The sequence below is a fragment of the Ornithodoros turicata genome, chromosome 10 (genome assembly GCF_037126465.1).
Source record: "Ornithodoros turicata isolate Travis chromosome 10, ASM3712646v1, whole genome shotgun sequence".
Lineage (NCBI taxonomy): Eukaryota > Metazoa > Arthropoda > Arachnida > Ixodida > Argasidae > Ornithodoros > Ornithodoros turicata.
This window is the reverse complement of record NC_088210.1, coordinates 28,952,495-29,013,442: the sequence shown is the minus strand read 5'-3', so window position 1 is coordinate 29,013,442 and position 60,948 is coordinate 28,952,495. Positions and strand designations below refer to the sequence as shown.

The 60,948-nt window shown below is 46.1% G+C and overlaps 1 protein-coding gene across 11 annotated transcripts; it reads left to right on the top strand.

Annotated features, from left to right (window-relative positions):
• The first annotated feature begins 4,414 nt into the window (after positions 1-4,414).
• LOC135369794 (transducin-like enhancer protein 4) lies at positions 4,415-46,443 on the top strand. Of its 11 annotated transcripts, none has more exons than XM_064603315.1 (22): positions 4,415-4,912; positions 15,743-15,843; positions 16,351-16,414; positions 16,526-16,570; positions 23,637-23,699; positions 23,751-23,843; positions 24,405-24,482; positions 25,089-25,371; positions 26,649-26,671; positions 33,033-33,125; positions 33,480-33,551; positions 33,667-33,919; positions 34,066-34,205; positions 34,945-35,009; positions 36,332-36,512; positions 38,223-38,306; positions 40,081-40,182; positions 40,773-40,918; positions 44,507-44,618; positions 44,767-44,849; positions 44,933-45,113; positions 45,640-46,443. In XM_064603315.1, exons 1-22 carry the CDS (start codon positions 4,868-4,870, stop codon positions 45,745-45,747), a joined length of 2,415 nt encoding a protein of 804 aa, XP_064459385.1. In that variant the 5' UTR covers positions 4,415-4,867; the 3' UTR covers positions 45,748-46,443. The 11 variants fall into 11 exon arrangements, with proteins under 11 accessions (XP_064459385.1, XP_064459388.1, XP_064459384.1 ...); XM_064603318.1 differs by having other exon boundaries at positions 25,083-25,371; positions 33,498-33,551; XM_064603314.1 differs by having other exon boundaries at positions 25,083-25,371.
• The last annotated feature ends 14,505 nt before the right edge of the window (positions 46,444-60,948 follow it).

The following is a 60,948-nucleotide window of genomic DNA, read 5'->3' as shown; positions in this document are numbered from 1 at the left end:
ACAGGTATGATTGATAAATGTTGCCATTGTCTACCGCATATACAAAAGGACCTTATGTTAGACGAGACAACGTCTCAGTGCTGTATCATCCTGGTCAACATCGTGAAGCCCTGTAAGTGCATTGTCAGGGAACCCATTCCGCTATCTATAACGCTTAACCGCTTTGCAACGACCCCGCCAACGTTAGGTATATACAGCCCTGTTCCAGGGATAGCGTCCCAAGCAACACATCTTGGCCCAATATCGGGCCAGTTTTGGCAATACTGGCCCAATATTGGTCGAATCTTGATTTAATATTTGGCCGACACTGCCAATATTGGTCCAATATTGGGCCAAGATGTGCTGCTTGGGGAGGTGGCTCTGCGCAATGCGCAAAGCTTTGCTTATGTCTCTCGCGGGCGCAGAACCACCAACGCTATCCCTTACATACGCTTAGGCGACAGAGTACGACATACTAAAACTCACTATTTTCCGACGTGAATTGCCCCAACAATGAGGTCTGCCCCATCTCGCTCGAATGACTATACAAGAATGACCAAAAGAAAACCGACTTTCACGTTACTATGAAATACGTAATGTTTTGTTATTATTCTGTGCTATTATTGTTTAATGCACTCCGTGCCATGCATTCACTTCATTTAGATGCAGAAAGCCTGCTTCGCCACGTGGACATGGAGTCTCTTTGTTGTCGTGTTCAGCCAGTCGCCGTCGAGGATTTCAAACACAGTCGGCTTTCCGTGGCTATACTAATGGCTGCCTTTCTGGCTAATTGTGGCTCGTCTCTACACATACGGCCGCAAAAAGCACGTTATAATTCGCGGATTCTTAATGACTACGTCACGTCATCTAAGCTATCCGGATTTGTTTACCCTAGGCGGCGTTGCGCGTTGCGTGAAATTCGGGACCTTTCTGACGCGCTTTCTGTCCGCAAAGAGAAAACCAGTCTTGCGTGTGAAATTTTACGCAGTGCGTAAAATTTACAAACCGTTTCACGCAGCTAAATACGCGCCATGCGGGTGGACGGAAAAGTAACCATCACCGGCTAAGCCAGGAACTAGCCAATAGTAGCCAAATTTGTATTTGTTGCGGAAACTGAGGCGGGTGCATTCAGCATGGGTAGTGGTTACCAAACAACAATAACAGCTTATTTAAATGATTATGAGTGGACAGTTTCATCGCCAGGGGCGATAGCAGTTCGTCGCTGCGCAACAGCTCGTTGCATGATGACCAACTGCGCTTTCAGTGCCCGTACCTGAAGCATTTTCCAGTTCACAAACGTTTACAAAGACACACAAAGTCGTTACACCCACGTCAATCCCGTCGTTACACAAGTGGACGCCTAATCGAATGACATCGTTTCCATGCATCACCATTGCCAGTATAGTCTATATATATATAGTCGCCAATCTCGACACGCCGAAACATTCTCTATTGAAACATAATGAGGTTTTGAACCCTTTCATCGTCATTGCTTCGTCACGGCGGTCACTATACACAGCTCGACTCACTTCAAAGCGAGATCGTTCCCGATCACGTATTAAGCCTATATATATACCTATACATCGCGGACGCGGCGAACAATACACAGCGAACGGGGCAGTTTCGGAAGTGACAGTTGCATTGTGCAACGTCTCGTTTATGTGCGTGCATGCACGTCAAAGCCGCGCGCGCTGTTCACTTCGATTGTGGCATCCGAGGCGAAATGAAACTCTCGTTACTCAACTTTGAACAAACTCTTCTGCGTCGCACGCGCAGCTGCTATACGCGAGATATATATATGTGGGAAGAATTAAATATTCATTCGCGCAATACTGTTTAAACGGGCCGATCCATTAAATACAGCCTGAACGACACTCTATATATTACCCTGCAGGGCAATGAAATATTAGTCACCCGCTCTTTACAGGAAAACGCTCTCGCTTTTCCATATAGGCTTTATACATATACCGTGTGTGTTTATGCCCCCGAGAGCTTCAAAACTTAATTAAGAAATGAAAAATATACGGCGTTAAAATTCATGAAGGTGAAACACTGCGCTCGGTGTAAAAAAAAACATAAAAAAGAAGAGGTTTTAATATTCTTTAACGCCCGCGTGTTTTTGTTATAGTACGCGCGCCCTAATGTCTGTTCAGTTCAGAGGATTAAAAAAAAAAGGCTGATTGGTCGAGGACGGAGAGAGAGAGAGAGAGGAAGGCCTTTTAGAAACAGGACGAGGGACACTAATTGAGGAATTAATTGCCAGCTATTAAAGGGCGCTGCCCCCGGGCTATTAAGGGGTCCTGGCAGCCACTTTGGTTCCCCGCCTGCGAGCGCGCTCTGGAATCTTGTTCAGAATGGATGTTGTGTAGGGGAAGGTATAGTTTGGGAGTAATGAGTTTCTTCGAAGGTTGATCACTATGTATATGTGCCGTTTGGTTGGCATATGTATCATCGTGGTGTCTCTATTATGAGAAGTCTTTGCTGAATGATACTGTGCAGCTGCGTTTCGACTTTCGTAATGTATAATCGCTTTTCTGCGTACCATGAAACCAACCTCATAACCACTACCGTCATTACTTCCGACACGGACACTCTGTAAAGGGGACTTCACCGCATAACAGGTTCAGAATACCGACCACCGTTCAACGTGATATCGTTCTTTTTTCCTCGTTTTTGAAAAAAAAAAAAAAAAAAAATAGGGAGAGGGAAGATTGGCGTACACTTTTTTAAATGTGAAATTTACGTATACGTTAACTGACACAAAAGGCGTACGCCCAGCGCGCTCCTCGAATGAAAAGCGACAACTGCTTCATTCGGCGCAGAGCATGTTATGCGGTGAAGCCAAGTTTCTGGAGTGTTTTCCAGAAGTGATAATATCGAAGCGGCATGCATCGGACGCTGTCCCATTTGCGTACGTAAGCGATAGCGTTGGTGGCCCTGCGCAATGCGCGAAGCTCTCTTTATGCTTGGCGCGTGCGCAGAACAACCAGCGCTATCCTTTACGTACGCAAAGGCGATAGCGTACGACGCACTAAAGCTCTCTATTATCATTTTGCCCTCTAACCCTCCTCGTTCAGTGTCGGTCCTCAGATACCATTCGATTATAATTTCAAAACGAAACGTCACACAATTCTCATTTTCGGACAGACTTGTCCCTAGGGAGCAGAGAGCTGAAACTGTGTACGAGGATGTGCGAAGAAAATTATAGTCGCTGTATTCGTGTGGATGTTAGAAACAGTTCCCAAATTGTATGCGGGAACGAGTTCTCTATTTATTTTTTACTTCTTCTTTTGCTACGATTAACAATTCCATGGCTGTACACAGCGTGACACGTAATATTACCAAAATCGAGAACTCAAAGCCATGTCGTGTCATCCAACCATCGATTTCGCATTCACAGCCGCGAAAAATGGGACACCAACATGTATATCATTTCTCGCTCATCGTGTTTCTACTGTCACGCCATCTATAAACCGACACTGTAACCGCGCACGGCGTCCTTCTGTTCGCTGCTCATCAAAGCAGCGGCGGAACAAAGCAGCACGCCGTGTTAACTGCCCTTCCCTCTTCGTTCAATTATGTTTTTTTTCGTACGCGCACGTTAAAAGTACAAGCCTCGCTCGATAGAGGGCACTTTAGATGCTTTTGGGTGCGCCGAGCGCTCCCGCTCCTTTTTCGTTATTATTTTAAACACATATATCCGTCAAGATCGCGCCTGAGCAGGTTGACATTATACACCGGAGAAAGAAAAAGAAAACTCAAATAATAATGTGAACAAGGAAAGGAGTGGTGCTCTCCCCTGCCTTTCTTTTTTGTCTGCTCTTGCCCGGCGTATTATGGAACGGATAAATAAATGCCGCGAACGTCGTCGTCCTTCCATGCCGCTCCCCCCCCCCCCTCCATCCCTCCGCGATATAATAATAATAAAAAAATATCCCCTTTACCGTTTGTATAACTATATCTCTCTATATTTACGGGAGGGAGAAAGGGCGGTTCGGGGTCGTCTGGGCACAGCCAGGTTCCGAACATTTGTTCAACATCAACACTACACGCTCAAGTGCTCATCAAAGGCAACATCAAGCTCTGTATAATTATCTTGCTCCGGGCGCTGATCGCTCCTGCTTGCCTCTCCTCTTTTCTGCGTCCTCCTCTCCTTCGGCGTTTCCTTTTATTTTTTTATCCCCCCCTCCCTTCCCCCCTCCAACCATCCTCCTGTACCGCGTTGAAATGGGAATCGCATTAGCGCGCGGCTGCAACGATGGAGTCGCAGGCGGAGCGCGTCGGTGACCAGCGTGCGTGACTTTGACGTCTGCCTGTCATCGCGCTGGGCGGAGCGTGTTCCCGACTCCAGCGTTGCCAATGCTTTCTGGGCGGAGCGCGTCGGTGACTTCCCCACGTGGTACGGAGAGCAATGTTCCCTCCTGCATTCTCTCCTCTCTCGAGATCCTTCGGGCCACCGTTTTCGCGTCGAAGCTACAGCGACCCCATGGAAAGCGTTCTCGCTGCTGGGGTGGTTTGGTGACGCCTGGGAACAGTCATGTTTGTTGATTAAGCCAATCTTAGATCCGCAATCGTTCTCCTTCTTCTCGCTCGCTGCAAACCACTTTTTGGCGTCTTTTTTTGCGTCCGACGCAGACGACGAGGAGCTTTTTTCCCGTAGGATTGTGAAGTGTGGCTGAGTGTGGTGCGTGTGGGTTCGTGGTGTCTGGCTTCGGCAGGATTGCGCCGTCTGCTCGAAGAATTGTTGGAGTTCCTTCCTCTCAGGATTTGATCGCTGTGCGTCTCCCGAGATGAGTCCTGTTTACAGCGGTGGATACCGGCCCAGCGTGGTGATGCCACCGTCGCGACCTCTCTAGCCGTGCCCGGCACTCGGATATTTTCACCCGTCATGTACCCGGCTAGACATCCTGTCAGCTCAGCCATGCCTGTCACCGTGAGTTACTCATGCACACTCTTCCTTGCCGCGTTGACCTGCCTTGTAATCACCGGTGAAAAGAAAAAATGAAAAGAGTACGAGGAAGAGAAAAAAAAGCAACCGTCGGCGGTATGTCATGCCTTTGACAGGTACTAAATAAAGTTAGAGCGCGGGCACGTACTCGGATGACAGCGGGGTGTATTATATATAGATGGGTCACGCCTCTGTACAGTCGCCGTCGAAAACGAGCGTGCTCGTCGTTAAACTTGCTTTTTGTGTTCTCATTGACGGATCAAGTTTCGTTGAATGGTCGGTCGTTCCTACGTCCATCCGTACTTCTATCGAGCGTTCTGCGAACGGGTTGAAGAACCGAACCTGTTTGACAAAGCACGTCATGTAGCCGACCCAGCAAACTTCTTTTCCATTTTTTCTTCTTCTTTGTATTGTTTGCCATCGAGAAGTTAGCTGTGCATTTCGGTATTAAGGGTTAGCTATTTCGCCGGTTTTTCTCCACGCCGGTACTCTCCTGCGGTGGCCCCTGGATGGCGCAATCTGTCCGTACTGGCGCGAAAATGCTCTCATGGCGGTTGCGTTTGAAATTTGAAAGGCGCGCGGGTAGTTTGAAGTTGGGAATTTTGTAGAAACTCCTTACAAAAAATGCTGTGAACTTTTATACATATTTTGATCTGACATATTTCTACCCTATAGGACATATTTTCTCTTGCTTGTTTGTAAGCGTGTCGATTAGATAAGATATAAAAGCATGCAATGTTTAGAAGCATGCTGTTTCTGCTCTCTCAATTAAAGAATTGCCAAAAAAAAAAAACAGCCGGAGAGTGGAATTCATAACAGTAAAATCCCGACACTAGAAACGACGAAAACTAACCTACGTATATAGACAAACGTTGTCCATGTGTTTATGAAAAAAAGAAAAAGACGCCGAGACTCTTTGTAGGTACGGCGACATCAGAGTTACTATTCAACACTTTGTCCATGTGTCTTTTTTCGTTGTCCGTTGATGTTTGTCCCGGGATAGCTGCTATGAATTTTCTCTTTCGGTTCATTTGCTATATCACCATGTGTCAGCCCAAATCCACACATACATTTGTGTTGACATTTGTTGATCTTATTCTATCTTCATTGGTTCTCCAGCTGAAAGAAAAAAAAATATCCTTCTATTTCTACCGCGAAAGCAATTAAAAAAGAAGTATACCCAACATATTGCTGCAGTGAGCTGTGATGCACATGACACCGCTATCAAAACAAGCAGTATCACGGGATGTCCTATATATGATCACGAGTGCCGCAGGAGTTATCACTGTGAACCGTGTTCGCACAAAGCTGTTGCTTTTGGCATTCTTATGCCCCACCCATCTCTTATCATGCGGCATATACTGCCCTTAGGGTGAGACAACACAAAGTACCCGGAAAGCAGCCCAGACAGTGTTTGCTCGCTTGCTTTTCGTCTTGTTTATTTTATCGGGAACGCCCTTTGTGCTGTGGATCGTTATCATGCAAACCTCTCCCCCTTGCCTCGTTAAACAAGCATGCCTTAAATTAGATTTGGGTGCGCGCTCGTCTCGCTTATTGTCTAAAAAGGCAGATGAGATTGCCCGATGTCGTCGGCTTGCATGGGCTGTGTAGTTGTAGAGGTTGTAGTACCAGGATCAGTGTGGGAGAGAGGAGAATTTGTGTGGCTGCTCGTATATGTATGTATGTGGCTTCGGAAGCGGATCTCATTGGAGGCACGAACGCGCGTGCTGTGTGCATTCCGGGTCTTCTCAACGACGGAGAAATAGATGGAATAAAGAAATTTTCTGCCAAAGAAGAGTAGGAAGTCTGTTCCCTGTACGGCAGTGGTATTATAGCGAGAAACACGAACTTTCTTTCGTAATAACGTGTACTTTTGCAGGGTCGTGCTACTTTATTGACAGAAGTGAAACTGTATAAAAATGCGCATTCTCAATATGTCGTGGTGCATAGGCATTTGAAGCATTCAGTTTAAATCAGCCTGCGTTCACTAGGCGAGTGTGAAAACACGAACTCTAGGTAAAAACACTCTCTCGGTGATAAATTTGTCCTGTATGTCCCGAAAATGTTAGAGATACCAGATTACCTTAGTACACAAAGAATAGTCAGAACTTGCAAAGACAAAAACAAACAGCTGCAGTATTGGTAATTTTCTCTGTCCAGCCATTTAATATGTAGTATAGTCACACCCGAAAGTCCTTGAGCCATTCTATGTCTTCACCCTTTTTGTTTGTTTGTTTGTTTGTTTGTGTGTGTATTACATTGTTTCCAGTCCCTTTCGTTGTCAAACTTAAATTAGTTTACAAAAAGAGGCATATGTTGCCTTTCCTTATTTTTCACGTCTAGATCTCACTTGAAAGGTTGATGGAAGTGTGCTCATTTTGCTGGGCAAAAATTAAAGAGGAATGCGGTTTCGCCTCTCGAAATTTTCTTTTTTTTCCTTACTCGCGGTATCAGTGAAAGAGAGTGAATCATGTTAGATGAGAAATTTACCGGCTCGAATTGGTTAGGCGACTGGCCTTTTATTTCCTCGCAATATTCAACAATTTTTCAACTACCCGCTTGTCAGAGACGACGGAAAGTTGCCAAGCGAACGAGGAGTTATCGCTGTCATCGGCTTTTTTTCTTCTCCTTCTTCTGTGCCTGCACATTAAAAAACATTTAAAAAGAAACGAGTGTACTACCCGTCGAGAAGACTCAGTCGTTTATCACCGCCCTTTTATGACTCTGAGCAATTTGCGGACAAAACGCCGCCAGCATTGATGTGTTGCTGTATAGTAGCACATTGATGACTCCGAGCCGTGCCGAGAATGCACAACGAACGCATTGAATTCATTACGAAACTTGGAACCCCGGAATGAATCTGACAGAGAGAGAAAAAAAAAGAGAGATAACAGGAAAAAAGAAAGACCTCCTTTTCGCGGATATATCGGAAAACGTTTTGCTTTCCTGTCGTGTCGGAAAGCTCTATAAGAAAGAAAAGACAGAGAGAGAGAGAAGGAGGGAGAAAGAAAACACAACCTTCGCTGAATACACAACTTGTCAAAGGCATAGAAGACATCGTCTGAAGGATGCGGGGGTCTACCTGAAAGGCGCGAAGTCTCCTTCCTCCTCACCTTCTTTATTTTTTTTTCTTCCTTTTTTGTTTTCTTTCTTATTCTTTTGTAGGCCGTGGTTGTTGCTTTCCGCTTCGGTGAGCTGTCACCCCGCCATCTAGCGTCTCCATCGCATGGCCCGGCCTAATAGCAAGAGAAGACGCATTGTCAGTCAGCCTTGTGTGTGTGTACGTCGTGGAGGGAGGCGTTTATAACATTTTTCCGTCACTGTGTATGCGGCGTGCTTGTAAGAAGGGGGTATGATTGACACGCCTGGCGCTCGTCTAAATGCGAATGGGAGGAGGTTGATGTCGGCATTCTCTCCACTTCAGCGATTTGTCTTGTCAGCATGTTATTTTGTTTTTTTTTTCTTGGGGGGGGGGGGGGGGAGGGATCTAGCAGCTTAGCGGCATCGTATAATTGAGAGATGCAGATGTCAAGGACTTTGTAGGAGTGGTTTGTTTCTCTCTCTCTCTTTCTCTCCCTCAAAAAAAAAAAAAAAGAAAGAAGGAAAAAGAAAGCATGGTGTTCGAGGTTTCGGAATGGTCGAAAAAATAATTGGCTCTTTTTTCCGTTGACCAACGAGACATCGTGCATGATATTCTCGAGCATTTTTGTAAATAAGGTCAAAGAACGAGGAATATTCTTGCTTTTTTTTATTAATTTATTTACTCGGTTGATGCCTAAATGTTACAGCGATACCTGACTAACCACCGTAGGTCCGCCCGTACCCAAGCGGCAAAATATATCGGCTAAATACTGGTCCAAGATCGGACCAATACTGGGCCGGTATTGCCAATGTTCAGCCAATATTGAGCCAATATGTTGTGCTGCTTAGGTAGCTCTGTAGGGTATCGTGACAGTACCACCACCACGTGATCCGTGAAATTATGTAGCTACAGCGTGCCCAATAAAGGGCTGAATACAAAAGCTACCCCATTCAAACGTATTTGGCATAAACCACTTTTATCCTCTTCGCTCCCACAGTGGGCGCGCCTATCGCCAATCCCACTGCGTATATACGACAGCGAAGGCCTTCATAATTGAAACTCGACAGCCAGACATAACACGGTCTTCGACACATTAATCCGAATCAAACCTTCGTCGCGTATATACATGGATCGACTGGGCGCGGCCCCCTTCCAACGAGGCGCATGTATCGCGAGAGAGAGAGAGAGAGAGAAAGGAAGCAAAACAAAGTAACGGCCGAAGCCTTAATTAATCAATACTAATTGATAGCAGCTGCCGGGAAAGAACCGGCCGTAATGAATCCGTTCCCCCAGCATCGTGGCAGTGGCCAATTAATGCAATTAACGGAGCAGCTCTCTTTCCCATTCGATGCAGCCCGCAGGAAACGTGGAACTGGAAATTGAAGTACGTGCATCGAGAGTAGAACAACCAAGTCCGTGCTGCTGGTCGTGTATGGTTTGGTGTGTTTGCGTTCGCTGTCTCTGTGAACGTGCTCTTCGGTCGGAGGGACTCGTATTAAGTAGATGAAAAGGGGGGGGGGGCGGTATGGCGTGACGGTCATGTATGGCGTGTGACACGTGGAGGTTATGCGCGTGTATGTGTGCGTGTTGGAGTTAGGGAGTTCGCATGGCGGGACGTATCATTGATGAGCTGACGGTGGGAGAAGTTCTGCGTTTTCGTGCGGTTTGTTGCCTCGTTGCTTCGTTGAGAAAGAAAGGAAAAGGTCTTTGCGAGCATGAGGGAGAGAGAGAGAGTAATGGTGTATAATTAGGGCCTGACTTTTTAGGGTTAAACCCGTATCCGCCCGATATCTACCCCCCGAATGAAATCTGTAAAATTTGGGTTTAACCCGAATCTACCCGAAAACATCCGGGTCGCGTGGCACACTCATAAGCGCGCATTAAAATAAAGTTTGATAACATTGCTAAACATTAGTTCCATGTTAAGACAAATTTTTATTAAACAAAAAAAAATCACCCGAATACACCCGAATTCCTGACGACAGAATATGCCGTAACGGGATTTAACCCGAATACACCCGAATTTTCGAATGAAAAATATCACCCGAATTTGGCCAAAAATAAAACCCGAAAAAATCAGGCCCTATGTATAATCTGATCTGTGTTATCAAAAAACCGGTTCTCCGTCTTGAGTCTTGCTCTTTTGTTTTTATTTGTTTCGGTATCAACAAATAAACAGTGAAACAGATACAAATTGTACGGCAAACAGTACTGGCAAACAAAGGCAAACACCACTTTACTTTAATTAAAGTGGTGTTTGTTGTTATTATTATTATTAATATACGCAGCAAAGTTTGTGTTCTTCCGCTGCGGTGCACCTGTTCATATATAAAACAAGGAAAACAAAGAAGAAAAAAAGTGGTGCGTATTCGCTTCCACACAATGCAAAATAGAAACGACACAGGTAGAGGTAATTTCCGAGAACGCTTTCCCAGTCTGTATACCTCTATCTCATATTGTGAGTGGATATCATGACAGCTGCATGTTTGGCAACGCTACAAATGACTGTACTCTGCATCTGTCGACCACATGCCAGCCAGAATGCAGCCTATAATCCGCTTCCTTTTTCGTTCCTCCTTCGTTTCATCGTCGCTCTTGCATGAGTTGCCCTTGCCCGAGTTTTACGAAATGAGGCTGTTTTGTAAATACCGTCTCGCACTTGAAGCGCATCTCGCATTCACTCCGAAACTTTGGACAATTTTCCTGAAAACATAGCCTGAAAACATGTTGACGGTGAACGTAGCCGCGAGAATTACGTTATCACTTTCCTTTGATCTGTATTAGTACGCAAGACCCGTTATCCCATTCCGAATCTCGATCTTTAAGCGTTTCGTGCGAAACATACCTGATGTGAGAGCCGATACGGTGTTAAGATCCTCTCATGCTTGCTCTTCCTGGTGAATGCCAGACTACGTATATCTTAATCTTCATCCCGCGTATCTATACAATACGAGCTGCAAACCTTCCAAAGAGCCGAAGGCATTCTCACGCTCTCACGCTTCAACGGTTCTAAAGATCGTGAGGGTATATACTCGTAGGCGACTCGAGATTACGCTTTCGTGCACTGCAATTAGATTTAGACTTTGTCGTAACGCTGTGAAACAGTGAGGCTGGGCCATGTAGGACACACACGGAAGTCATGCTTGTGTGCTATGAAAGAAAGAAGTCACTGAAAAGGTTAGCCAGCTGTATAGGGCTGTCAATTTCCATGCTTGTGTACTACCTTTATTTTCTCTTTCTCTCTCTCTTTCTTCTTTGTTTTTGAAGATTCTTCCGTCAAGCAGTGTATATACTTAGTGGGGAGTAATGGATTTCGTTAGCCGGTCCTAGATGTCACGTAATAGGTCTCAGTTAATGTATATTCTGTCTGTTCCATTCGCACAGCCCGATTGATCTTTCCTGGGACGGATTGTCCGATAGACGGATCCTGTTGGAACGCTGAAAGGGAAATCTTTCGAACGATTTGCACAAACGGATCTTCGTGTGGCGAGGTGTCTATAACGACTCGGTGGTTTTGTTTAATTTCTCGGTAAGGATACGTAGGTAGTGAACCGGTTGCGAGCGATGTTTGACCACACCTCCGCTTTAGGGCGTGGATTTCGAAGCTTGCACGTGTGGACGGTAATTGAAAGTGTTCCGCTTTCCTATATGCGAGAATATATAGATTTGCCATGCGTGGCGAGGAGGAGGGCGATATGCGCAGCTTCTACCTCGACAGAGGTGCTCGAGTACTGTCAACGCCACCTATAGATAAAGGACGTCAATCACAACGTAGCGCACTTTCGGGGCTGTATAGCAATGCAGTCGAGCCGTCATGAGCCAAATGGAAAGCCACACAAAGCCTGTCGCGCGGCTCCGTCGACGTGGCGAAGGAGTGATAGGTGGCGTTGGTGCTGTCCAGTGTGCTTTCATGGGATTTCTTTGTACAGTATAAGTATTATAATGGTACCAGTCGCAAAACCGAGATTAAACATTCAGAAAACCGTTTTCGTCGCCGATGGCATATACAGTGGTACGCATCTTAATCCTTCTCTCCATCGTGGAATTTATCCACTACCTTGCCTGCGGCACTTCACTTTCGTCAGACCTGGGAGAGGGTGCAAATATAAGGGGGAAAAGCAAAGAACAAACCCAGAAGGAGCCTGTCATTTTGAGGAAAGTTTGTCGGCTTTAAGAAATGACGTCATACGTTACTAAGGTGTAATGTAATGAATGAAAATACGCTAATAGGCATTACAAATAAAGATAATAATAATGTTTTTATCTCAACATCAACTGGATGGGCGTTCAGGCAAAACGTCTGTGAGGAAAGCAGCTTCGGCGCTCATTTAGGCCGGACATCCTGCGACGAGAGGATAATTACTCTTCGCACGTACACTAGATCGTGCCTCACTGCCATGTCGTCGTCGTATATCAACGTCTCCACGTGTCCACAATATACCCTAATAACTAACACGCGCAACCCGCTCTTGCTTCTGTATTCCTCTTTTCCAAGTTTGTTCCGGCTCTTTTAACCCGCCTCTCTCACTCTCTCTCTCTGTCTCTTTCGTTGACGTGTGGTTGCCTTCCATGAATGACTGCCTGTGTTTGCATGCGTGGCGTCTGGGAGCTTCTTTCTATCTTCGTTCCCCCACTGATGCTCAATTTTCTCGCACCGCTGGAAGAGCGTGCTTTCAAAAGTGCGTTGTTGCAGCCGTCTTTCTTTTTTTTTTTTTTTTTTCTTCTCGGCTTCGCTCGCTGTGTCGAGCTTCTGTTCGTTACGTGGGACAGAGTTACCGTTTTCAAGCTCCCTGGTTAACGTGTGCGAAGAGTGCCGCGTTTTTATTTTTTCTCGTTGACCCTCTTTTTTTAAATGTGATAAAGTTTTGCCGTAGTACACCCACTCATTGTGGCAAGAAGAATTTTTCCATCCGTACACCCTATGTTTGTAATTGAATGTGCTTGCAGGACTAATGCTGTTCTGACGTAACAATCCTGAAGTACATAGACGACACGTCCGTATCTTACGTTTCTGTACGGCTATAGAAAATATGTCCTGTACAGAGGGGGAAAAAAAAGACCTTTCAATGTAACAAATGGACATGCATTGAACAACCAGAGCTCTGAATAGCGCGCACGCGCGCGTACAAAAACATAACAGTATATGCTGGTTCTCTTGTATAGAACCGGTATCCATTCACACTACGCTTTTCTTTCTATCTCACCAATATATCAGTGCCTTCGTTTGCACAATATCCCGTTTCTCTTTCCGCATCATGTATCCATATATCATGCAGCCCTCAACTATATACAGGCGTATATCGTACGACTTGTGTAGGCTGATCGCTTCGTGCGTGTATGGAATCCGCCATTTTGTGTTTTACACACACACGCACACACACACACACACACACACACGGAAAAGGCACAGGTGCACGACGACGCAATTTATCCGGTACGGCAACGTGTATGTGGTGTTTATGAGGACGTTTCATGCTTCGCTGCATGTACATTGCTGGCTATAGGGAGAGAGAGAAAGAGAGAGAGAGAGAGAGAGAGACCACAACACATGTCCTTTCCTCTTGCAACAAAGCAGAAAGGACAGCAGCCAGAAGGACATTATTTCTATATGGCAGCATTTATAGAGGCACCGTACACCTGTTAGGCTCGTAGTATATAATAGCGCATTGTGAGTCTCGCAGATGCGATTACGGGGCAGTCGGACTGGGAACAAATACACGATAGTTTTCCTAGAGGTTAAATACTGGATAATCTCTTTGCGACCTTTGAGACCGCATTGTTTTTAATAATAATGACACCGACACTGCGCAAGTTTGAGAGGATTGTGTTGCAGGTGGAATAAATGAGTTGTTTGACCCATTGTCCTCTTGAAGGAAGCAGGGCTTAATTGTGATGACGTCATTAATGGGATAATTGACGGTTTTGCCAGGTGCTGAGGTGCGCACATTCTTGTTTTGAATAGCGGCGTTAATGAGCGAGATACTTGATATCCGAGCTATAACGAGGAAAGAAAATACAAATATACGAGTAAATTGATAATGTATTCATTTTTGCGGTGCTCACAAACAGGCGTAATGATCGAAGAAATCTAGGTATCGAGAGTATAGACAATGTTACTCCGTCTTGTGGTACTTCGTTTACACTCTTAAAAAAAAGGGGGGGGGGGGTTGTACCTCCTTTTTGGCGTAGTACACGCTTGCCACATGCATCACTCCCTTTGGAGCGTACAGTTACTCCCCAGTAAGGAGTTAACGAGAGACGTTAGTCTTAGAGAGTTAGTTAGTCTCGTTAGAGAGTTAACGAGACTCCTTTTTTAGAGTAATCGTACACTTTAAAGGGGCTGATATACGTGGCAAGGGTTTACTCCCAAAAAGGAGTTACAATACACTCCTTTTTTAAAAGAGTGTATTGTTATTTGTGGCAACTTATATCCAATGTCCTTGGTGGCCGCTGGTACCCCACAGCCCAGAGGAACTTGGCGTATAGCCAGCTATATACCCTTACTACCCCCGCATTCCGCTCAATCGGAACAGAATATCGCTTCCAGAGACCGTTGGAAGATAACCGATACACAGTCTGGTCGATAAACATTGGAGAGATTGACAGGCTATACGATGTGACCTCGGTTCACAAGGAGGTAATAAATCAATACACTAGAGGGGGTGAGGGACGTTCTCTCAGCACAAAACATTCATCAGCGGGCACTTCACTTTCGTCAGATCTAGATCTGCGGACAGGAAGAGAGATAAGAGAACACAAAAAAAAAAAAAAAAAAAGACAGCGATAAAAAAGAAAAAAAAAACACAGGGAGGAGAGGGGAGGGAGAAAGGGAGTGGGCTTTTATTTCTGTCCAAAAACACGTAACTATACAAGGAAGGCGGAGTTCCATCCCTATATACGTGAATGCCCGCACTAAATATAATATGAAAACATAAGCTTCGAACGGAGGTGGCTCTCGTAAAGAGCGGTAATATACGAAGTGCGCCGGCGTGACTGGTTTTTATTGCTTTCTCTTATTATTATTATTATTACATGTATTACCCCCTCCCCCCCCTTTCTTTTATGTTTTCTGGGCTCGCTTTATCGCTTGGAGGGAAAGGGGGATGGGAGTTAATGTCTTTCTGTGGGTGTCTTGCGTATCTGTCTTTTTTTTATTTTTTGTTCTCCCGTATTTATCCTGTCCTGTTTTCCTCCATTTCTTTTGCCTTTTTGCAGGCGAAACATGTGCGGAGAATTCCGAATCGCATTTCTGGCGATTTTTGTTTTTGTTTTTGTTTGTGTGTGTGTGGGTTTCGCGTTATTTTCGAAGTAGCGATGTCACCGAGGGGAAGATTTCTTTTTCTTCTTCGCTGGATGTGGGGGATCGTTTTTTCTTGTTTTGTGTGTGTGTCGATGGGATGTTTTTTTGTGCAACGTTGCAGCAGTGATACGTGTATGGCTCTGGTTGCTCGTAAAATGTAATTGAACAAAGTGCAGTTTGCCTTTTATATGGCCATTACCGCCGTGGGGTCGTATAACGTTGGACCGTCGAAGGTTGCGACTGACGAAACGGATGAAAAGGAGTTCGGTTACGTGCTTGTGGAAAAAGCAAAGTGATCACTGACATTTTGCCTTCAGATAGAATGTTCCTCCTCGTTTCCTCGTGTCCTTAATTTGAGTTGCTAGACAGTAAACATGGATTTTTTTTTTCATCATGTTTCCATCACCATCATCATCATGTTTTTTCCGTCCAGGGTCCTGCACAGCAAGCGGGCCAGCCTTTCAAATTCACAGTGACAGAGTCGTGCGACCGAATCAAAGAGGAGTTCGGGTTCCTACAAGCGCAATACCACAGGTAATCAAATTATTCGTGGGATTAAAATCCTGTCCTCCCCCTTTTTTCGTTTTTTTTTCAGTGCTTTAGTAGAGCATAGTGTTTTGGTGTATTATTATATTACTAATCCTAGGTAGTCTAATTTTACTATAGTCGCTACTATAGTAGTGTATTACTAGTCATTCCATCTTTACGTATGTGGTGATCACGCTGAAGACTGCACTACAAAACTAGTTGTCACGATCATAAGTCCCTTTCATGACTTGATTGAGGTTATCATAGATTTGGGGACTAATTACGATGGACTATTTGTAGTGCTGAGGAGTAAATTTCATGTCCGGGAACTGAAATGGGGAGTACGTAATTGGAATCTAGCAAAAAGTTGTAACTACTCTAGGTCTATGGAGCAAAAGCTGTAGCTCCTCCCCAACTGTTCTTTTTTCCTTAGAGCTTAAGCTGAAACCTATATATTTTGCAAGGTACTCATTACTTATACTTTTTGTTTGTTTGTTTGTCTTTCTTTGACAGCCTCAAACTGGAGTGCGAAAAACTGGCAAGCGAAAAGACAGAGATGCAGAGGCACTATGTGATGGTGAGTGGTCCTTCCTTTATAAAAACAAGACGCGACTCTATTTGCTGACCGGCGCCTCCTGCGTGTATGCAGCCTGGCTTATTTATATATATATATTCCTTTTTCTTTCAGTACTACGAGATGAGCTATGGGCTTAACGTCGAAATGCACAAGCAGGTGAGTCCCCCTTCGCACAACCTCACGATTTTAGCGACGGAAGCCTGCAACAAAAGTTGGTCGCGTACCCCAAAGCTCGCTATAATTTCCTCTCCAACGGTAATTAGCGCAGACGCAAGCATCCCCCCATCTACAGAGCGTACTTTTCCATCAGAGAAACGTTATTATGATCGAGAGGCTTGGCTCGATGGAGCGCGTCATTAGTGCTGAAAGGCCGACACATCATCTATTGAGCCACGGCACTGTCCCGCCTCACCGTGATCTAGTGCCTCTATAAACTACCCCTCGTATCGACGCTGGCAGCAGCTAACGTCTGCTCACTCAACCGCGAATGCGTCCTATCCTACGCTACTTCTCTGTTAGAACTCCCCCCCCCTCCCCCCACAATCCCACCATAGCCTCGGTTCGTCCCGTCACTGCTTGGCTGATCATCCGCGACGCGGCGCTGCCGTCGGTCACGCTTCGATGCGACTCGCTTGTTTTTCCTTCTTGCCCAACACTCCGGTCTTTCACTTCCCCTCCCCTTGCACGTTTTTGTTGTTCCCACTACTTTGACGGGGGCGAAATGGCGCTCCACTATGACGCGCTCACACTGCGAAACAAGCAGTCTTTTCTCATTTCCTGGCGTCGCTTTTAGCTTGTTTCTTGTTTTATGGGCTGGCAACCTTTTTGTTTCCGTCGTCTGCTTTCGGTTAGTTAATTCGCCACCGTCGTGTGACGGGTTCTGGCAGTCGGAAGGTAACATCGAGCTCGGGGACAGGGGCTGATCTACACCCTCACCTTTGAGAGGGGGGGGGGGGAGCGATCACCTCCTCCCTGACCCGCCACTGCTCACGGGTGGTGCTGCGTCATTTTTGGTGCGCCATTTGTTTTTGGGACGATACCTAACATAGCAGACGACGATTACAACGTCTGCTATGTTAAGCCGTCTGCATTAGCGCGAGAAGTCCCCTGCGTGGGCATGGAAAGAAGATAGGTGTCGCCTCTGCCGCATCAGGGGTCAGAGAAGGGCACTTATAAAAGCGTATATATATGATGAAAGGGCGGAGTGGGAATTGTTTTCTGGCTGACGAGCAGCGTGGGAAAAGTGGGAGGGTATATTTAAGTTGAAAGTGGGCGTAATAACGTGAGAGTGGGCGGACGATTAGAGTAACAGGCGTCGTGTTACAAGGCGTAACCTGTCGCAGGGTGTTTGCCAGTTTCTGAGAAGTATTCTTCAATCGTGAGGGAGTCAACCCGCGTGGACATACTGAACGTCGTTAGGAATCTTCCTATAGCGAAGCAGTGCCAGGTCATATTGATAAACAGGAAAAGCCCGAGATGCCAAAAAGAGAAACGCCCGTGCTAAGTTTCTGAGGGCATTAGTATGGGCGATTGGTAAGATCAGAAACAAACACGAGAAAGGCGTACAAATCGCACCCATCTTTCTCTATCTTTATCGTGGTGCTGATCGCAAAATTATCTCATCCACTGTAATAATATGCCTGACTCATGTGTACGGGTTCTCTCGTGGTGTGATTATAAAGCAGGCAACCGACAATCATCCGGGTTCTCCGTGTTGGGAAGGCGCCAGACTGATTCCTATTGCAGTATAACTCTTACCTTATCCAATTATTAACCGCCCCAGTCCGCGCACGTATAATTAAAGCCACTCACGCAGCAAAAGAACACACTCATTAAACGCCACCCTAAGGGAATTACTTAGTATCGCTGTTGGCTAAACAGCCTCACCACCATCCCCCGACTGCAACGCGCTAGTGTGCCATACACACGGCGTGTCTCTCACGTTCACACCGTATTTATATTCATATATTTTGTTTTGCGTTGTCCTTCCACACCTGAACGGCGCGTAAGGCTTAATTGCCGCAACGGCCTTTTAGGTGGAAAACTATCCAGAAGCCGGCGAGAGGCGCTGCTCCGTAGAAAAAGAAACGCTCGCATCGTAACTGTGAAAATGGCCGTGTTCACGGTACACCAACTCGTTCTTCTCGGCCTTGCCTGCAACCAGGGCAGGGTAGAAGGAAAAAAAAAAGAGAAAAAAAAAAAAGAAACGAGGCGTAATTTGTTGCCGGTCGTCGCCGTAACGCGGCACTGTCGTGCCGTAATTGGCGCGACCAATCGCACACGCCGGTGGCGCCTACCCGCGGATGAACTTGCGAAAACGCGGTCGCTCTCTTCGTGTTGGATATACCCCCTCTCCGGACGACTTGGTAATGATTAATCAGCAATTAACCGCACTTCTAAGAAATAATGTAAACGTATGGAAAAAAGAGAGGGGTTCTGCAATGCGTGAGGCGATATGCGGACGTGGGGTCTTTGAACTGTAAGAGAGAGGAGGTTGTTGTTGTTTGTGACCAAAAACATCACGGCCAAGCTTTTTTTCCTAATTGTTGGCTGCCCGGAGCATTATTGGGGTTGCATGCGAATATCTTTCATATCGCTTCTAATGCTTGTCTGATACTCGAACGTGGGTGTATAAAGTCGTGCGAAAACCGCCTGGCGCGTATAGGACTTCTCGCTTTTTAAAATAGCGGTACCCGTATAGCTTGTTTGTGCTGCTATATCTAGCGTGTCTGCGTTTGTGCAAACTCTCGGAGGTGATTCATTCGCCTTCATTCACTTTGTGAGTCAAGAATGGAAAACAAGCCTCGCTTTCTCACGTTGTTTGCGGAGCTGGCGAAAGAACTTCAGCATTCTCGGCGTGACACTAAAGTAATAAGCATGCCCCTGCACAAGGTGTGGTAATCGCTTTCGTGGCAATGGCAGGTGCTATAACCATGCAGTTCAAAATCTGCAGTAAACCTGTGTAATCTTATGTAAAATCTGCAAATTCTACTTAAATTAGCAGGGCTTTGTTTTCTTCTTCTTTTTTCCGTGAGCAGGCAGCACACCACTGCTGTCTGTTACTGCTAAAATAACGTGCAAAATTTCTGCTTCCATTTCACGACATGCGCTTCAGAGCCTGCATATACGTCACGTGGTCTTGTATAGGCCGCGGACACATGTTCGCGGCAGGAACCGAATATTTCGGTTACCGGTAACCGTAACCGATAAAAACCCGTATCCGGAACCGAATCCTTTTCGAACCGATATTTGTTTCGGTTTCAGCCCCTGGGGAATAAACACTACCAAGAATAATTACGAAGAAAGGAAAAAGAAAAACTCGGATGACGGGTGTCCTCCGATACTGCAAAGCCCATACTCATATTCCCAAGCAGCACAGCATCTTGGCCTAATACTGGACCAATATTGGCAATGCCGGCTCAATATTGGGCCAGTATTGTCAATATCGGTCCAATATTGGACCAAGATGTTGTGCTGCTTGGGATGCTTCTGGTTTTTATTACACTTTGTTGAGCGACCCCTGTATACTGCGAATTTACTTCCATTTCCTGCAATTACCCTAAGTAGCTTCATGCGCCGCTAGCCGCTTCGGCTGCCAAGGTCGCGCTGAAGACCGGAAGGTGGTGGGTTCGAATCCTACCACCGGTTGTGCCGTCTGAGGTTTTTCCCGGGTTTTCCCGGAAGACTTTTCAGACGAATGTCGGCACAGTTCCCCCTGAAGTCGGCCCAGGACGCATACCCCTCCCGTCCCCCACTCCTCCCTGCTGTCCTCTCTCCATCTGTCCACGGCTGTACGCCGCTCATAGCCACAGTTGCTTCGCGGCGCTAAGGCGGAATGAAAAATGAAAAAGCCATTTCCCTTTCCCTTTAGATTGCGCAATGTATTTAACTTTAGTTCGTGAATAAAAAAAAGTCATTTTCTTTTAGGATGCTAATTGTAGCGACGAGAAAACTTTTACCACATGTTCAATACCATGTACAATGCCACAGTCACGCAGGTTTCACAACACGGCGAAGTGGAACGTATAGTGCAGAATTGACCCTAACCCTACCATTGTATCGCCCGCTTGAAAGATACGCGCGTCATGCTTTCAAGATTCCGTCGAGTGCCCTGATCAAGCGCACACGACAGGAAACTTGAGAAACGGCATCGCGGAAATCGCCGAGAAAGAATGGGGACAGCTGATGATGTCATCCGTCAGAATTCTCCTCATGACCCTGTTGGCTGACCACCAGGCTAAGTAGTGGCCAGTCCGCGTGTGAAGTCCTTGCCAAGTCGAACGCGCGATGCGACCGCGTTTTGTGCCACTAACCGTGTATTCGCACAAGCGACATTCCCCCAGAAGCGGAAGATGCGAAACGCGTCATAGCTTTCTGCTGTCACGTGAACGCTCAACGTCGTGTCTTCACGTACACTGCTAACCGTGGGGAATATCTTGCTACACAGCCGCAAGATATTCCGTAGCAGACGACAGGAAAACACGCTGACAGTGTCGTCTGCAAAGTGTCGTCTGCTAAATGCGCAGTACGCCACTCCCGATATTCTGCACCGTGTGAATGCTCAACATAACACGGGACTGAACTTAGGCTCTGTGAGCAGTGTTTTCGCTTTTTCTTCAACTAGAATATTCCGTGAGGATGTCGCGCTCGTGTGAATACACGGTATACTGTTTCTTATGCCGATTACGTAATCACGAACAAACAGCAGTCCTTTTGATGCGATTCTCCCTTTCGCCGTTCCCCGCCGCGTTACAAATAACACCCCGAAACATTCTCCCCTGGTTGGCACCTTCCCTCTTCCATTTCAGACAATCGCTCACTCAGTTCCGGCAGCATTTTTCTTCCCTCCCCGATACTCCCTCCTACAATATCCCTGTCCTGCTGCATTATATAGAAGCTGTTGTAAGCACGTTGTTATATCGTATCCTGGTGTATTTTTTCGCGTGTCTTTCCGGCTCGTCGCCCAGAAGGGAAAACGGATATAGCTTTCTTTTTCTTTTCTTTTCTTTTTTTGTCCGTCTCGCTTCTTTCTCTTCTGCTGTCAAGAGCTGTTGCCACTGTATTGAATAGGGGGTTATTCCTTTTCGCTGTCGCTGCAAGCTAACAAGTATTACAACAACCCTTTTTTCGGTCTCCCGTTCGAGCACGTGTTTGAGTATCCCTTTCGCAATCGTCGAAAGTAGGGAAGCGACGCTGTTAAAAAAAGAAAGGCTTCAGTCCCGCGGATAATATTATAGTAGTGATCGCGTTATTCATCCGCGCATTTGAAGTGTTTTTCTTTAAGGACGCGATTGATATAACAAGCGTGTCGCGTTTACTCTGTGTCGTGAAAACGAAACGAAAGAGGACGACAGGAAGATTAGAGCGTTTATTTAATCAATCATATAAATATACTGACATCGATTCAGTTGTGTGTAGGCAGTAGGGTTGGTTACAGCCCCGTGACAGCTAATACAGCTGCTGTAAATGAACCGCTTATGATATTTTTGCGACAAAGTTTGTCGACGTGAAAAAAAAAAAAAAAAAACACTGTCAAGGAGGCTGCACTTCTTCGGGTTACACCTTGGTTGAAAAGGTGTTGACAAAGTTTGGTTGAGTTTTCACAACATGTATGTAGACCTTTGGTCCACCTTTCAGGCGAAATGATCATTCAGTTTTCTTACAGAATCCACAATATTCCAAATAAGAGACTTCTCTTGTACCAGTACACGGGATGGCGATCTCCTTCTTGAAAGGAAGCATCGTCTATATGAAATAAGTTTTTCTGTATTTTTTTTTTTTTTTTTACGCAGAGTAGAGAAGGAGGATGGGGTCTCATGCGCTGCCGAATTATTATTATTGTTGTTGTTAGCTCAACTTTGACATTTTAACCGCCGCGATCCAAAAACTTGCCAGAACACCTTGTCCTGTCATTTCTAAATCCTACCTCTTCTACGACCAGCGCCACATGCAAGTGAAATCCAGTCTCCAGTCGTACCAGGCCACGCCATTTTGACGCAGGTGGACCGGCGCATCGTAATATTCGTACATGATTTCGGAACGATTCGCTGCACTAACAACGATTTTTATCGACGACGTCTGCATTTATTACTCCGTGTGCGTGGGGGGGGGTTCATATCCGTTTCCCGTGCCTTGTCGCATAGCATCTCCGTATTATACGGCATTGCCCCATGCTTGGCAGGGTCGTCGGTGAAGCGTGCCCTGCACGGTGGCATGACCGCCATCGTGCTGGGTCGGCGGCAGCGCGTGAAGCTCCGTCACAGTCGGTTTGCCAGTTCACGAGCCGGTCGCTTCTGAACAACACCTGCTGTCGGCCACCAACACAACAACGCCGTGATGAAAACGGTTGGACACGTCTCAGTGCTGCTGCTTGTTTGCGTCCCCTCCTCCCTCCCTCCCCCCTCACATACATGCACGCAGCGACCCCGCGCGGTTGAGAAGCGGAACTAAAATACCCTGATGGCTCGCTCAACTTTGTATGTGCCGTGGCTATATTGATGATCTCTCGGGGAAATAAAATGTATCCGAGCGAATGCCGCGACACATTCGCAGCTGCGGGGCAACTGGTGCCGCATGTCGGGGGTGGGGTGGGGTGATAACAATGCTGTATGGTGAAGGGTGGGGGTGGTGACTTAATTCGGGGTTATCCAAGTGCACCATGCCCATCAGGCTCAAGCGAGGCACTGTGTTATAATTAGGGTTTCGCGCTTTGTGTTTTTATTTTAGGGAGGATTCGGCGTATATCTATTTCGGCGTTTATTTATTGTCCTGAAATCGGCGTTTTTCGGTGATTTTTCTGGCGTGTACATGCTTTACCCCGCAGAAACCTATACAAAATTAGCCCCCGTGAGACACCAGTAACATGCGCTTTATTGCTACACAGCGAAGTGGTGGTACCTAAATAGTGAAAGCAGAGCTCCTCTTTCCTTGGACATTCCTTTGTATTCGGCGTTTTCCGGTTAAAACCGAATGATGGCCAATTTATCTGCGTATGTTTTTCGGTGTTTTCCGGTTAAAATCGAAAACGCGGAACCCTAGTTATAATGGATTTATGCAGCTTACTTCTGCAAGCAATAATGGTTGCGTTGAGCGTGATGTGTTGCAACTTACCCGACCCGTTGCAGGCTTCCTTGTACACAAGTGAGTGACTGCTGTGTTGTGACAATAATGACTTAACTACATAATGTTTCTAATTCATCGGCATTTATTTTTACGTTTGCAGACAGAGATTGCCAAGCGACTTAACGCTATCATCGCACAGATTCTGCCCTTTCTTTCGCAAGAGGTGAGGAGGAAATCTGCTTTGACATTTGAGCCTTTTCTCTTTTTTTTGAAGTTTCAAAACACCTTTCAGCACCAGCAACAAGTTGCAGCAGCAGTAGAACGAGCGAAGCAGGTTACTATGACGGAATTGAATGCTATAATAGGGGTGAGTGGAGCTTTTCACACATAACTTCTAGACGCCAAAAAGCTTGCAGTTGAATGCAAGCACATAGGTCGGCAAATTCACTGATGGGCATCATTCACGATCACATTATGGAGAATTGTGCGATTATTGAGCGATAGGCAGCGATCGTGATGTTTAAGTTCATGTTGAATGGTGGCCTATGATGTAATGTGATGTTGAAGTTAGATGATGATGGGCTTTGGAGGTGAAGTGGAATGATCGATTGTGAAACTGAAGTCCAGTGATGGGTTTTGAAGTTCATGACCAATCAGGGGTTATGATGTTGAAGTCTGATGGTTTGTGATGTTGATTGTGTGGTGGATAGTCTTATGGAGGTTGTGGTGTTGATGTGATGGGGTAGGCCGTGAGTAAGCTCCACTGTGATGTGATGTTGAATGAATTTCTAGAAAAGTGTCGACCTATGGACACAAGTATCTTGTACACAGCAGTATATATACTAAGATAATAGCAAAATAGTTGCATTACCAAGTGAACTTGTCGTAGTGGCCAAACGTGGTCACACCTGGTTGTATCTTTCCGCAGTTGAAGTCCTATAGAGGCCAATCTCTCTCTTTGGATCTGGCCAACTCTCCTTTCGGCCCTTCAGGATACAATCAAAATGTATGTGATGTTGTACATCTCCTTTTGGCTGAGTGCTTTGTTTGGGCCATTATGAAACGACTGGTGATGTATGTATCGTTTGGGCTGAGCATTCCAATGACGCTGTCACGTGGTCGGACGCCGTAACGAGCAAGGATATGGGCCCAAATAAAGACTCAGCCCAAACGAGACGTTAACCCAGCAACGAACGAGACAGAAATATTTTGATCGCTAGTTTACAGAAGGAGCGCAGTGTCGTAGCCCTCACGCATCATTGCAAACATATGTCACTCGAGCATTTGAAAGCAAACTGGGCCATTGCAACGCCACCTAGAGTAAACAAAGCCCGATCGCTGAAACGATGTGACGTAGTCACTAAATCCCGCCAATCAGAACATGCTTTCGGCGGTCGTACTATGGAAGCGAGCCACAATCAGCCACATGTACAGCCGTTGGTGGCAACAGAAAGCCTGTGCTTGAAATGGTCCGCCGCGATTGGCTGGAACAGATGACATCACGAAGGCGTTAAGCAGGCTTTCTGTTTCTTTGTGGCGTTGGCACCTTTACAGTAATCCGACTGATTGCACAGTGTTTGACTATGCCTCTTCCCCTTATGTGCAGCAACAGATGCATGCCCAGCAGATGCCTGCGCATGCGCACGCACCTCCATTGCCCATGTTGCCGCATGCGGCCATGGCAGGTCTTCAGCCTCCAGGTGGCGGAGGTCTCCCGCCCAGCACGGCAGCGGGACTCCTAGCACTTTCGTCACTGGGTGCGCCGCCGCCGACCCCTTCACACCTAGCTGCGGCGGCGGCGGCAGCCGCCGCACTCAAGGACCACCGAGCCGCAGCCGCTGCAGCAGCAGCGGCGTCAGCAGCGCAGCCGCCCGACGACAAGAGGTCGTCGTCTGGTGAGATAATTTGTGATTATACGATGTGAACCCATTCTGCGTAAACGGAACATTGCAAGTGAACAGTGTTCTATACGAACATACAGTAAACTCTCGTTATACCGGAGCAAGCGGGACCGCAAAAAAGAATTCGATATAAGCGGAAGTGCCACAAAAACAGTGACAGTAGCCTCGAACACAGTACGGCAATAAGTATTCAAGCAAGCAAGCAAACATTTTGGCAGCCTTTTAATTTATGTGGAGAAAATCTTTGTTTAGTGTGTAGGATCGTCCTTCGAACTAGGCGGAGTCTGCTGGCATGGGATTTCGAATAATCGGGGTCGAAACGCATGTATTGCAGTCGAGACAGTGTGAGATTTCGGATAAAGCGAAATTTTTGGCATATGTTCCCAGACTGAAGATATAAATATGCGAGAACATAAGAAGGATCAGACTCACAAACAAACAAAGAAAGAGCGGCTGCAAGCTTCCTGTCGAGCATTCGAATGTCGCAACTGATCAAATTTCACAGGGAGCAGGCATTTAGGTCAGCCAAATGACACTACCCCTGCATTGTATTTTCCCACTTGGTTCTCTTCTCGCGTCATCTCCGCATTCATCACTCGATATGGAGTTCGACGTCATGTGGCATCCTGACAAATTATATTGAGTCGTGAAGCAAGAAGAAGAAGGGGGGAGCGAGGTGTCACCATTCGCAACCCACAAGGGGATCGATTATGCACTTATCAGCGACGGGCAAAGTAGCCAAATAAAAAAGCGAAGTGCCAACGTTCAAATCCTATCGCGGCAACAAAAGGCACATCTGTGCGTCCCCTTTTTGAATAAAACCTTCCAACTCATTCGAATTGCGATAGAGGGAGCGATACCCGACGCGAATGCAATGGTTAGCAGACGACACCAAAAAAAGCGCAGTTCCTGTTCAGAGAAAACAAGCGCCGCAGCTTTGACAACATAATGGCTCTTTTGTTTTGCTTCCTTTATCCTGTGTTCGACCCTCTCCCTCTTCAAACATTCATCCTGCGACAACAGTGCCTCTCTTTCCCTCTTTTACCATCGAAGGCAGTCGCCAATCCTCATTCAGTTCCTTTACTTGCGATTCTTTTTTTCTTTTTTTGTTCTCGTGCGCTCCCTGTCGTCGTCGTGCGGTCGACGCGCCATCTCGTGGTGGAAAACTGCAACTTCCGGTACTGCGGCACGTGACGTCACGTCCTGCTTTCCTGTTCCTCTTCTTCCCCTGCTTCCGTCGCCATGGTAACGGCTTCGTGGAATCGATGCAGTTCATAGCACCGAGGAGAGACATGTGAGTTGATTTTTTCTTGTTTTCGTGCTTTTATTTGCCTGGTATTTTCCCCCATTCATCCATTTATTTTCTGCCACTCGTTCCATCGATGTTTGCTTTGGTATTCTTCTTCGTTTTATTCATTCAGCGTGTGTGTGTGCTTACGAACGTGGGCTCGTGTACTGAGAGGCTTTTTGCGCCTGTTTGTGTGTGCTCAGGGGAGAGCGCTTTCGGAATTGAAATGCGCGTCTGTCTTCTTTTTCGTCGTCTGCTTCTTTTTTCTCTTTCTCTCTCTCTCTTTCTCCCTCGTCGCCATTTTGTTTCGTATTTCTCGCGAAAGGAGTTTCTCGTTTAAAGAGTTCTGATTCAAAGCACCCCATTTTTCGTTGGAATCTCTCCGTCGCCTTTTTTGTATTACTTTTAATCTTTTACGAAGGCGCACACTCGACTCTCATAGATTCCGATGGGCGGCCGTTCTATAAATCTGCCAGCGCTCTATTCCAATTAATCTTGCGTGCGCTCGACACTAATTTGAAATGGGTCATAGTGCAACCGCGTTGTGCGCTTGCAAGAACCGTAATTACCTCTACTATTGAGTAGCTGTCGTTCGTAAACGAGAGCCATTTACGCGGATTCGCATAATTAGTCTTCTTCCTTTATCGACTCTGTCCGTTCATGGCATTATAATTTGAAGCATCAAGAAGATTTATATCACCGGAACTTTACTTTTCAAAAGTGTCATTCCCTAAGCAATGAATGCGTTAATTTGATATGTGCATATCGTATCGTGCACTATAAGTTTTGCGTAGTCAAAAAGCGATGAATTCGCAGAACGTATTGTGTTTCTCGTTCCAGCATCATTGATTGATAAGGTAATGACGCACCACATCATCATCCCATTTATGTGTTTGTGTTTGTGTGTGTGTGTGTGTGTGTGTGTGTGGTAAGGTAATCTGTATCTTCCGTTAGAAGCAAGGCTGACTCTATTCGCATTGGGGTGCGGTGGGGGACAGTATATGTTTGTTCGAAGGCAAAGAGGAAAGATCAGTCAAACGCAAAGGTGGTCTTGTCAAATGAACCGGCCTTACGACTTATTTATAGGAAGGCCGTAACATTTTTCCTCGTGTGAACGTAATTGAGATTTCAAAATTTTAGACGCTAGCCAGTTGCAAATTCGAGTGTTCATTTCATTTGAGTGCCGACTCCGTTGAAGTGTTTGATTTACGCGTCATACGCGTCCTTTGGTTTACGTGTTTTCGGAATCTTTTTGTGTTTGGTTTTTTTCTTCTTCTCCTTGCTGGAAAAGGCTAACTGTGGTTTGTCGCAGGTAGTAGCAACCACGCGCCGAAATATGCAACACCTTTCTTTTCTTTCTTCTCTCTCTCTCTCTCTCTCTCTCTCTCTCTCTCACACACACCATGATTTATTGCTGGAACTTCCGACCTGGGAGATAACGTGAAAAAAGAATAATGACGAAGCTTCTTGGCGCCGAACTTTTATAGCCCAATTTAATCGGCGATATTTTTTCGACCGAGGACATCTAAGTGACCAGTTGTCGTTAATCCCAGTTGTGTCAGCAGCTGCACGAGAACGATAAAGTCCGACGGGAAGGGAACTCTAGCCTGCAGTGAATCCCATTACGATCGTGGGAGTGATAATGTTACCCCACCCTCTTTGTTAACTTACGCAACAACCGCTCCCTCTGTCAACGAAAAAGAGAGACAGAAAAGATGGGTGCTTGCCGAACGAAAAATTAAACCGGCGTAGTGAGCGAGTGGGATCTGTAGTGTGTGCCTAAACTGCCCGCGCTCGATAAGCGCGTGCGCACGTGCCGCGTGGAGTGAGTGCGATTAATTCCGTGCGATTTGATTGGCAGTTGGGGGCATGCGCACGTGCGTGGAAGGGGACGAACTGCTGCGGAGGACGTGCGCCAGATGTCGTGGTGTGCGTCCGTTGTGTGTGTGTGTGTGTGATAGTGGTGGGAGTGAAGTCAGTTTTCGGTCCAGTGATTATGGATATGCGGGAAGATTCACGGGGGCACCTTTTGTGTGTGTTCGAATCGATTTGTGGTTTTTGTGTCTACACGCACGCACACACGCACGTCGGGGGGTAAATTTGATGTGGGGCGTGTGCAGAACCGCTGGTGTGTGAAACGTCTGTTTGTAACGAAATTGACGTCCCTTTTCTTCTTTCTCGTCTCTCACTTTCATGGCTGAAAAGAGTGTGCACGTTGCGGCAGTCAGTGGTTGGAGAGGTTTAACGAACCTTTTAACGTAACGCAGAAGGGCAAGGGCGAAGCTACAGCTGGTACATAGCTGATACATAGCTGGTACATAGTTGAACGAAGGGAACCGGGAGACACGGACTGAAGAGGACGGACACACATTGAGGCACAACAATTATAGAAGAGGCAGCTGTGATTCAGAATATCGTGATTTTGCGACTCAGTATATATATATATATATATTTGTTGACACTCAATAGACTGGCATAAATTACGACGTCACCCCCCCCCCCCCCCCCGCAGGAACATGAGAAAGAGACATGCCCCCTTAAAACTTTACCAAGTAAACGGTACCGTAAAGCTGCTGGGAAAAAGTTACAACCTCTATTGTTGCCATACATCACTTCAAATTAGCTGCTTTGCTATCCGAAGAAAAGAAAGAAAAAGAAGAAAAAAAAAAGGCAGTCAAGCGTCTCTCTGTCGTGTCTTTTCTGCTCCCACCACAACTTAAAAGTTCATACGGTAGACATTAGAGAGAGAGAGGAGGAAGAAATATGCCGGAATTAGGCTGTTCGTCGGCGGTAAGTGAATTGGCGACGAAACTATCTGTTGTCTGCATGCCAATGAGACGGCGGCAGTGAGTCGAGCGAACCCACGATAATTGGCCGTGAGTAACAAGCGGTGCGTAATGGCGACCGGGAGCGGTCACGCGTGGCGACCTCTCTCGGGAGGGACGGACACGCTGTTACCCCCTCGACCGTGACGCCATCTGTAACCCCTCGCAGGAAAAAAGAAAGGGAACGGGTTCTCTTCGTTCACGTCCCTCGCATGAGATTGCTGATGAGGCTTCATCCTCATGAATAGTTACCCCTAGAGGATAAATCCGGGTAGAGCTGTTATGTGATTGGCGTCGTCCTCGGGGACGACCCTCTATGTTTGCTTGTGTATTAATATGTGGGGGATGCGGGAAGTCACTAGATGCGGAGGGGGGAAGTTTGTGACACAAAGAAACAGACAACGCAACTTTGTCGATATAATCAATCAATCAACTTCGTCTAGGTTTGGTCACATATTCGCATAAAAGGGTATTATATAACCACCCAATCCTTGGAATGCGGTGACATCACGCGCAACTCTTCCGTTGCTCTCTGCAGAAGGATACGCTTACAACGATACCGCATACAACGATACCGTCATTACGGCGGACGAAATGTAGACTTGTAAATTCGAAGATGTTCTCTTTTAAGTAAGTTCTCGCTTTCGCTTACATTTTCGCACGCAAGTTAGGGCGTGCAAGAAGTACGCCTGCGATTTCGCCGAAGCACTAAATCACAAACACGAACGAAAGGGGTTTTCACACCTTGGCATGGCCGCTTCTCCCCCTCAAACACTTGCATCCTTAGCAGCTAGCAGAAACCCACACCCGCCCTCTACGGTCGAAGGGAAGTGCAAAAGCCAAGCCACTTCAAACACACCCACACAACCACTTCTGCCAATTTTCCTAGCGCCACCACGAGAGGGCGCATACCGCCAACCCCCCCTCCCCTTCCTCCTCCATCAACTTCTCCCACCGTCTACATGAACATGTAATGAATTCAAGAGATGAGCACAGATTGGAAGGAAAAAGAAAGGAGAAAAGCAGAGGGACCCCTCTTTGCAACATTCGCTTCAGGAATACCACCCCTCATCTTGATCAAAGTGTGGACTGAATATATGGTTGAGTGATCCCTGCCAGTGGGAGGGGGGGATAAGAAGAGGGCGCCTGTTGCTATGCTTCATAAATGACTTGCTATGTGGAGGGGGAGACTGGAAAGAGAGGAGGCGTTGTTGGGTAGCATCTGTAAAAAAAAAATACATATAAATATATACATACATGCAGAAGTGGCAGCGGGGTGGATAGGAGAGGGGAAAATAAAGGACGGGGAGGTGGGTGGGTGGGGTGAGATCTTCTTCCTAATGGTTTTTGAGAATAATAAAGAAGCCCCAGCTATTCATTCTGCCTTCCCTTCTTTTCTCTTTCTTTTTTTCCTCCAACTTTTTTTCTTGATCCGTATTTGTCATTTTCTTTTCTTTTTTTTGTATTTGCTGTGAGGATGTGTGGTGGGGAATCCTGAATAGAGGGGGAAGAAAACGTGTGGTCGTGGGGGGGGGGGAGGGGAAGCAGAGGAGGGAGGGACGTAGCAGCCGTTCCGCTGGCGGCGCCCCGGTTCGAGATCATTCTTTAGTTCCGCTGATTGTGTGCGCTGCCGCCGCAGCCGTACTGAGAATTTGAGGCCTCCACCTCTTCAAGGCATTCTTCTTTGCTGATGCTACAACCTCCCCTCCGGGCTTTCTTAGAAAAAAAGAAAAATTGTATGGAAGAACGGAAATGAAGATAAAAGGCAGGAAAAAGAGGCAGAAGAATAGCAGTTACTCTACACGGGCGGCAGGTGGCAGAGCCGGCGAGACACTGCCAAACACTGCCCTTCTGCTGCGCCGCGTGATGTTACACACAGACTTCTTCCCCCCCCCCCCCATATGCTGGCCGAAATGGATCTATTATGTCGCCGGTGCCCAAGTCTTGCGGCCGCGGAAGCATCTCTCCCTCTATTTTCTTCTCTCTCGTTCATTGTTGCTCCTTCCTGAAACTTCCAAGTGCACTTCACGTGCGTGTGGAGCTCTTAGCACGCACTTTTTTTTTTTTTTTTCGCGCAGACGTGGAATGCGGAGCAGAAATACTTTGGCGATTGTTTGTCAGCGGCCAATCTATCTGTGTCGTCACGGAAATTTTTGTTGTTGTCGTGTCTGTTGGGAAGGTGCGGGGGGAAGGGGTTAAAATTGGAAACGATTGATTACACATGTGTGTTGGGACGCGTAGTGCGCGGCGATGTTGGTCTGAGTGGAAAGGGGAATGGTGCTTGATGTCGTCTGCCTCTGTCGTCTGCTTCTGTCGTCTGCTTGACTTTAAACGGGGCATGAACAAAAACGATGTTTTTCGTCTAGGTTTCTTTTTGATCTCGCTATATACAGGCGAAAAACGATAATTTCTAATATTTGACAGTAATGGCCGTCTCTTGCCAAACGATATGTTTCACCATTTACAAAGAAGAAGAAGAAGAAGAAAAAAAAAACACAAAGACGTTTTGCGGTTTTGATCAGAATCGGGTATCAGGGAAGTTTTAATATGCATTGTAATCCGTATTATAATTCTTCCGCAGCATTTGGCATATTCACTTTTACTTGTGCCATGTGCTTACCAAACCTTGTTGGGAGGAAGGCCATGACTTTAAGCTTCACTTTATGCTTAGTTCAGCTTCAGCAGCCTGTCTGCTTGCCAATACAGGGCACAGCCTTTTCATCACCCGCCAGGATAAACTGTACAAGGGAAGGGAGCACAAGATGGGGATGTTGGGCTGCATGTTTGAATCATTCTTGGGAAAAGGATTTTCTTTCCTTTCTTCTTTCACACATGCTGGGGTGAGCCTGCAGGATTACAGTCTCTTTTCCCCCATTCCCAATGATTCCAGAAAGATTGTAATTGTGGGATCCCCCCATGGCTATCTCCTTTCATTTCCCTTTCCCACACTCTCTAAACCACTATATTCCTGGCCACTTTTCATGGTACAAAAGTACAGGGGGGGGGGGGGGGGTGGAGGACAAAAGCAGATGGGGAATGAGCTTCTTTTCTCCCTACCCTCTATTGTCCCATCCCTTGAGAGGGGAGGATTAGGGAGAAAGGGGATTATATATAGGGTGTTAGAGGGATTTGGTGCTCTGTTCCCTCCCCAGTTGGGTGCAAGAGGATTTTCATGAAAACTGCTCCCCTCCCCCCACCACTTTGGAGGGCTTTAGACAGTCAGTTGGGGTTGTTGCCTCATCCTTCATTCTTCTAAAATGGCAGTAGCCCTTCCTTTTTTCGTGGTAGTGAACAAGGTGCTTTTTGTTAGTTTGGAGAAGGCCAAGAAAGCAAAACCAGTGGGGTTTGGCTGAGTGATTATGTTCTGCCTCCTGACCACCTGGTCTCCTTGTAGCCTTTTCACCAGTTGCTGGAATGTCTTGCATTGCTGTTTCTTCCATGTGCAAATTGAGGTTGTACACCTGTCAGTGGCCTTTTTAATTGCATCTGCAATTTTATTTGCCTTTCTGAACCTTCAATAGTTTGTGCAACTGTACTTGCAGAGGAATTCCATCTCTCCAGGAGAAAGGGAAAAATTTCGGACACGTTCACCCGACATAGAACATGACCTCAAAAAACGAAAAAAGGAGGAGAAGGTAAGCAATCTGATTTTTTTTTAATAGCAGAATTTTACTGCTGTGGTTGCACAAAGAATAATGTATCTACTAGTGTACAGATAGCTAACACTAGTGTACAGATAGATGGTGGCATGTTCACTTGTGCTGAATGCATAATATTATAATTAAAAAAAAAAATTAAGAATTTCTTCACTATGTGTATAAGCACACATAACCCACTGCTGTCTACACTGCACGTCTTTGCAAGATGATATTTGTTACTATTTGTACAGTGTACTCTGTTTTCTTACGTATTTGTGCCTCATGGCATACTCATGCTTATGTTTGCATTATACTCTGTTTATTAATTCCTCCTCTTTGTACTGATGTCAGGTACAAATATCATTTCAGGACAGTGACGGAGAGAAGAGTGACCAAGAGCTTGTGGTGGATGTTGCAAACGAGGTACGAATTTTCCCACCCGTTCATTTGGCTCGAACATGTGAAGTGAACCCAAGCATATGCATATGTCACCCCTGCTTAAAGCCTGGGCCTAAGTTCAGGACTCTTTACATTGCAGGACTCTGTAGGCCCCCCAAACGGGACAATTTCCCCGAGAGAAAATGGCAACGACAAATCCCTAAAAAAAGACCACGGCAATGCACACTCGCCTCATAGCAGTGTGTCTTCAAATGCAAGTACACCATCTTCCAAGCACAAGGACAGTGAGAAGTCTACCACTCCTGTTCCAAAGTCTGTCACCCCCACGAGTTCTGGCGGAAGCGCGGCAGGCTCATCGGGTCTCAAGTCTGGAGCAAAGGGTCCTTCCTTGGGTGAGCTCATTTTGATATAACACAGTCCTATTGTGAACAACACGAGTTGAGTAATAGAACGTCTCCCATTTAGCCAGTGCATCAAGTCCGAAAAGTGGTGTACCTATTTGTGTTAGTAAACATTTGCTTTACTGATTGTTTTAAAGGTCCCCCATACCCATACCCACTGCATGGAGGAGCCCCAGGAGCTCACGGGATGCCTGCGGACCTAAGTTCGTCCGCGTATTCCCAGGGCATGCTGCACAATAGCATCTCGCCTGCTCTCAACTCTTATTCACGAGGCTTGGTGAGTGTTCTGTCGCAGGTCACAGGGCGACGACAAATCTGATAGTGTGCTATATTTTGCAACTTACAGTGTACGCAGGGATAGAATATGCATACCCAAAAATTGATGAAATTGAAATAATATTCATTGATATATATGGCTTGGGATTCTAAGCTACCAAAGGTGACTAAGAACACATTTCATTCCGAACACATCAAAGGTATGTGCAGCTGTAACAGAGGAAGCCAACTTCTCCACCTTTAGGGAAATAAACGTTAACACTTGGAATGTTGAAGAAAGGATGACTATCCCCATAGCACAACGTGGGACTGAATGGCATTCATAGAAAATACGAACATACTCGTTTTTGGATGAGATAAACAGCTCTGAAAATGTAGTGATAACTCCATGAACAGGGGCTTTATGTATGTTCTATGTTCCTTTATGCTTTTGGACTCGAGGAAATTTTCCTCCATCTACAATTGAATTCATTAAAATCGTAGGATTTTGTGATTGACCGATCTGCCATACTTCCGTGGAGCTAACATGCTTGTTGACAACACTTTGTTCATGCGTTATACCTACTGCCTACTTCTACGCTGACACGTGTTTGTTGAATACATAAAGTGCACGTCAAATCTGGAAGTTGCTGTCTGCCTTTCTCTATCATGTGCAGTGATGCTGCACGCAGGCAGGTGATAATGCTCACCAGTGATATCTATTAAGGCTGTTGCCTGTAACGAGCCCTTGTTTGTTGCAGGTGGGTTATGATCCTCATCCATCCATGAGGGGTCCGGGGTTTGGATCAATTCCTGGAGGGAAACCGTAAGTAGCCATTAAAGCCATTAAAGAGGAGCCATTAAATTTAATGGAGTATCCCGAAAGTACTGTCACACACATCGTAGCAAGCATATGATCGCCGACCGATTTTTCGGACTTGAAGGCGCCACAAATTCGGTCCGAATTATCGAGCAGCCCAAATTTTTAGACAAAGGCTTAAATCTGCAATGTTTCAAAAATAGACTTTCTTTGACTACTCACACTGGCTGTAAAATAACTGTCGACACGAGTTTGCTTCGCCGCGCGGACACAGGAGATAACACATCGTGGCGGATTTCTGCTAGCGTAGCCTCTTCCTGATACCTTTCTATCAGCGTAGTAACGGCCGTAAGGATTGCAACGGTTGATGTGGGCGCAGCGGTAACCTCTTCGTCGCTGCCACTGTCATCAGCTATCCTAAATTTTTGGAATGCGTCTCAAACGGAGAGGCAACGTCCGAAATATTAAGTCCCGAAATGTACTGTGGTGTGTCTGTTTTGACTCTTGGAAGACAAAAGGTCCGAAAGAATAGGCATGCTCGGAGCGAAATGGGTACGAAAATCCAGGCAGTCCGTCCGAAACACGGCCTGAAATATTGGAAGCGGAAATACATTGGCTCTATGGGGCGTTTGACGGTGCTGAGAGTTTTATAAAAAAAAATTGCAAAGTCCGAATTTTTGGAGTCCGAAATATCGGTCGTCGAGTGTAATAGGAAGCAGCTGTGTTTGAGCAGCAAGGCTTGATACTGCAGATGAACGCTGAAGAAACTCTGGTGTCTAATGAAGCAAAGAAGTACAGCAGCAGACCTCAAAGTACCCTTATTCATAAAGCCTTAAGTTGAGTCTTCCCCGATTCCTCCCCGAATTTGCACTCCGAATTGAAGGTTGCCTCTTTAGGGTGAAACCCGATTTTTACCCGGCAAATTGCCCTCACTGGGATGTCTGTAGGAATGCACTAACTTACTTGTTTGGCAGAAAATGCAGTTACATTACCGCTGTACCAAACCACTACAGTTAGTTTGAGTAACTGAACCTGATTTCTTCCCGAATTTAGCATACTGGAAGTTTTTTCACCCGAATTCGCATGAATTTAGTGCACACGTTTATTTTCCCTATATTTTTACCCGCCGAATTTAGAAAAAAATGTTTCCCAAAATCTTCAGGCTCTTCATACCTCATACTATCGTTCACTCTTGACTGTTTAACCAACGTTGCTACCTGCAAAGCCGTTGCTGCACCACTGTGTTTATTTTATTTTAAAAAAAAATATTTTTGATAACACATCAGTGTTGTCACCAGGTGTTTGATGACCTGTGCTCTGTTTTGTAGGGCATATTCATTCCACGTGAGTGCAGAGGGCCAAATGCAACCCGTGCCTTTCCCTCCGGATGCGCTCATCGGAGCGGGTATTCCAAGGCATGCACGACAGATAAACACTCTGAGCCACGGTGAAGTCGTGTGCGCTGTTACCATCAGTAACCCAACTAAATACGTATACACTGGAGGAAAGGTGAGTTATCCCTCCCCCTACTGTACCCCAGTACCTTCTCACGGCAACATGACGGCTCGTGATAGGTTAAATATAGCGTAGTTTAAGGGCTTTCGCTTGCTTAGCTTAGCTTAGCTTAGTGCTGGTTTAGCTATGTGAAATCGTGTAAACTCGCATGATGTCAGATCACATCAGCTACGCGAAAGAGTTTGCAAGCAGCAACAATACTGCCATGTGGCACAGGGAACAGGATGTCACTATCTAGAGGATTGTATGCTTACCACATACAAGCAAATAGAGAATTGCAGCGGGAGATAAGCTCTAATCTCTCTGTCACATGAAGCTTGAAGATACCTCTCAGGACACTGTTAGTCTAGTTGTACAACAAAGCACATTAAGTAAAGAATAAACGTGTTCATAATAAGGATAGTAGGGTACAAAAAATCAGTAGAAAGTGTAGAAACACCTCCATCAAGACTGCAACAAAACCTGCAAATATCAAGAATGCACAAATAAATCTTACGATGTATCACAATCTTATCATCAAAAATAATCATTACACACGATTTTCCTATGTCTATGTTACTATTTAGCAGTGATGGCCGCTAACTACTTCTACAGTAGTTTAACTATAACTACTAACTACTTTGTGATTGAGTAGTTTAACTAGTAGTTCAACTACTTTTCAGGGGAGTAGTTAAAACTACTTTTTTAACTACTGCAATGTAGTTTAACTACATCTATAACTACTTAACGTTGTCCACCAACATCAATCCCTTGCAGTGTTCTTGGACACCTAAATATGATTCACAAGCAGTAATAAACTTTGGCTCAAGCCATTGCTACGATCGTCAAATACAAAGCTTGCGGCGGGATTCTCTCTGTGCCTACGCGATAAACTAAGTTGCAGAATTATTTCGCAGCAAATGAGGCTTCACTAGACAAGCATTAAAAGTGAAGATTTAGTACACATGCACGACACAATTGCTCTGCACCTCCGTTCTCATCAAACAAGTAGCTCAAGGTAAAAGTCGGAAGCACAATCGTGCCGTAAAGCTCGCGGCAAAATCAGAAGTAGTTGGCGCCTTCAGTAACCTAACTACTGTAGTTAACTACTTAAAATAGTAGTTTAACTAGTAGTTGCCACTACATTTCTGCAAGTAGTTGATAACTACTTTTTAACTACAATCAGGTAGTTTAACTACATGTAGTTAACTACTGGCCATCACTGCTATTTAGTACTGTTTTAAAAGGACGGTTGCATTCATTCTACCAAGCTAGCCAGGTAGATTGTCTGCCGATGCCAAACCTAGTGGTATCGGCACAGTCACTCCACATGTGTAAACAAAGTTACAACGACCGCTGATTGTGATCAGTGCTCCTACACATTTATGACATTCGTCGTTGGCAGATTTTGCGCGGTGCAGGTCAGAAAGGGAATCATGTGCTTCATTCACCTTTGTTAATGCTTTCCTATTGTTTCACCTTCATAAATGACACATTATATTTTCGAGGAATATTTCCGCAACAAGGAAAGTTGCATACCGCTTGCCGGCACAGTGAATCACCCAAAAATAAAAAAATGAATGTGTATATTGCCTGAATGAAATGAATGGGTAACATGTTTGAAGAAGTCTGTATGTCAGTATAGCTTGTTACAGCGTCCATTTTATTTGTTCGGCTGCGTCCCATAAAGACCCACGTTCAAACGACGCTTTTTTTTTTTTTCAGGGCTGTGTCAAGGTATGGGATATCAGTCAGCCTGGCAGCAAAAGTCCCGTGTCACAGTTGGACTGCTTGGTAAGTCCTTCTGAGGTAAAGTTACACCACCTGGCCAGATTGTGCGTACGGTAAACTTACGTTAATTCGATCCTGACGGGAACGCGCAATTTGATCTAATCGTCCGAAGCTCGAATCAAAGAATTGGCAAAAAAAAAAATGAAGGAGGTCAATGGAACTCCCTTTCGGCGTTGTCTTCATATGACACATAGTGTTCCATGGATCCCTGATGGATTCCGCATGATGAAATTCCCCTGAAACATGGAACATAAAACAGAGAGAAAAAAACAAGAAAGAAGACGTTTCCTCCTCGCCCGTGACGAAGTGGCGCGCTTGCCATTGGCTTTGCTGATGCACTGCCAGCATGCATTGGCGATCTAAAAACCCCATTACCCCCACGAAATGGATATTATCTGTACTGTTCAGTAGCCACCAGAGCTTTAGGGTAAACTTCTCTGTTGCTATGTGTAGTGGCCGACGTGTGTTCTTGATATGCAGACGCATCAATCTAATTATATAACAGGCACTGTTTTCACGTTCGAAATAAAAAAAACTTTTTAATCAATTGGAACATATTGGCATTTGACAGGACCTTCAAACTCAATCGAATCAAGCGAAAAAACGAATGATCGGAAGTCGTATTAACGGAAGTCTACCGTACTATTTTCTGGGGGAGATTTCAGTGAAGTTCATTGGCTCGTATTAAAATCGCTAAAATACAGACAGAGGATGATATTCGCACAGGTACCGCACTAACAACAACAACATTTATTGACGAGAGACACGCTGCTTAAAACCCTTCAAAAACTTCCTTTCCAACAATCCAATCGAGGCGTTGCAGACGCACCTACCCCCTCCCTCTCCCCTATCAAGAAAGCTTCCAAGATTTCACGTTCTCTGCTATCACAAAACATGGTATCACACCCGCAGTTCCGAACATGTGCAGAGAGCGTTCCCGATCGTGCCAATAAATTATACTCGTGATAAATTATCTTGTCAATAAACGTTGTTAGTGTGCAACCTGTACGTGTGTCGTCCCCTGTCTGTATTTGAGTGCTTTTAATATGATACTGCTTGGCCAAGCTGACATTTTATGAAGTTCATTGGGCCGAAAATTGTCACTCACCTTATGTATCATTCAGTATGCTGAATAGGTTTGCCATCATCCCCTTGTCAGTTTCGCCCTTTATGGTGATCACCTGATTGTTTTATGCTATTACCAACACTTTGCTCGCACCAAGCTGTTGAAAATTTGCGCTTTCTCTGAGCAATTTTTGTCCCACGTGTGTCAACATCGCAATTAATCTGTGCTCAACATTGTGTCACAAAGCACTTATCATTGAATGTCATGCAACACTGGAGCATGACACCGATACATGAGCACAAACATGGATGGCATGGGCCTACAGGTTTTCCCGGCGATTTTAATCCAAGTGCCAGCTAAATTAATCCATGCCCCATAAAGTTTGCATGGCACGTAGATTAATTTAGCTGGCACTTGGATTAAAATTGCCGGGAAGACCCGTAGTATTCCAAGTTTTCCCCGTACCACTTTGCTGTTCTGCTACAATGGAGAGATTCTGATTTCGTCCCAGGAAGACCAGATGTTAAATCATCATCTCTATAAATCTATCGGCAATCAATGCTGAGCTCACACTAGAACACAATAAGCTTGGCGCACGTGCGGGTGCGCTGTGAATGAGTCAGCAACGTGGTATTGTCGCATAGAAGCAACAGTCGCGGAGTTTGCCTCATCCGCATTCAGCTTCCACGTTGGTCTCATTCGCCGTAACAATTTGTTTCGTTTCAGCAACGCGACAACTACATTAGGTCATGTAAGCTGCTGCCTGATGGCCGGACATTGATTGTTGGTGGCGAGGCCAGCACCATATCCATCTGGGACCTGGCAGCTGTAAGTGCACCACATTGTCCTTTTTTTTTTTTTTTTTATGGGGTCTGTTTTACTGAGGTCACTCACAATGCACATACTGTGAAGCACATCATTTTCTTTATTTGTTTGAAATTAACAAACTATAGGCAATAAAAATCGATCTTACACACCACAGAATAGTGTGCGTAGCATGATGGAAGAAACATCGCCAAATGACCAAGCAGTAAGCAAAAGCAGTCATGCAACACACATTACTTATTTAAACCCATGGTTAGCTGAATCAATAATGAATAATACAATTGTATGTACACAGCATAACATTTTAATTAAGAACAAAAATGACAGCTTGCTGCCACATATGATTCTGAAATGTCTTCAAACGACATGCCTACTGAGCATCACCTTACCTTAGGAATATTGTGGTAAAACAGCAAGGGACAGTCATTTTGAACAAGGTTTGGCAGTTACAATTGCCACACATAAAAATCAAAGGTTAGAAAGGTATATAACGTGATCTGCCTTGGATGCTGAATTCAAATTTTGTTATGCCATGATCACTGTTAATCCTAGACATCTCTAACTGTATCTGATGAGAAGAATTGTTCCTGTAGCCAACGCCCCGCATCAAAGCAGAGCTGACGTCAAGTGCTCCAGCTTGCTATGCGCTGGCCATCAGCCCCGACTCCAAGGTCTGCTTTAGCTGCTGTAGTGATGGTAACATCGCCGTCTGGGACCTGCAGAACCAGACCCTGGTCAGGTAAACATCTCAAATCCACTATAACTCCAGGTGAAGCATATGAGGACCGGACATTTATAGCAAATGGCAGCAATAAGTTATTGGGGGAAGCACTTTGCCGTACATTCTCCAATTGTCATGCTCCCTAAAAGTCTGTGGCCCACAATGTCCAAATACAGGAGAGTTAGCCTGCTAAGCCAAGTGAAGCCACTAGTGAAGCCAAAATCTCCATTTTACTTTTTCTTAAAACCAACCAACCGACAGCCACACGACCGATTTTTGGCGCATGATGGGGATAGCGCAAAAATCAGAATAACCGAGCAACCAAAAAAAAAACTTTATTCGGTTCAGTGGCTGGAAAAACTTGTCCGTGTTTTGTCTATGAACGCTCTTCCATTTTTTTATATGTGGTCCTGTCTGCTTGTACTTCACCGAGCAACATTTCATCACTGCGCACCATGGAGGAAAGAATTTTAAGCAGACTGAGTGACGTAATGCTGAGAGAAGCCGGAAGTTCTCCTGTCGCCATTTGTTGTGGGCAGGCAACCTCTTCGCATGAACCCTCACCTGCATAACACTGGTGCAGTGCTGCGTAATGCCCGCTCCTCGATGACCCCATCGTTTGCCCATAACAAATGGTGGTGCCCAGCGTCTCTGTGTTTCCGTTGGTTTAGCGTGTAGAATAATGTGTAACATGTCACATTACTTCTCCCACACTTAACCCGTGTCACATGTCACATTTCCCCATCTGCGGGGAGATGTGGCACGCAGTCTCCTTAGGATTCTTTCCAGTTAGGGCAGTCCGAAAAATTGCTAGGCAACTATATGTTGCGCTGCAAGCATAATGTACGCATGAAATGGAATATGGTATGGTCTGAACTTGCTACCTTGTTTCTTTTTCCGGAAATTTTGGTTAGAATTGTGCCTTTATTGACCAAGGAGAAGTGTACAAGGGCACTAGGCTTTGAGTTAGTCACTTATACCTTAGTCTGCGACACGCCGTAATTCGTGTCACAAGTCACCATTCGTTTGAGATGACTTACAAGTCCATTAGATCGCTGTCGGCAGCGTTGGCACAGTTTGTGTTGAGAAAGATCTCCTCCGCAGTAGTTCAGGCACAGGTTTACTGCGTGTTCTCCAGCGTGACTTACTCTTCAAAGGACGCGACATGTTATTCACAGTTGTGAAGTATCTGGTATGCGAGCCGAGGCAGATGAATCGTTTTCGCACGGTGAGCTTGGGAATCACACTTTGCTTCTCATGTTCGCTGCCTGCCTATCTCTCGTGGCGGGATTAGTCAGCCGAGGCAGTCTGCAGTTGGTACTCGTACAGTAAAGTCTTCTTTGAGCAGCTCCGCTTGGTCGTTTGTTCCTCCGCGGAGTCAAGTTCACAGCAAGTTGCCATAAGTGGGATCAATGAGTCTACTCTTCGTAAATTGTGGGTTACTACGACTGTGGAAACTCCCATGCGCCGTTGCACCTCGAAGTATGTACTAACTACCTCAAGTTTCAATCCTACCCAACTCCAGTGAATCTGTAAATGTCAGGTATGACAGTGTAGCATTTTAGCGGAAATACGGAGGAAAGGCTCAGGCACTTTGTTGCTTTGTTTTCAAAACGTATGTTGAGGATTAAATAATGTGAAAGAATGGCTCACAAGAGCTTGGTCCGACTCAGACCTGAGGACTCTCGGACCCAACCTGAGCCTGCAGTCAAAACGACTCTGAGGTTCGATTTCGACCCGCATGCTGGGCCGGGCTTGGGTTTTCAGGCCAGCCCAGCTCTTTGCGGTGCTCTGGAGTGGCCAGCTTGGAAGCGAAGATTTTTTAGATTTCTGTTGGCCTCGCTCTTCTACGTGATGGGCCAACAAGCTGAAGACATCCTCCAAAATGTTGAAGCTCAGCTCAGAGTAAGCAATGAACATCACAAAGGTGCTGGAAAAATTGGAACAGTATTTCGCACCTAGGCTCGTTTTAGACTGGGTCTCGGAAAAGCACTCTAACATTGATCGCCATCTCCAATCTTCCTTGCATTGACCTACCCTAACATTGACCACATTATTCGACACGGCCTCGACAACACCGAAGCAGCGAGCTCGGAGAACTGCAGAAGCAATACTACGTGTATTTGGTGCGGCAGGGATCCACATCCAAGACGACAGTGTCCAGCAGAAACTGGCGTCTGCAACAACTGAAAAAAAGAAAGTTGATTTTGCATTAGTGTGCAAATGCTCATCCCCGCTGTGTTCACGCAGCGAGACATTGGCTTCATATGTGTCGCTGGAGGAGAGAACAAGATGGGATATCGGTGCTCCTAAACAATAGATCACACCTTTTCACTGGGGGGCGGATGAAACCATAATGTCTTATGAGACACTCTTCCGGTACCGAAAGGAGAGCTTTGCGCTTACTAAATCCAGAAGGTAACTACACAGTCTCGATGGCAAACCACTCCATCTCGAAGGAATTGGATTGGATTGCATTGTGGATTGGGTGTAGCATACGAAACCTCCAATTGTGATACGTCAGGGACATGAGGGTGTGGCATGTGTTGCTGCACTTAAAATCCTCACAACCCAGCTTGTCTGCCTTGTGTGCCTGGTCCCTTGAGATTATTCCGTTTACTGGCACATTTGCTGCCGTCGTCCTGTTGAGCCACGTGATCAGGGTGTTCTCGAGTTCTGGGAAGCTTTATGGTCGAACGTTAGAACTTTCCGAGGAGTATGTCTCATAGTACCCCTTGACAATCAAGAGTGCAGTGAATATTGTCTCAGTTTGGAGGCATTGTGCACTTTTTTATGTTCACCGTCGCCAATGTAGCACAACAACAACAACAGCAACAAAGTGCTCCCTGTATACCTGCTTAGTACCCCCCCTTAGAGGCAGCACTAAACAAGTTTTGGATGTGTACCTTTGTTGTTGCGCTGTACTAGATTGCCGAATGTGAAAGATTCCCAAAAAATATTGTCGATAAAAAGTACTCAAACCAATGCCTACAAACCAACACACTGCACGGGATGAACATCTGGCAGTGCCATTTCCGCACGCATAGAAAAGTGGTTCTGCGCCACAAATCCCTTTAGCTAAATTTGAGACACAACTTGAGAATGTTTTCAGCATGAGTCTTAGAGGAAAGCATATATAGCAAAACAACAGGACACGACAAAGCCTGAGAGCATCAAATAGTAACAGGAACTATAGAAGTCGTTCGACCATGCCATGTCCGGAGTCATGGTTGTAAGGGATGAAAGTATGTACTGTTTCTACACAGAGGAGGAAATTTCAAGATTCTCCAGCTCCGTACTCGGGCCCCTCTATATTTGCTCACATTTGCTTTCTTGTAACAGGCCCTAGGATTGCTTGCATGTGTCACTGACAAAAGGAGAAAATCCATTTCTGGCACGACCTTCTTCACTTTCCCGTACTTTTAATAAAACTTATACTAATTGCGTAACTCTGTATGTACATTTAATTTTCAAATTCACTGTGTATATCATGCTGCACTGGATGTCTCAAAAGCATCCTAAAGCTTTGTTGTTGTTGTTTCCTTTGTTTGGTACGTACGTAAACTTCTATCATTCACTCACTGCCTACATGAACTATACTTGCAGGCAGTTCCAGGGACACACGGATGGCGCTAGCTGTATCGATATATCAAGTGACGGAACGAAGCTATGGACAGGAGGTCTGGATAACACGGTTCGCTCTTGGGACCTCAGAGAAGTAAGAGTGCCTGTATAGTTTTTCTAATGGTTTGATCAAAGTAATTCGAAGTAATGTAGAGCGAGAGATGCACATCGTCATTATTGATTTGACATGTTCAGCTGGAATGTCAAACATGGTGTAACATCTTCGACTTCATGTTTTGCAGGGCAGGCAATTGCAACAGCACGACTTCACTTCCCAGATCTTCTCTCTGGGTTACTGTCCTACAGGCGAATGGCTGGCTGTTGGGTAGGTATTCTGAATGCAGTGATGAACTCTGATGCCACTTTTCTCGGCGCACCTACATGACAGTTCTGTTGTTTTGCTTGCAGGATGGAAAGCAGTAATGTTGAGGTGCTGCATTGCAGCAAGCCTGACAAGTATCAGCTGCACTTGCATGAAAGCTGTGTATTGTCACTTAAATTTGCCTCTTGTGGCAAGTGGTTTGTCAGCACTGGCAAAGACAACCTGCTAAATGCCTGGAGGACACCGTATGGAGCAAGCATTTTCCAGGTAGGAAAAAAAAAAGAAAGAAATATAGGCATCTTCGGTGCAGGAATCAGCATGATGTCTTCAAACATTACATCTAAAGAGAACCTTTGCAGCAGAACGTAAATGTCAATGATCTGCACATTATCAGAGATGTGCAATGTAATGTTAAGCATCCACTGACGTAGCACTAAGGACTCCACCTTTCTGAGCATCCAGTTTGCAGCTACCCGCGACATTGGTTTCCAAATCTGGTAAAAACAAATCCTAGGAGGTGGCGTGATACGACGCGAGGTCGACAACTTTGGGGCCTCAAAGCACTTGGGGGCCCTTTTCATAACCTTCTAATAGCTTTTTTTTTTCCTTCCAACAAGTAGGGCACTACCGATCGCGCGTGAAAGTAAAAATGAAATGGCGAATGGTGCCGTGCAGGAAAGTCATCATCCAGAGCTTGATATTTCGCTGCATTACAAAAATGTTGCAACATTAGCCATTTGAACTGCGGAATCGATTTGTAGTCTGAGCCGTGCTGATCTAACCTCTTTTACAGTCAAAAGAATCCTCATCAGTGCTGAGCTGTGACATCTCATCCGACGACAAATACATTGTGACTGGGTCGGGTGACAAGAAGGCGACGGTGTATGAAGTCATCTACTGATGAGGAGAGCAGTGGCAACTACCTTAAGTTTTCAACTTGTCATCCTGAGTCCTTCATCTGTCATGTTCGTTTCTCGTCCTACTGTTGAAGAATCTTGTCAGCGTGCCGAGCTCCTTGGCTGTGTCAGTGCCATGTGAACCTCTGGAAAGGAGTGAACGAAAGTTCAGTTGAAAGTGATGTGACTGACAGTGATTCACCTTTTGTGTTGTTCGCATCATATTTTCGAGACATTAAGCTGAATACGTAGGACTTTTCCTTTCGCGCTGCGACATCAGATGACACTTCGTGTCTCCACGCCAACTGGAGGAGAAAGGGTGATATTGAATTGTGAGATCGATTGAGAGTTTACGCAAAAGGACACAAGGTTTAATTTTGTTGTGCGTGAAGAGTGCATATTGGAATGCCCACCCATTGCCACTTGCTTTTTTTTTTTTTCTGGGAAGTGCAACACCCGATAAACATTCCCTCTAATTTTTGATGATGTTTGTTCTGTTACTTTGAACAATGACTGTTAATATCTCCTGGCCTGGAAGCCAGGAGCTGCGCCTCTTGCGTCGTCTAAGATTTATCTATCATTTTTGCAATCAAAACCATGGACAGAAACCTTGGTGTGCTGCAGTGATGTACAAAGATATAGAATGCCAAAATGACCAGTGATCTGGAAAGAAAATAAAAGTCTGTTCTTTCCTTGCATTATATTGCATTGCAGTGTGGAATGACATTTTTGTATTGATGTTGCAGACACAAGTAGTACATTCATATTATGACTCGAATAGAAGTACACAGGCTGTGATTTTGATCTCAGAACACAAAGTTTACTGTATTGTTTACTCAAGGTCCCTGGGAATTGTTGAAGTACCACATATGTGAATAGAACACTCTGATTGTGCATTCAGTATTCATTTCCCAAAAGTGCTTTTTGATTGCATTCAAGTAGCCGGATAGGTCTTTTGACAGTGTGCAAATTGTGCAGTTATGGCTCCACAAGCTAGACTTTGCAGACTACGGATTGTAATGAAAGAAAACTGACAGGAATCCAAATTCTCGAGGGCTCCATGGGTATACGAAGGTGTTCGTGCAACATTCAATTCAATTAAAATTCTATTTTTAAATATGCACTTCATAGCACTTCGTTCTATGTCTCACAACAATTGTGTAATGGTGATTATGTGCAGCATTTGAAGTGATACATAGGATTCTCGGACAGAGCTGGGAAGTAATTGCCTCACTATAATTAACGAATTTTCGAGAAAAAAAACTAATTACTGTTCATGTTTTCCAAGGAATGGGCGGAAATGACAGTCGCATTAGTTGTACTGGCAACCTTGATCAATCCAACATCCAAGCTGCTAGACAGCTGAATTTCCAGCTGTAGCCCTTCTCTGCTTTTCCACGTCGTGGCCCAGTTTTCGGAAACCGACGCGCCATGGGAGGCAGTACGACAGTGGGATATGGTTTAAGGTATCCGTACGGTTCTCGTGGCCGCACCCGTAGCGGTTGTCTTGTGCGACAGTTAAAACACGAACTGAAAAGGTACCGTGAAGTGTAAGCCTTGTCTGCCAAAGAAGAAAATTTTGAAGACATCTAGCGTGACTACCAGAAAGTAGCAAAGACACTTGATGGTAAGTAGGCAAACTGACTTTATCCAGCATGTGTCCACTGGGCTTCAAGGGCATCTTTTCGGTTGGCATCGCTGTCTTGCAAGTCGGCTTCGTCCAGCGGCATGTCCGAGCGGGTAAAGCGTCCGCTCGGTCGTGGTAGCTAAGGTCGTGCTGAACACTGGAAGGTGGTGGGTTCGAATTCTACCACTGGTTGTGCTGTCTGAGGTTTTCCGGCAGACTTTCTGAGCGAATGTCGGCATACTTCCCCTTGAAGTCTGCCCAGGACGCATACTCTCCGCCCCTGTCCTCCGTTCCTTCGTGCTGTCCTCTCTATCTGTCTACCTCTGTACGCCTCTCACGGCCGCTTCGCGGCGCTAACAAGGAATGAAAGTTCACATTTCTTTGAGCTAACACGCCACCAATTTAGTTTCACCTTACGCTGAACCAAACCGTGAAAGTTGGGCTTCACTACATACTTGTTTGCGCTAGGTGAAGCGAACTCTACAGGATTCATTTTTATTCCAACTTTGTAAACTCCGCTTCACCTAGCACTTGTAAGCGTGCGGTGAAGCCGACTTGCTGTTTGCATGTACGTCCTGTAAAGCGCGCTTCACCTAGTACTAAAAGGCGTGCGGTGAAGCCGACTTCCCTGTTGCGTCTCGTCCTGTAAAGCGCGCTTCACCTAGTACTAAAAGGCGTGCGGTGAAGCCGACTTGCCCTGTGCGTGTCAGTCCTGTAAAGCGCGCTTCACCTAGCACTTGCAGGCGTGCGGTGAAGCCGACTTGCCCTGTGCGTGTCAGTCCTGTAAAGCGCGCTTCACCTAGCACTTGGAAGCGTGCGGTGAAGCCGACTTGCCCTGTGCGCGTCAGCCCTGTAAAGCGCGCTTCACCTAGCACTTGGAAGCGTGCGGTGAAGCCGACTTGCCCTGTGCGTGTCAGTCCTGTAAAGCGCGCTTCACCTAGCACTTGGAAGCGTGCGGTGAAGCCGACTTGCCCTGTGCGCGTCAGCCCTGTAAAGCGCGCTTCACCTAGCACTTGGAAGCGTGCGGTGAAGCCGACTTGCCCTGTGCGCGTCAGCTCTGTAAAGCGCGCTTCACCTAGCACTTGGAAGCGTGCGGTGAAGCCGACTTGCCCTGTGCGCGTCAGCCCTGTAAAGCGCGCTTCACCTAGCACTTGGAAGCGTGCGGTGAAGCCGACTTGCCCTGTGCGTGTCAGTCCTGTAAAGCGCGCTTCACCTAGCACTTGGAAGCGTGCGGTGAAGCCGACTTGCCCTGTGCGCGTCAGCCCTGTAAAGCGCGCTTCACCTAGCACTTGGAAGCGTGCGGTGAAGCCGACTTGCCCTGTGCGCGTCAGCCCTGTAAAGCGCGCTTCACCTAGCACTTGGAAGCGTGCGGTGAAGCCGACTTGCCCTGTGCGTGTCAGTCCTGTAAAGCGCGCTTCACCTAGCACTTGGAAGCGTGCGGTGAAGCCGACTTGCCCTGTGCGCGTCAGCCCTGTAAAGCGCGCTTCACCTAGCACTTGGAAGCGTGCGGTGAAGCCGACTTGCCCTGTGCGCGTCAGCCCTGTAAAGCGCGCTTCACCTAGCACTTGCAGGCGTGCGGTGAAGCCGACTTGCCAGTTGCGTGTCAGTCCTGTAAAGCGCGCTTCACCTAGCACTTGGAAGCGTGCGGTGAAGCCGACTTGCCCTGTGCGCGTCAGCCCTGTAAAGCGCGCTTCACCTAGCACTTGGAAGCGTGCGGTGAAGCCGACTTCCCTGTGCGCGTCAGCCCTGTAAAGCGCGCTTCACCTAGCACTTGCAGGCGTGCAGTGAAGCCGACTTGCCAGTTGCGTGTCAGTCCTGTAAAGCGCGCTTCACCTAGCACTTGGAAGCGTGCGGTGAAGCCGACTTGCCCTGTGCGCGTCAGCCCTGTAAAGTGCGCTTCACCTAGCACTTGCAAGCGTGCGGTGAAGCCGACTTGCCCTGTGCGCGTCAGCCCTGTAAAGCGCGCTTCACCTAGCACTTGCAGGCGTGCGGTGAAGCCGACTTGCCAGTTGCGTGTCAGTCCTGTAAAGCGCGCTTCACCTAGCACTTGGAAGCGTGCGGTGAAGCCGACTTGCCAGTTGCGTGTCAGTCCTGTAAAGCGCGCTTCACCTAGCACTTGCAGGCGTGCGGTGAAGCCGACTTGCCCTGTGCGTGTCAGTCCTGTAAAGCGCGCTTCACCTAGCACTTGGAAGCGTGCGGTGAAGCCGACTTGCCCTGTGCGTGTCAGCCCTGTAAAGCGCGCTTCACCTAGCACTTGCAGGCGTGGGGTGAAGCCGACTTGCCAGTTGCGTGTCAGACCTGTAAAGTGCGCTTCACCTAGCACTTGCAGGCGTGCGGTGAAGCCGACTTGCCCTGTGCGTGTCAGTCCTGTAAAGCGCGCTTCACCTAGCACTTGCAGGCGTGCGGTGAAGCCGACTTGCCAGTTGCGTGTCAGTCCTGTAAAGCGCGCTTCACCTAGCACTTGGAAGCGTGCGGTGAAGCCGACTTGCCTTTGCATGTCAGCCCTGTAAAGTGCGCTTCACCTAAGACTTGCAAGCGTGCGGTGAAGCCGGCTTGCCAGTTGCGTGTCAGACCTGTAAAGTGCACTTCACCTAGTGCTTGCAAGCGTGCGGTGAAGCCGACTTGCTCGTTGTGTGTCCGACTTGTAAAGCGCGCTTCACCTAGTACTTGCCAGCGTGCGGTGAAGCCGACTTGCTCGTTGTGGGTCAGACCTGTAGGGTGCGATTCACCTAGCACTTGCAGGCATGCGGTGAAGCCGACTTGCCCTTTGCGTTCAGTCCTGTAAAGCGCGTTTCACCTAGCACTTGCAGGCGTGCGGTGAAGCCGACTTGCCAGTTGCGTGTCAGTCCTGTAAAGCGCGCTTCACCTAGCACTTGCAGGCGTGCGGTGAAGCCGACTTGCCAGTTGCGTGTCAGACCTGTAAAGTGCGCTTCACCTAGTGCTTGCAAGCGTGCGGTAAAGCCGACTTGCTCGTTGTGTGTCAGACCTGTAGGGTGCGATTCACCTAGCACTTGCAGGCATGCGGTGAAGCCGACTTGCCCTTTGCGTTCAGTCCTGTAAAGCGCGTTTCACCTAGCACTTGCAGGCGTGCGGTGAAGCCGACTTGCCAGTTGCGTGTCAGTCCTGTAAAGCGCGCTTCACCTAGCACTTGCAGGCGTGCGGTGAAGCCGACTTGCCAGTTGCGTGTCAGTCCTGTAAAGTGCGCTTCACCTAGTGCTTGCAAGCGTGCGGTAAAGCCGACTTGCTCGTTGTGTGTCAGACCTGTAGGGTGCGATTCACCTAGCACTTGCAGGCATGCGGTGAAGCCGACTTGCCCTTTGCGTTCAGTCCTGTAAAGCGCGTTTCACCTAGCACTTGCAGGCGTGCGGTGAAGCCGACTTGCCAGTTGCGTGTCAGTCCTGTAAAGCGCGCTTCACCTAGCACTTGCAGGCGTGCGGTGAAGCCGACTTGCTGTTTGCGCGTGTGCTGTAAAATATGCTTCATCTAGCACTTGGAACTGTGCGGTGAAGTGAACTTGCTATTTGTGTCAGTCTTGTAACACTTCGCCTGAAGCTTGCGTGCAGATGCGAAGCCGACTTCCAGTACCTCTGTGACTCTCTTAGCGGCTTCACATTAGCGTTCTCCTGAATGATATGCCGTCAACAAACATTGCTAAAAGAGACGACATACAGCCGTTATCAATTCAACACACTTTTTATTAACGTGCACATTATTTATACAGAATATCAGGTATAGCCGTAACGCATGCCTGTGAAGCGGCTCCAAAAATACGCATTTATATGCACACATTCGCATACTCTTGCAGCGAGAAAAACAAAAGTATATACATGATATAATGGTCATAATATTCAGGAATATACACAATTATATAATATACACAATTATTCAGGAATTAATACACAGACGATCGCAATTTATTGAATTTGAAGATGTCGAGTCACATAACTCATAGGGAAGAGAGTTCCATAATTTACTGCATAATAAGAAATAAAATAAGGCATAGTTTGGACGGGGGGCAAGGTAAAGATGAGTTAAACCATCAGTTCGAATGCTATATACACTTTCGCAAAATTGGGGTGCAATCATAGAGGAGGTTACCCAAGCCATGAATAATTCTGTACTTGAGTATATTAAACATTTATAATTACATTAATCATAGACAGTTTTGAAACGCAAAAAAATGCAAAAATAACAAAGTCAGGGAATGGCCAAGCGTAACATATTTCGTAACGCCCGCGTTTGTATATACAGAACATGCGGACGCGCATCATATGTGGATTTATGTGAGACCATGAATCTCCAAGGCATAAGACAGGTGACTATTGCACATTGAATAATATACTGTAAGTAAACTTTCTAATGGCAAAATAAATCTATAAGACGAGCTCATGCACAAATAAATTTTACCACATGACAGAGCGGGTAAATGCAGTGAAAGCGTCCTCTCTTTGGTAGTAGCCAAGGTCACGTTGAAGACTCGGAGGTGCTGGGTTCGAATCCTACCACCGGCTTCGCTCTCTGAAGTTTCCCTGGGTGTCCCGGCAGACTTTCCAGACAAATGTCGGCACAGCTGCCCATGAAGTCGGCCCAGGACTCATACTGCGGTAATCTCCTGTTCTCTTCCTTCTGTCCTCTCTCCATCTGTGCACGTCCGTACGCTGCTGATAGCCACAGTTGCTTCGCGGCGCTAACACGAAATAAACAAAAAATCGCTTTTGTAAGTTTCTAAGGTGACCTACATGAATGAAGGTCCAAAGCAAATGTTCCGATCCCCCGAATAAGATTTGCTTATTATCAGAATACATAACCCTCTGCTTGGGACGAAAACTCATGCAACGTGATTAACATACAGTAACATGATACTATACAGTCTAAGAATGAAAAAATGAGTACATCGGGGGCAATTCCCTAGATTGCAGTTACTCCCCATTTTAGTCCCCTAACCCTAAAATTTACTCCCCACACCACATTACCACCAGTTATGAGGCATACCTCCCGTGGCGATGAAACTCCCCACATATCATCATTCAAATAAAGTTGTTGTTACTCCCCAGCACTGGAAGTAGTGCCTAAGCTTCCTTGCGTTTCGCCTTAAAAGGGCCTAATATTAGGTTGCGGCAATGCATCGAGTTCTATAGCAGTCTACTCCATAGCAAAACATCTCATCGACAGCTATTCGTCAAGGACAACTCGACGACACGTTTCTAAGCGTCTATCTCATACAAATTTCATCAATACCGAGCACAAACCTCAATACAGGAAAAAAAAAAAATAATAATAATAACCCAGTCAAATTTCGCCTCGCCTTTCAAATACTCATCAAAGAACCACACGGTTGCACCGCATCCATTACGTACAATTACACTAGCGCAAAATAACAAGAGAAAGCCGCCGAGCAAGAAAATGAACGAAAAAAAAAACAGAAAGAAAAAGTTACAACGACGAAAACGTCGTCGTCAAAAATGCACCTCCCACCGCGAATGCCCGTGAGTGCGAAAACGACCCGCTTTTGCTTTAGATAAACGAGATGTCGTCAGAGGAAATAAACACCTAAAACGGGCAGCGCGTTCTCTCCGAAAGAAAGAGTGGGAAAAAAGGGGTCGAAATATCCGAAGATGAAACGACGCACGAAATGGGACGCCATATTTCTTTCGCCCTCTCCTTCCTTCATCTACGTGTCGCTTATATGGGGAGGGCTCGCATCACCGCGGATTAGAATATTCCTCTGGCCCATTATTCCCTTAAGAGCTCGCCGGGGGCTCGTTTCCCATTGTATAACTGCACCGAGCATAACTCTTTTTTTTCTTTCTTCTTCTTTTTTTTTTTTTTTTGCCCGGTCGCAGTTTGGAAATGGTAGTAATAAAAGATCTCGCCGTCTCGTTTCTTTACGCGGGGGTTCGAAGCAATAGTCGTAGAGCTGCTGGCTGTGGATGCGTTGGTGGAAAGGGTGAACAAAAAGTACGCGCCAGTATTCGGTTACTTCGACTAGGTTTTTTTTGTTTTTCTTTCTTCTTGTTCTTGTTCTTTTTTTTTTTTTTTTTTTTGCTAACTTTATGGAGGCGCACCGGGAGAAGTGTTCCCATCAGACACGGGCCTTTGGTGGTGTGGAATGTCTCCGCAATTATAAAGATTGAAAAGCGTGGCTCGAAAGAGACTTTGGAGTTCGGTTTGAAGCTAATAAAGAAGAAGGGTGCGTGAATGAGGGTTGCGGTGCTTAACGGAAAGTGTGGCAAAATATTGGTGTCAAGTTGATTTATGAAGTGTATCGCGAAATTGCTAGAAGCACAGAATGCAACTTATACGAGGAATAGAAATTTAATTTGTGTGCGTTTCTCTTTACTTCTTTATTTTTCCTACTGATACGAGATATGATTCAATGTGACCGGCAAGTCGATAAAAAGCGGAAATGTCACAAACATCTGTGATAGTAGCTTCCGAAGCGCGCAGAACCGTCGTAAGTTTTAGAAAACGTATTCAAGCAAGCAAGCAAGCAAGAAAACAAACCTATAGGCACCTTGACTTCATTCAAATTAGCTGTGGAATTCAGAGAACGGTGCCAAAAGAGAGTCATGTCCGCGATGACAAAACCACTCGAAACACAAGAACACTGAAGCTCCACTCCTCTTCTTATATTTCGAGTGTCCGTGTGGAATTCAAAGAGAGAAAAAGCGATGTGGACAGCTCTTGAAGTACGGGCTCCCGCCGGCTGAGGACACTTCGAATGATCGGGTTGGAACAGCGTGATGTTTCGAATAAAGCGATAACTCGAGAAAAGCGATTGCGCTGCAATGAAGGTTAGTTTCGGTATTGTTTTGTTTTCGCCGTGAACAAAAGCGAATTTGCGCAGCGAACGACGTCCAGAAGTCTTCGTTTGGCGTTCCTCGCGAGCAGTTGGCGACGAGGACGCAGATTGTCCGTCTTCCTCACAAGGCCTGTCGGCTACGTCTCCCAGATAACCTCCTACTATTCAGACGGTGTGACAGTGTCAACTCATAAATAAAACATCCCCGAATACAATCTCCTCGCCTGCCAACCGCCGATCATGCGCGCAGACACCCAACCGAATTTCATTACCGGCACCGGCTCAGGGAAACACTCACATGCACACACACACACACACACAGTGCCCGTCGAGTCCACAATGCCCCATTTCCCGTCCTCCCCTTCCCAGCCCCCTGTGGCGGAAGCCCATCTGTCTGATATCGTTCCCCCATACGCGCCCCCCTCTTTCTAAACCCATTCAATCCCTCCCTCTCGACCCAAGGGAGAAGTAACACTGATTGCCATCGCTCTTCCCCTCTAATTTTTACGCTCCACTGTGTTCATAAAAGCCACCGGAGACCACCACCTGCTTGCCTCAAATCCTAAGCCCCCGCTGTCTATATTAATAATTGCGTTAGCGCTTCATCGCGTAGCCTGGGGGAGTACAACCCTCCCTTGTCCATTCCCCCCGTACACGCGGGTCAGGAGGGAGGGCGACTTGCCTTGGGAGAGGAGGGAAAACACGGAGAGTCGATTTGTCAGCAAACGGAACTAGTACCCCGGTCGGCGTCGCCAAGCGGTATTGTGACGTTGGACCGCAACCATTGTGAATAGATAGAGGGCGTTCATAGAGGTTACTTCTGAAACGATACAATCATGAGATGCTGCTTCATTGTTAACGGCTAGTAGCATATGGAGCAATTACGTGCAATGATATAGGTGTAGATATCTTATGAGGTGCGATACAATCCTTTGTACGTATACGTGTCTACTCATCGTCAGGATTTTGAGCGAACGAGCAATTGTCTTCATCATATGGGCATTGTTAAGGAGATAAAACTGTCACTATCATATATACAATTGCATTAGTATGTGCTGAATGGGGCGTATACCTTACGGTATCTCGTATCACAAATCAGCTCCACAAATGTCACACACATAGCGACAGATATCTGACACCCATGAACGCGGACTTCTCAATCTCCTCTCTCTCTCTCGGCTGTTGAGATACTTAATTACACGATGAAATTCACCACTCTCATTTTGTTGAGCTTATGTCACGATTAATACTTGGGTAAACATTGTTTATCTCCAACAGTTTCGAGGTTTTTGAACTGCTATGTAACCGTATACAATAAATGAAGTGCTTCTGAAGGTCACATTCCTAAAACATCCACCCGTGGCGTTTATGAAGTACGTACTCGTGGGATCTTTAAAGCGAAGGGGAAAAAAAGAAAAGAACTGACATGCAGAGCTTGCCAACTTTTGTCGTAGTTGTACATTGGTGTATACACTTGAGTTTTGCTGACGTACAACAAAATGTTTTTATTGTGTTTTATTTTTGGCAAAGTCCCTTAGCAACATAAAATATTACGTTTTTCATCTCTTGGAGTAGTTAGAGTAATCTGCCTAACAACGTTGTCAACAACGCTCCTCGGGTTTAACAAAAAAAAAATTTCTTAAATTAAATCACCTGCGGGTTTTCTATCGAATGTTTCTATCTCGAATCATTGAAACGCGAAACCCGTTTCAATCGTTTCACCGTCATCTAATCCATTTACTTCTCTGTGTCGACCACAAACGGCGAGATAAGCTTATCCGGCGGGACGTCTTCCCAGCTATTTCATTTACAAGCCAAGCAACAACACAGTCCTTTTTTTTCCTTTTTTTTTTTTCATCGGCATCCTTTTAGCAATCACTGTAAGTTCCAGTCACGTAGAATTTTCCTCGAAAAGGATCTTCTCAAAAATGCTCGTTGTGTATCAAATACCACGCTAGATAATCAGATGTCGAGTGTACTTATCGAGGGAATACGACGGCTTAAGCCTATTTTCCCCGTCTACCTAATGGTCACTCACGAAGCGATGCCTGATTACGAGCCACTTTGAACTCTGCATGCAACAGCTCTAATCTCCGGAGATGCATAACCTGTATTCGCGTCACGTAACACGGACAGACTACCTCATTATAAGCGGCGAAGACATCAGTGTTACTGATAGGCGAAGTATAACTGCCGGTCCTATCGCCTTTATCTACTGCACGGCCGAGAACTTGCTTTGGGAAAACATTCTGTCCCGATTAGCGGGAGCGATAGCGTCCGTCGGTGCCAAAGGCTATCACAAGGGCTTTTCATTGAGAAGGGTGTATATTGCTCGACGGAATGACAAAATGTGGCAATTTATCCGTGTCAAGTGTGCGTGTAACCTCCGACGAGGCGGGTGATAAGGAGGGCGACGGGAATGCCGGCTGTGGGATTCGCGGCTCGTAATAGATGGCAGGACTGTCGCGAAGGAAACGTAACTTCACCTTTTCTGGATCGAATCGTGACGTAATAGGTACGTACAGCGATGACACACCAAGCATAGCGTTACCGTTTTTCGCGTAAATCTCTCGCCGTACCATGGAGAATCTTAACTTTCTTAATCTTAAGGTTGGTTTGGCTAGTTGATATGCTATACCGTTAATATGGGTTTTAAAGCTGTTTCTCCTGCATAGCACTGGTTATGTAGGTGAAGCAAGCTTTACAGCTAGGTGCTGCTTTTTTGCGCTTTTTTCTTTCTTTTGTTTTGCTGCCTTATCTCGTATCTTAGTTCCCATCCGTTCATCATTAATGTTCTCTTCGACAGCATCATACATAATGTGTGGTACTCACGTTCACAATGTTTATTCCATTTTGTCTCACATTTGTCATGTACAGTGAAAATAAAATGCCGCGTGTTTAACGTAGCGTAATAAATAATCAGAGTTAAAATCTGGACCGCTTGGTTGAACATTTACTTCAGATTGACAGCAACAACAACAAAACAAAAAAAAAACGAAAGAAAGAAAGAAACAGTGCTGTGACAGAAAGAATGTGAAAAACGACGCACATGTCATCCTTTCACATTAGTTTAATCTCAACACTTCTTCCGTCGATTTCAAAAGCAATAATTAAGTAACGCAATAAAGGCAAAGAACGTTCGCATGCTTCATAAAACATTATCTCCCACAACATACGTGCCACAAACAACTCGCATGACACCCACAGAAAAATTAAAAAAAAAAATAAAACTCTTCCTCACCAAACCACGCCTCCTGAACACACCAGAACACCGCACCAAGTAATGAGAACACCTTCATTATTCACCCCCATATTCCCCATCCACATATAAGTTTCCCTCCTCCGATCCCCTTCTCCTATAGCCCTCGAGGCGATCACAATCAGGAGCTCTCCCCGTCTTTACACGCGCGAGCCCAGCACTTTTCTGGCCCCGTGAGCTTCTTCAATTACCAATCTCTCCGACGTGGAGAGTTATCGGCAGAACGCAGAGCTCCCACCGTTGCTTGCTTCCTTGCTTTCGGGAAGCTTCGTGAACCGTTCTTCCGCTCGCATGGTTCGCGTCTTGGGCGCTAATCGGCTCAGCGTTCGTCGAGGACGCTTTGTTCGGGTCGCCCCCCCCTCCTTCTTGTAACGTCGTCCCTTATTAGGGTGCCGTGCGCACGACGGCCCGGTTGGCCGACCCTAACTCCCCATTTTCTCGGGCAAAGGGGAGAAAGAAAGGCAAAATCTGATTAAGAGGAGTGAATACAGGCCAGCATCGCGCAGTTTCTACAGAATGGCTTCTTAGCCGGCTTACTAGTCGACGAGAAGCTGGGGGGAGATTTTCTCTTCCTTTATATTTCTACCTATAATTATATCTTCGGCTGAACGGTTAATGGAAGTGAAAAGTGAAGTTTTCGGTGAATTGGGTCGCGGAATTAACTTCATAGTTTCCCAATCTCCTAGAGCACATGATGCACCGGGTGCTCCTGCGTCTCCGCACTCCACCCTACGTTGGAAGACTGCCGGCAGCTATGGTGGGGAGACGGAAATTGACCTACGAGTAGCAATGTTTCCAGACGTGCGGGTAGATTGGGTACCCCCTCTGATGTTATTGCGCCAAAAAAAACATCAAACATCAGATTGGGTGCCCCACAACGTCGCACTTCTGAAAACTATAAATTAATTTTATTATATACTTCGACGTCACATGTAGCGACAGTATTTTGGGAGAACACAGTGTGAGAGCACGTAGGTTGCAATGTCACATATTCGGTCGCATTTTGAAGACACGAGATTTACACCGTACTGAGCTACTCTTTGAAGTGGGCACACATTGCTGCCATGATCAACCGTGACAATATATACTCCGAATCCCAAGCAGCACAACATCTTGGCCCAATATTTGACCAATATTGGTGATCTTTGCCCTATATTAGCGATATTGGCCCAATATTGGACAAATATTGGGCCGGCATTGTCAACATTGGTCCAATAATGGGCCAAGATGTTGTGCCGCTTGGGCGGGATTCGGAGTATATATTGTCACGGTTGATCATGACAACAATGTGCACCCCCTTCAAAGAGTTGCTAAAGGCCTTTGTGTGCCGTGTACTTATTTCTCGTGAGGCTGACTCGTTGCTGTACGAAGGACTTTCTAATAAAACAGAGAACACGTGTGCATATTGTGAGATTTTGAGTGGGAAGCAGAATGAGTAAAAGACTTTTAAGTCGAACAAAGATAGAGCAAGCTAGCAGAACGACAGGTGGCGAGCCCAGGATGTCATCAAGACGACTGCGATGGCGATGCTGCTGCTTCTGCCTCACAATGCGCTTTTCTTTTTACTCTGTGGGAAACAATAGCGAGGTATAATCCACATGCGTGACGACATACCGTCATCGCGGAGACCCCTTCCTACAATCCATCGTCTAAGTTCCGTTTTCCTCAATGCTTCTCCCGAGCCGGTAAAAGCTCAGAGGCGCGGTCAGAGCAGTTCCTGCTCTGCGTGCATACAATGTTAAATCGGCGGTAGACCACGTGACGCTAATGGTATACATAATTACACACCTCGAACCTGCGCTCAAAAGGAAGACCGTTTCAATTGCGTCGACCCCCAAACTTTTTTTTTTTTTTTTCGAGCGACCTCTCCTTTTCATGCTGTCTTCTTCTTTTAATGATGACTTCCAGCATTTTATCGCTTGTGTAACCGTGAATAAACCATCCCGCTGGGCGCACACACGCAGGGACCAAGTCGTAAAAAGACGTGAACACTGAATGGCTGCCTCGCGTGTGACCCCCTGAACCTCCCCCCCTCCCCCTGCTCACCTCTTCCGCACCCCCGCCTCCCAAAAACAAAATAAGTAGATATAACGTCGTTGATGGTCCTCGCTCGCTGATGACGAACAAGGATATGTGGTACTGCATAGACGCTGGTCGTTCATTTTCTTCTTCATTCCCTTTTCTGCCCGTTTTCTTTTCCTTTTTTTAAGTTTAGTATGCTTTCTTTTTCTTTTCTTGTTTCTGTCTCCCCCCCATCTCTGTTACTCTTTCTTGCTAATGGAACTGCGCCGAAAGGAAACGGTTCCAAACACGCAGAGATGTGATTGAGGAGAGGGCTGACTGGCGATGTAGACGAAAAAGAAAAGAAAAGCGAATCGAATACAAAATTAAAGACGAAGAAAAAAATGGGGGAGATAATTTTGCTTCGTCGAAGAAAAAAAAAATAATCGAGAGAAAGAATATAAAAAGACGAAGCTAGAAAAACAGGCATCATAATTTAGTTTCCATCCCACGATCCCTGCTCAAAACCAGGGAAGGAGTGCGGGAGAAGTGGGGGGTGAGAGAGAGAGAGATGAAATCAAATAAGAAACGACGCCCGCATTTTTTCTTCTTCATGTCGTTTTTTTTTTTTTCTTTCTTAATATCGGGTCGACGAGCGAGCGCGCACGGGTGATATCTTTTTTTTTCTCTTCTTCTACGTTTTCCATTTTATTTTTCTTCCTGATGTACTGCTCTTCTTCTTTCGCTCTTTTTTGTTTTTCTTGGATTCCGTCGTTGGCGCTCGAAATTAAACGCACGGGGCATGTGAAGGTTGAGGAAGAAGTTGAAATGGGAGGAAAAGAGAGAGAGAGAGACGCATAGAGAGAAATACGGTGAAAGTAAAACAGAAAGGCGTGGAGAGAAAGCAGCTCACCGGTCGGGCGAGGGGGAAAGGCGCCGCTATTTTAAATTGATCCCTCTCTGCTCATTATGCATACGGGATAGGTTTTATAGCTGCGAAGGCGGGAGAATATATATTGCACTTTCACGTTTCGCGAAAATCAACGTGGACCCGTGTTTGAGCTATCAAGTGGTGCGTAGCCATCGAGTTTTCGTTCTCGCTTTTTTTTCTATTCAAATTTTGTTGTGCAGCTGGGGGCGACGACTATAAGCGGAGAGATCGGCAATCATTAGATTACGGTACTGAACAACAGTGTGAAACCGGGACGGTGGTTTGCACCATAATTAGTACGGCAACGTGTAGGCCTTATGTAATAATATAAATCGTAATTTGTGGAGAAACTGTCATGCATTGCGTTCGAGATAAAATATACGACGGCACGACGGGTTATCTGTGCCCAGGTGAGAACCGCATGGAACGTTTTCTCGACGGCGCACCGCCGCGTTTTTACCCGACGCCGTGCTCGGGTGCCGAGAGGGGGCAGCATTCGCGCCACGGGCAACGACGATGTCTGTCAATATTTACATTCACACTAATCCTCTCCTTGTTTTCACCCAATGGGTCAACGCTTATGATT

Excerpts from the sequence above, each read along its gene's own strand:
- LOC135369794 (XM_064603314.1), top strand. The coding sequence starts at position 4,868 with ATGTACCCGGCTAGACATCCTGTCAGCTCAGCCATGCCTGTCACC. Across the intron at positions 23,700-23,750 it reads TGCCCTTTCTTTCGCAAGAG|TTTCAAAACACCTTTCAGCA; the intron begins GTGAGGAGGAAA and ends TTTTTTTTGAAG. Across the intron at positions 33,126-33,479 it reads AACGAAAAAAGGAGGAGAAG|GTACAAATATCATTTCAGGA; the intron begins GTAAGCAATCTG and ends TACTGATGTCAG.